This window comes from Mobula birostris, chromosome 10 (genome assembly GCF_030028105.1).
Source record: "Mobula birostris isolate sMobBir1 chromosome 10, sMobBir1.hap1, whole genome shotgun sequence".
NCBI classification, from domain to species: domain Eukaryota; kingdom Metazoa; phylum Chordata; class Chondrichthyes; order Myliobatiformes; family Myliobatidae; genus Mobula; species Mobula birostris.
In genome coordinates, this window is record NC_092379.1 from 110229567 (window position 1) to 110301655 (window position 72089).

Here is a 72089-nt window from a genome sequence, read left to right on the forward strand (position 1 = left end):
AATTAGGAGCATGACAGAATACTTAAATATGGCTAGGTAAGTGCAACTCCCAGCTCAACAAGCTTCATGACAAAGTAGTTAACTGCATTGGTTCTCTATCCACCACCTTCATTCTTTCTATCCCCATTGCACAGTGGCTGAAATGTATACCATTTCCAAGGACGTGCCAATAGATGCTGCTAATTCTGCCACCTCTGCTACCAAGAAGGACAAGCACTTGAAGTGCATGGAACGATCACCACCTGCAGGTTCTCACTATGAGCCATGCCATCCCAACACAGAAAATTTGGAATGCTTTCCATCTGAGCCCGTAGATCTGTTTTAGCAGAGTTCCTTAATGCCATACTCAATTAAATGCTGTCTCACCTCATCTCTAGAATTCCACTCTTTAGTGCATGTTAGGACCAAGGCTATGATGTGATCCGGTACTGTGTGGTCCTACTGAGTCCCAAACCGTGCCTCAGTTAACTGGTGACTGATGAATAGCATTACAAGTTAGTGTTGCCTGTGTCAACAGGGTTTGCTGGATATTAGTGGCCAGTGTGATATTCATTTCCTGGACAATACTTATTTGCAGCCTTGGTAGGTATTACAACATTTTCTTTCTGAGTAAGACCACAACCCCCTTGATCAAGCAACTGGAGTCTGCTCACATAACTGGAACTCTCTACAACCATTGTTGCAGCCCAGGGATAATTTAGTCATATTAAAAATTCTGAAATGCATAAAACAATAATTATTCTTCACCATTAATATTACATATAGTACATCTTTGGGAAGCTCATAGCCACAATCTGCCTGCTGCTTGTTTAGATGCTGAAACTGATATGAAGCTATTATCAAGGTATCACAATGTACACCAATCAGTTTTCATTGCCCCATGAGCATGCCCTCTCCTGTCTCCAAAATTTATTCTGTTGAAAAATTGAAGGAATGAACCTCAGAGTCAGAGAACAATGAGCTGATGCAACTGTAAGGCATGTGTGGCATGATTAACTGGGGATGAATTTCTAAGTATGTCATATGTGGTGTTACCAAATAGATTTGTACCTTTTCATCTGCTGTATTTGAGAAGAATAAGTAATGTCCCATATGTATCACTGCTGTTGTTTCCATTCATTGTTAATAAATTGGTTTGTGGTTTATAGCCTCAAATGTAATCTGACAGAATGGTTGTTCTTCAGCTTTGCAAAGTGTAGATCACAGGAGTACTTGCGATAAATCAATAAGATGAAGATGTTAACAAAGGTGACTTTTTGGCTCCTCAACGTACTGCAGTTGCAGATCTAGTACAGACTCGCTTGCAAGCATAATCCTCCGCACAGAGAAAGAGGAAAATAGTTGAAAAATGCAGGTGAGAAATAAAGATCTTCAGGTCTTGAAAGCCAGTGAAGATGGTAAAATTGGACGTATTATGATGAAGGATGGAAGACAAAACTTTGTAACTTGATAATCTTTGGTTTTAGGATTATTTTGGGCAAAAATCCCTCTTTAGTCCTGACGAAGGGTCTCGGCCCGAAACGTCGACTGTATCTCTTCATAGAGATGCTGCCTGGCCTGCTGCATTCACCAGCAACTTTGATGTGTGTTGCTCCCTCTTTAAACAATAGCTTCATTTGTTGTTCTATTTACCTTTTAGGTGTGTGTTTATCTTCTGACTTTGTTTTAGAGCTATTAAATATTCACCAGCAAAAACACTCGGTGTACATGAATGCAGGTCTTATTTATATAATCAGATACTCATGACTTGAATCCCTGCATGAGAGTTAAGTGCGTACTTAAGTGCTCGTTTATGGAATGTGCTATATTGCTGGTGAAATATTAAACATCTGTTGATTCTTGAAATTTTTTAAAGAGCACATGCAATATTACCCTGGTCACTGTTTCTGCATCAAACAGCAATGCCAAAAATAAAATTAATTGGGTAATTATTTTATTACTATATGTAGGTTCTTGCCGCCACACATTAATAAACAATAAGTTCTGTACTTAAATTCTCCAGGCAGTACTTTGAGATATTTCCGGAGCTAGTAAATATTCTTTGTCACCTCCTCTTATTATTTAACCAGTACAACATTCTTCATCGTTGTCAAGAATCAATTAATTCTTTCATATTTAACTGACAAATCTTCAAAATGTTGCAGAGATGAAGAAAGATTCCACCCACCATCTGCCTACAAATAACTACCACCTTGCGAAATCTGTATTTTTATTTTATTTATCTTTGACTACGTTTTCCTGCCTTGTTTCTTTGGCATCGGGCAAATATAACATTAGTGTGGAATTAGTGTGTTGGCGCGTGGCCAAGTGGTTAAGGCGTTCGTCTAGTGATTTGAAGGTCGCTAGTTCGAGCCTTGGCTGAGGCAACGTGTTGTGTCCTTGTGCAAGGCACTTAACCACACATTGCTCTGCGACGACACCAGTACCAAGCTGTATGGGTCCTAATGCCCTTCCCTTGGACAACATCGGTGGCGTGGAGAGGGGAGACTTGCAACATGGGCAACTGCTGGTCTTCCATACAACCTTGCCCAGGCCTGCGCCCTGGAAACCTTCCAAGGCACATATCCATGGTCTCACAAGACTAACGGATGCCTATAAGTGTGGAATACCTAAACATGTGATGTTTTGATCTGATACCTTTGTACCAGAAACCTACTTGGCAAGCTGAAGAAGAGGATGGGGGAAGAAGAGAATGAATGAAACAATGAAGTGGAAAGAGTGTGTTCCTTTTGATAAGGTTAGTTGGAAAAAAATTACAGCAGTGTAAATTTCCTGTATGCAAGAACATAAGACTCTTGGAGCAGCAGTAATGCACCATCCTCCGCAAGCTTTCAATATGATCATGGCTCAAATAACCCAGGCTTTTTCAATTGTGCCAGATTCCCAGAGACCTCAATTCACAATCTTTCAAAAATGTATTCCTTTCATTTTTTTTTTCTAATGACAGCCTCCACAACTGTCTGACTAGAAATTGTTGGACATTCTACACACTGTGAGAGGAAATTTCTAGATATCTTGGTTTTAAATAGCTGCCCTATTATCTTGAAACTACATCCCCTCATTTTGGCAATAGTGAAACATCTACCCTGTCATGTCTGTTCAGGATCCTGTATGCTTCAGTAAGATACCACTCATTCCTCTAAACTCCAAAGAATACAGATGCAGCCTGTTTAGCTTCTCTTGAAAGAGCAATCCACTCACCTAACAATTTAACCTTGTGAGTCTGTTTTGGACCACTTCCAGTGCTTCTAAATTTGATGGCTCTGGGCTTGTACTCACTGGAGTTTAGGAGAACGAAGAAGGATTTTCTTGAAACCTAACAATTATTGAAAGGCCTTGATCGAGTAGACACGGAGAGAATGTTTCTAATAATGGGGGAGTCTAGGACCAGGGGCATAGCCTCAGAAATGAAGGCTGAACCATTAAAACAGAAATGAGGAGGAATTTCTTTAGTCAGAGTGTGGTGAAACTGTGGAATTCATTGCTACAGACAGCTATGGAAGTCAGGTCAATGGACATATTCAAAGCAGAGAGTGACAAGTTGATTAGTAATGGTGTCAAAGATTATGGGGATAGGGCAGGAGAACTGGGTTGAGAAGGAAAATAAATCAGCTGTGATTGAATGGCAGAGCAGACTTGATGGGCTGAATGGCCTAATTCTGCTCCTATGTCTTATGGTCTTATGCTTCATTAAGATATCATTCATTCATGTGAATTCTGAAGAATATAGAACCAGTCTTGAGAGGGAAATTTTCTCATTCACAGTTTAGCCTGGTAAATTTCTTTTGGACTACCTGCAATGCTTATAGGTTTTTGCTGAAGTAAGGAGACTAAAACTATGAACAGTACCCAGCTGTGGCCTCACCAGCAGCCTGTACAAGTACGTTGAGTAAACAATCCTTCCTTCTTGTCTTCAACTTCCTCCTCTGCTTCCTTGCAGAGTTTTGGACTTGCTTAACTTGCTTCCTTAATGTGTTTATTTTTTAATTTGCAGTTCCCTGTTCATGTTCCAGTTGAATTAGGCTACATTTCGGTTTATGAATATTTCATGAATATTAAACCAGAGATTCTTCTTTGAGCATTTCCAATGTTTGTTGTGATGCCCTAAGGTGACATTTTCTACCACGCATGATGTTCTTTCCACGCCTTTAACTGCAAACAATCTTCCGCCACGGGATAAGAAGGCGGTTTTATAGAATGCTTGGCAACAGGTTTGGAAGGGGATAGAGACAAGCAGTAGGATGAAAAGGACATGGCCATGGAGAAGACCTCTTGTGAGGCAGGAAATTCAGGTGGGCTGGATACAGAATGGAGGAGAAAAACGGGGGGACCTGTTGGGAAGCCAATTGGAAGGCAGAAGAGGATATTATAATGGAACAGGTAGTGCTGGCAAGAAGATTAATGGGGGGGATAAACGATTGGGAAGGGAAAAGACTGAGAAAATGAGGAAGTTTGGGGTAGGAGCTGAGGGCAGTTGGGAGTCTGCTTATCATGAGACTAGTGTGAACTCTATGGAGCGGTGGGGAAAAATTTGGAGTCTAGGAATGCTTACACCAGATTACTCCAATAAAAGAATAAAGCACAGACTTACCATCAGAAAAAATGCTGCCTCCTACATTCTACCAGCAGTTCATACTGGGACAAAAGCTTATATCCAATGTTGAAAGAGGTCTCAAACCTTCAATGTCTCGTATAGTTTGTAAAAAGAAAAGTCAGGGAGCTGAAATCAAACAGCCACACATACAGAATACTGGGACTCCATTTGAAGAAATGCACTCTGTACACACAAAACAGCTACCCCTTTCAGCAATCAGGTTCTAGGTAAATTCACTCGTGTGATGCATGACATTGGTTGCGTGCTCTAAGAAAGAAATATTAAAACTGGGTCTTGTTTTGCACATCCTTGAGCCAAGTGCTAGTTAGGAATAGTATTCTGATGAGTATCGACATTAGACACCATTGATTGTGGGACTCAGATGAAATGTTAGATTTTCTAGAAAGAAGGAGGTTCCCAGTGCATAGAGTTCTGTCAAAGGAGTTCTTCACTTGTGGGCTTAACCAGTCAATTATTGACAACCAATTCTCTGAAACAAACCCTGCAGCACATACTGCCTGCCAGCCACTATTAATCTATCAATTGAAAGAACCACCTGTCGATGATTGAGTGCATCCACGTTGCCAGCAACTGACGGATAATTACATGCCTCTGAGACACATGCAACACTGCTGAGAATATTAATTATTGTTCAGGTCCAGTGCATTTGAAATGCAAGTCCTTGATCTGACCTTTTAAAATGTAAGGAGGCAGCCGGTCATTTCATTTATCCTTGGAGATACTTTTTGTCGCAGACTTCATTTTCATCTCCAATTATCTAATGAATTAGCCCATGAGCTGACTACGCAAGAACGAACAGAATGGCAGTGCCATTTCAAGGTTGATCTTCAGTAAAGTCATTGCACTCCAATCCGTTTAAAGTCTTTCACTGCAAAGCAAAAGCTGAGTTCCTGTCAGATATAAATGACTGTAACATGGCCAAAATAACCTCTGGATACTGTGACCGATAATAGTTGACCAGAACTAGGGGCTGCACCAGTATAAGTAAAAGGACGGGCATCACGATAAGGATTCCAAGAGATTCACAAATACAGGAAAATGTTATGTTCAAATGACTCTGCAGAATATTAAAAGAATCATTGGCTTTAAGGAAAGCATCAGAAATTGGTGTTGATCCTGATGTTTAACATGATCCTGGTGAATGGCAGAGTAGGCTTGAAGAGTTAATTCTGCTCTTATTTTGAATGTTCCAAAATCAGTATTGGAAAGTTAACAGAAGAATTGATTTTATAAGTTATGTCTTGGTAGTTAAATTATTGAGCTGGTAGTCCAGAGACTGCACAAACATCCAGAAGCCTGAGTTCAAATCCCACCATGGTAGCTTGTATTAATAATTTGTGCATTTTACTAATTTTAAAAGATCAATCTTGACCACAAGCGCTACTAGATTGTTGGAAAAAATCTATCCAGTTCACATATATGCGATATAGGGTATTGCGGAGCAAAGTGATGATGGCGCTAAACGGTAACTCCTTCGCTTGCATCTTTGGAAACAGCTCTATTTCTATCTATTACAGCTCTTGTTTTTCCTTTTCAAGTTTCTTTTGAAGACCCTGACCTGGAGTAACAGGTTCTCTGCGGAAATAGGATCCGCTCTCAGGGCCACAGGACCGGCCTCTTTTGGATGTTACAAGGACACGGCCTGGAAGACTAGTGCACCTTCATGGCTCCAGAGACATCCTGTTTCTAGGCTGGTGCCCCTGACTGAAGCGTCGCGGGAGAACATGGAACATCGGGAGCAACAGGTTTGCTGCTGTGGGCCGTGTGTCCAGAGACCTGAGCCTTTTTGGGGCTGACCGTCTGGGTGCAGAGCTCAGGAAAAGTGACGCAACAGAGTTTTAACATCATAAATCAGCGAGTTGTCTGTTATGCCTCCCCTCTCACTGTGAAATGGGGACGCCTCTTTTTCCCTTATTTGGGAGAGACGGAGCCTGTGATATGTCAAATTACCAGGTGAACAAGTAGTCCTTGGGGTACTGCAAGTCTGTGTCTTTATTGATGCTTTTCTGCACGCTTGAGTGCTTGGTGGAGGGCGCCAATGCTTTTTCGCAGGTGAGGGAGGGGTCATCACTTTGCTGCTGTTTGTGTGGGAGAGGGAGCTGGGAGGCTTTGGGGTTCTAACATTTAACGGTCATTCATTCTTTGGGGCACTCCTCTGTTTTCATGGATGTCTGTGAAGAAAAAGAATTTCAGGATGTATATTATATATGTACATTTCTCTGACATTAAATGTACCTATTAAAACCTATTGAAAATATACCATTCTTACCTGATCCAGCTCCTAGTGATCCCTGTCATGGCATGCAGTTGAATCTGAAATAATTTGGAAAGCCATAACTTTTAAGGGAAATGAAGGACAGGCAAGCCAGAAGTTTTGTGAGGCTTGGTTTCTTCACACTTCAGCCACAGAGCAAAGAATGATTGAGAATAACTGATCACAGGGCAGGAAGGAGGAGTGATTGGGAAAAGTAATGAAGGTGTGAATAGTATGAACCGAAGAGTCCAATAAGCCTATTAAACTGAAGATACAAACCACAAAATACCTTTATTGTTATGTTTCTACCATCAACATTCACCTTAATTGGACTAGCCACACAAATACTGTGCACCAAGTGCAGGAAAGAGACTGGATATCCTGCAACAAATGATTCAACTCCTGACTCTTCAAGGACCGGCCACTATCTAAGGGGCAAAGGTCAGGATGTTCTCCACTTGCCTGGACAATAGCTGCTCCAACACTCTCAAGAATCTCTTTCATCAGTCTGGGAGAAATCAGCCCGTTTGACAGGCATGACAGTGTGAACAACCTTCGAAATGGACTGCAGAAATTCATCAACACTTCTTCAGAAGCATTTCCCAAAACTGGTGACCTCTACAACCAACCAGAGCAAAGGTGGAAGGCCAGGAAATGCCAAGACCAAAACCTTCCCCTCCAAATAACATAGTTTTGTCTCAAAACTTTATTTCCGTTCTTTACTCGTCACTGGGACTAAACACAGAAATTCCCTACTCAACTCTAACAGCCACGAATTCAGCTTCCAGCACCTCCAGAGCAATTAATGACGGACAATTAAATCTGAAATCAGTAAATCTTTAACGCAGCAAGTTTTTAACTGAGTTGTTCAAAATCATTAGGGAGAATGATGCAGGGGCAGGGCCCCAAGATGATGGTAGTATTAAGAGTTGTGCTTGTTAGATTATCAGAAAACACTCCTGATCTTTCCAAGCCACAAGCTACGCTGTAAATGCAATTACCCTCAGGAGCTGCCATTCTCTTCTCCGTTTGAGTGCAAAGTTCCCTGAGGCATGTGAAACTAGTTAAAAAGAGAAATCCCATTAAAATGACATGTGGTTTGAATGTCTCTGTCACTGACTGCTTTCAGCTGGTGATGTTTGTCAGATCAAAGAGTATATATACATCAGGTGAATGATACCCAAGGACCAAAACTTGGTGACTTTTCCTACAGGCAGTGTTTTTTAAAGAGCACCACAGCACAGGGACAGGCCCTTCAGCCCATCTAGTCCATTCAGACGTTCATCAAAGAGTTTTTCACTTTTGCCAGGTTTCCGCACTTCGGTGACACCTCACTGATCAAACTTCAGTAATCACCAGGAAACGATCCACTCCATTGAAGTACAGCTTGGAAGAGAGCATCACAGGACATTGGACAAACAAAGACCAGCACCTTGTACACTTATTTAATGCACTTATTCTGTCCCATCATTTCTACTGTGGATAAATGTATCTTTGGTTACTTAGGTATCCAGGAATGACTGATCACATGCAATGCAGAATCTAAGAACTGCAGTGAGATAGAAGGTCAGCAACACAAAGGCCTTTCTAATGATGTAAGTGAAGCACATATTGATTGTTTTGAGGAAGAGCAGCCACATAAACCATACGAAATGAAGAATATGCTCTGGAGACACAACACAGTCAGGCTGCAGGAGTCTGCTCAGAGGTCCAGAGAAGTACAGCCAATTACTCTCTCTGCAAAAATCCTTCCCATCCACTAGCAGGTCAGTGAACCAATGTCAGCATCTTGTCCTAGGCTAAGGTCCCCAGGAGTGAGACTCCAAAAGCATTTAACGAGCTCACGTGAGGAATCTGCATTATCCACACAGTCCATATCAGACACCTGTGCTTATTCCAACCTCCTTCACAGTGAGAGATTTTTCTGGAGGTCAGAGAAAATGTTTCAAGGATATTCTTAAATCCTCCTTGATGGAGCGTAACATCTGGGAAGTCAGGCCCACGAATGACAAAGATGCAGGAAGGAGCATCTGCGGAAGACAATGAGCAAAGGGAAAGTGCAAAAGACCCACAACATGCCAAATGTTGCATCTATCTTGTCCACCCTACAGTGATGGCACAAACTCTGAGCCACTACTGAACCGGCAGAACTAGAGTGGAGACAGGTCTTCCTCGATCCCAAGAGTTGCCAATGAAGAGAATGCAAAATCAGAGGCAAGAGACATCATTTGTACTGCTTAGCCTGAAAAGGATCCTATTTTTCTTTTACCAGGACTCACCTGCCGTGGTATATATAAAAAAAAGAACAAGATGAAACAATAGTTCTCAGATAAGCACAGGAGCGCTTATGAGGAACAGCACTTGTGCTTCTATAGACTTGCTCTGGATTTTTCTTCGATTTCTTTACCCATTACACTTCAAATCTTTAATGGGAACATTCACCTTTATATACATGACAGAAATTTAAAAAACCAGAGAAGGACTCTTCAGTTTCTGTCATGTGGAGACTTAAATTATTTCCATCCTATTTTCTGCTTCAGAATTCTGGCAGCCATTACATGGATAGAATATTAAAATCCTTGTTTTTCTCCCCGAATCCACTCTAACGCAATATTTTTCTAAAAGCATAGCACATCCATCTCTGCACAGAACTTTAAATATAGCCTTAGCATTGAACCATTAGTTAACTATGCAGTTTCTGTATAAATTATAGGAATGCTGCTGACAGCAAACATCCAGTTCTCCCACTGACCATCCTCCATCTCCACTCCCACCTCCCCAACTTCATTATCCCTCACTCACATCAGCTACAGTGTATCCTTCAATGCAATTAAACAGGAGAGACTAGCAGAATTAAAAAAAAAAATCCAGCACTGAAGAAAAATGGGAGGTTTAACATATGGAAGCCTACACCAAGCTATTTTAATCGGTATTGCTTCACAATCCGGTACTCTGGAGATGTAGAGTAGCAATTTCATTAGCATTGTTGGCACCAGTCTCAGAGTGAGTGGTTATGAATTATGTTACACAAACCAAAATTGTTAAATTTATCTTCGACAAAAACTACGAAGCTTAACAGAAAATCTCTTCCAGTTGGGTACCCTTGAAATGCGCTCTGCATTGTAGGGATTCCAGGAATCCCTCCATGTTGATACTTACTTTCATCAATCAATTAAAGTCGGGAAAGGAAACAGAAAAATAATAATAGCATGCTAGCAGCTTCTTTAACAATTACATGCTTGAATGAACTGGTGCTGCAAATCGGCATCTGACCTGGAACCCTTTCCCTGAAACCCAACAATTCTGCAACAGAAAGTCTTTTCTTCTGGCTGGTTTTCCTGTTTGATGGGTCATTCAATACAATGTTTAAAATTATACTTTTATCGCTTTTGCTGTCTATCTCATTATATACTAAAAGGAAGCAAATTAAATTCTGAACTTGGTCTCAGTTATCACTATGAAAAGAAATCAATTAAGGTTTATAATCTGCTAGAAAATGGTTGCAAAAACACTGCAGAAGGGCAGAATCTGTCCATACTCACTTCCTATTTCCACATGGATGATGAGCCAAAAGACATGATGAACTAAATCCTAATAAGAATTAGCAGCTTCAGGGCAGAAGGAGGAAAATTGCAATAAAATCATTTAAAAATTTTCATATTTTTTCCTGATAAATCTTAAATGATAATCTGTTACATGGGATGGGATGGGATGGGAAATCAGCTGGACCGAATAAATCACTTTAAATTCAATGTTCCTGCACCTCATCTCTAACATTTTCAAATGACCCAACGTGTTTCAAAATCAGGAGAAGCCTGATGCAGTCAATAAGTAGAAAATACTTCCTCTGGTCACTCCAAACTTCAGCTCCTTTAGTCCTTTGTGATGAAATTAAACAGACTGTTTTCTGAGCATGTGTAATGATGCAGGTGAGTCTGAGACCAACTGCAGACAGAGTTGGTCAGATAACTTCAAACCTTATTTCAACAGTCAGAAGCGCTCAGTACAACTGTCTTGCCACATTCATTTGTTCACATTCCAACTAAGTTACACAGGCAATGCAAGAGTTCACAGAGAATATAACAAAAAGGCTTCAAATAAGCTATCTCACAAGATCCAAGGCTTCAGGAGAAAATTGGTCAGTCAGTCCACCGATCGAAGGGGCTGATTCCACAGGCTAGATCCCAGTTAAGTCTTCTCTCAGTACAGTCACAGGTAGGAAATTCCACAGAGAATGACAAACTCTAGAGGTTGATTCTAATAAGCAGGGCGAGTATCAAGACTGAGCAACTGGTCTCGTAATCCAATTGAGAATCCTCCCAGTGATTTGGGGTGAGGATCTCCACCCAGACAGGTGACATCATTGCTCTTGGAGGTGTCAGCACCGCCTGCTGGGCGTTTCAGGTGTTACAACATGATGGAAATAATGGCTGCTTTCTTCAAGGCATTCCAGTGTATAGAGGCAAAACACATCACCTTTCAAATGCAAACAACAGGAATTCTGCAGATGCTGTAAATTCAAGCAACACACATCAAGGTTGCTGGTGAACGCAGCAGGCCAGGCAGCATCTGTAGGAAGAGGTGCAGTCGACTTTTCAGGCCAAGACCCTTCGTCAGGACTAACTGAAGGAAGAGTGAGTAAGGGATTTGGAAGTTGGAGGGGGAGGGGGAGATCCAAAATGATAGGAGAAGACAGGAGGGGGAGGGATAGAGCCAAGAGCTGGACAGGTGATAGGCAAAAGGGGATACGAGAGGATCATGGGACAGGAGGTCCGGGAAGAAAGACGGGGGGGGGCACCCAGAGGATGGGCAAGGGAGTTGTGTAGGGAGCGATTCCTGCGGAATGCAGAGAGAGGGGGGGAGGGAAAGATGTGCTTAGTGGTGGGATCCCGTTGGAGGTGGCGGAAGTTACGGAGAATAATATGTTGGACCCGGAGGCTGGTGGGGTGCTAGGTGAGGACCAGGGGAACCCTATTCCTAGTGGGGTGGCGAGAGGATGGAGTGAGAGCAGATGTACGTGCTCTTAAACGCATCTCCCCCATTTCACGTACATCTGCCCTCACTCCATCCTCTCGCCACCCCACTAGGAATAGGGTTCCCCTGGTCCTCACCTACCACACCACCAGCCTCCGGGTCCAACATATTATTCTCCGTAACTTCCGCCACCTCCAACGGGATCCCACCACTAAGCACATCTTTCCCTCCCCCCCTCTCTCTGCATTCCGCAGGGATCGCTCCCTACACAACTCCCTTGTCCATTCGTCCCCCCCATCCCTCCCCACTGATCTCTCTCCTGGCGCTTATCCGTGTAAGCGGAACAAGTGCTACACATGCCCTTACACTTCCTCCCTTACCACCATTCAGGGCCCCAAACAGTCCTTCCAGGTGAGGCAACACTTCACCTGTGAGTCGACTGGGGTGATATACTGCGTCCGGTGCTCCCGATGTGGCCTTTTATATATTGGCGAGACTCGACACAGACTGGGAGACCGCTTTGCTGAACACCTACGCTCTGTCCGCCAGAGAAAGCAGGATCTCCCAGTGGCCACACATTTTAATTCCACATCCCATTCCCATTCTGACATGTCCATCCACGGCCTCCTCTACTGTAAAGATGAAGCCACACTCAGGTTGGAGGAACAACACCTTATATTCCGTCTGGGTAGCCTCCAACCTGATGGCATGAACATCGACTTCTCTAACTTCCGCTAAGGCCCCACCTCCCCCTCGTACCCCATCTGTTACTCATTTTTATGCACACATTCTTTCTCTCACTCTCCTTTTTCTCCCTCTGTCCCTCTGAATATACCTCTTGCCCATCCTCTGGGTCCCCCCCCCCTTGTCTTTCTTCCCGGACCTCCTGTCCCATGATCCTCTCGTATCCCCTTTTGCCAATCACCTGTCCAGCTCTTGGCTCTATCCCTCCCCCTCCTGTCTTCTCCTATCATTTTGGATCTCCCCCTCCCCCTCCAACTTTCAAATCCCTTACTCACTCTTCCTTCAGTTAGTCCTGACAAAGGGTCTCGGCCTGAAACGTCGACTGCACCTCTTCCTACAGATGCTGCCTGGCCTGCTGCGTTCACCAGCAACTTTGATGTGTGTTACCTTTCAAATGCAAAGAGGAAAGTGGTTTGCTTTGCTATCATTGCTTGTTATATGATGGCTGCATGTTGTTCTGTTAAACATGGTGGGCAAGCAATTTGGCAGTGGAATATGTGGTGATGCTTGCAGACTGCCCCAGCACATCCTCAGATTGTGTTGGTTGTTAACGCTAATGATGCACTGCACATGTGATTATACATGGACACATGATTAATAAATAAATCAAAATCCTACAAAAGGTCGTGGACTTGGCCCAGTCCATCACAGGTAAAGCCCTCTCAACCATTGAACACATCTGCATGAAACACTGCTGTAGGAAAGGAGCATCCTTCATCAGAGATCCACACTATCCAGGTCATACTCTCTTCTCGCTGCTGCCATCAGGGAGAAGGTACAGGAGCCTCAGCACTCACATCACCAGGTTCAAGAACGATTACTACCCCTCAACCATTAGGCTTTTAAATAAAAGGGGATAACTACACTCACTTGTCCATCATTGAAATGTTCCTACAACCAATGATCTCACTTTAAGGATTCTGCATTTCATTATCTCATGTTGTCATTATTTATTGCTATTTGTTTATATTTGCATTTGAATGGTTTGTTGTTTTCTGCACTCTGGCTGATCTTTCATTGATTCTGTTAGTTACTATTCTGTCGGTTTGCTGAGTATACCCACAAGAAAATGAATCTCAGGGCTGTATATGATGTCATATATGTACTTTCATATTAAAATTAACTTTGAACTTTACATTTATCTAATCTAATTACTAGACTACTTAGATGAATCTTTAACCACGGATATAGGGTAATTGGTAAAAATCCCAGGGAGAGTGGATTGTTACTGAATGAATTGTTCTGAACTGAATGCACTATCGGAAAGTCAGGATCAGAAACGGAATCAGGTTTATAATCTCTGACATATTTCATGAAATGTCGTTCAGTTGCAGCAGGTACAGTGCCAGGCATAAAAATTCCTATGTTCCAAAAATAAAACAAAATAATGCAGAAGCGTAATAAAAGGTAACGGCTGTTTTCGTGAGTTCATGGGCCGTACAAAATCTGATGGCAGACAGGAAGAAGCTGTGCTTAAAGTGTCAGATGTGGCTCTTCAGGCTCCTGTGTCTACTTCCTGGTGGTATGAACAAGAAGAGGGACACAAACAAAATGTATGGAGGGAAAGATAACATTAAGATTGACAGAGTGCAGAGGAAATTTACAAGGATGTTGCTTGTTGAGCACCTGAGTTACAGGAAATGATTGAATAGGTTAAGACTTTGTTCCCTGGAGTGTAGGAGAATGAGGGATTTGATAGAGGTATACAAAGTTATGTGAAATATAGAAAGGGTAAATGCAAGCAGGTTTGTTATCCACTAAGGGTGGGTGAGACTAGAACTAGAAGCTGTAGGCTAAGGGTGAAAGGTGAAATATTTAAGAGGAACCTGAGGGGGATCTCCTTCACTCAGAGGGTGGTGCAATTGTGGGGCAAGCAGCCAGTAAAAGTGGTGGATGTGGGTTTGACTACAACATTTAAGGGAAGTTTGGGTAAGTACACGAATGGGAGGGGTTTGGAGAGCTATGGTCCAGATGTGGGTTGATGGAACTAGGAAGAATAACAGTTTGACATGAACTAGATGGGCCAAAAGTCCTGTTTCTATACAGTAGTGTTCTGTGATGTTATGACTTTCTGACATACTTCATGAGAATGGCATATGGATCCTTGTTTCTGCCTCTCTAACAATCTCTAATAATCTTTTAAATATGTATATGTTGCAGTTTGATCATTGGGCATGTTTAAACACGAGATAACAAACAGAGAAAACTGTACTCCTTTGCTTCAATTACCCTTTGATGGGTGATGCTTAACTACTTGAAGGTTCTTTTTGTGCAGAATATAAAATCACAGAACATTAGAAGCAATACTTTCACAATGAAGGTAATTTTACCAGTGCATAGACTGCATTGAAAGTTCACACATTTAAAGTCATCAGATTGATTCCTGAGGAAATGTTCTATAAAGAGAAATTAAGATGATTAGGACTACGCTTTCTGGAATTTAGAAGAATGAAAGGAGATCTCATTGAAGCAGACAAAATTCTCTCCTGGTTTAACAGGATCGTTGCACGGATGGCGATTTCCTCGGGCTGCAAGGTCTAAAATTAGATGTCACTGTTTCATAACATGGAGCTGAACATTCAGGACATTGCTTCATGCAGAGAATAGCAAACCTTTAGCACTCTGTGCTGTGGAGGCTGAGTCACTGATATGTTCAGGACGGAATCATTAATTACGTATTTAGATATTAAGGGATTAGTGGAGAAAGGGGCACAAAGCTGTGATCTTATCGAATGACGGAACAGGCAGGAGGACCGACTCTGACTTCAATCTCACTGTATTCTTGAATGTTTTAATGGTTAGTCCCTCATTGGCAATAAAGTCACTTTGGGATCTCCTGAAGCTGCAAGAGTTGCTACATCAATCCAGGCCTTACGTTCTCAAATGAAAACACACAAACCAGGGGATATCAACAGGAGACACTGAGTTTCATGTTTGCATATGTGGAAGCAGTTGCACCAACTGCAATTGACCTCAGGACCACTGGATTATAAATAAAGGAAATTTGGTCTTTAGTGAATACTGCTGGAGGATAGGAGACGAGTACATGGACAGGCCAGACACGAGTGGCTTGCCTTTCATGATCAAATAACCTTCTGATGCATCACGCTGAGCACTGGTGCTCCCCAGCACTGCATTCTCAGCCTGTTGCTGTTTATGAATCACCAAGCTCATCACCAACGATGACAAGATGGCATACGGAGAGGAGGGAGAGTGACTGGTAGAATAGTGCAAGCACAACAACTTGCGTCTCAGCAGGGACAAGACTAAAGAGGTGATTGTGGTCTTCAGCAGGCTGTAGGCTGACAAGTCTTCACTGCACGTAAACGGCTCCTCCGTGGAAATAGTTAGCAGCACCTAGTTTCTGGGATTGGACATAACAGACAATCTCACCTGATCCATCAACACCACCTCTTTGGTCAAGAAAGCAGAGGAGCACCTCTACTTCCTGAGGAGACTGAGGCAGGTGAGACTCACCCCCTCCCAACTTTAATTGATTTTTACAGGAGCACCATTGAGATGTCCTGACCAGTGGCAGCACTGTCAGGTACAGGAATTGCAAGGCATCTGACGACAAGTCCCTACAAAGGATTGTGAGGACTGCTGAGAGGATCTTCGGTGTCTCTCTTCCACCGATATTAGAGATATTTATCAGGAGCGCTCTGTACTCAGGGCCCTTAGCATTGTCAACAATCCCCCCCATTCGTCCAACAATCTCTTTGACCCCTACCATCAGGCAGGAGGTGCCATAGCATTAGGACAAGAACTTTTAGGATGGGAAACAGCTTCTTTCACCAGACTACAAGACGACTGAACTCACTGCCACCACATATGAATCTCATCATACGGTCTCATCACGTGAATAGCCAGTAGCATTATACTGTTTTGGTGTTGATTTGTATTGTATATGCACCTTATTAGTTGTTAATTTAGTTGTGGTAGTATTACTTTATGCATTATGTGTGAAAGATATATGTACTGTGTTGTGCACTTTGGTCTGAAGAAACATCGTTTCATTTGGTGATGTACCTGTGTACAGTTGAATGACAATAAACTGTACTTGAACTTCACCCTTGGCAAAACAGTTTCAATTAATTTTTAGGATATTGTCACCACTGGATGTAAATTACCAATTACTACACATTTCTCAGCACATTAAGTCAAATGGCAATTTTCTTCCAGTGCATGTATAACTCCTACAGGTTTTACAAGATAAGGCTGCTGCTGCTTCCTCACTCATGCCATTATGATTCCTTTGTCATCTTAACTCATTTCATCAGTATCATCATATATGATGAGCAAAATATTTAATTAAACTTGGCCACATTTTCTGACTTTATTTGACTGACCCCTACCTTGCAGAGGCCAGGCAGCAACTCTCAGACACCTCCTCATATACCTACCCCTTGAAGAGGACCCCACTCTGGACCATCAAAACACTGATGGACCATCAAAACACTGATTTCAACACCATCACTGACGTCATCAACTCTGGAGAACTCCCATCCACTGCCACCATACCCCACTCCATTGATGACTACATTGGTGCCACTCGCTCACTATCAGCACCAAAAAGACCAAAGTTATGTACCAGCCTGCCCCAGGGAAGCCATACCAGGAGCCGCGCATCACGGTGAAGGGCCAGAGCCTCCAGGCAGTCGACAACTTCACCTACCTGGGCAGCATACTCTCTCGCGCAGTGGACATAGACGCTGAGGTCAACAACAGGATTGCCAAAGCCAGCGTCACCTTTGGGAGACTCCGTGAGAACATCTGGAGAGGACTCAGCCTTACCACCAAGCTGAAGGTCTACTGTGCAGTGGTCCTTACCACCCTCCTTTACGCCAGCGAGACCTGGACTGTCTACAGCAGACACGCCAAACAGCTCAACCACTTTCACTTGAGCTGTCTCCGCAGACTCCTCCACATCAGGTGGCAGGACAAAGTCCCCGACACGGAAATCCTGGAACGAACTGGGCTCTGCACCCTCCTGCTGAAAGCCCAAGTCAGGTGGGCTGGACATGTGGTCAGAATGCCAGACAGCCAATTGCCTAAGCAGCTGCTGTACAGAGAACTGTGTCAGGGCAAGCGCTCAGTCGGGGGGCAGAAGAAACGTTACAAAGACTGCCTCAAAGCGTCTCTCAAAGGCCTGGGTGTCGACATCAACACGTGGGAGACGCTTGCCCTCGACCGTCCAGCTTGGCGCAGCAAGATCACCACAGGAGCCCGTGCAGCTGAAGTCAGGCGCATCATCGAGGTGCAACGAAAGCGTGCTGTGCGCAAGGCCCGAGCGGCATCCACTGCCACGACAGCACCCACCCACTTGTGTCCCACATGTGGGCGAGCCTTCAGGGCCCGGATTGGCCTCATCAGTCACCTCCGGACCCACAGCCACCAATCTCCCATGACTTTGAAGCCATGGTCATCTTCGACTATGAAGGACGAACAACAACAACAACAACACATTGGTACTGCTTCATGCACCCATACTGAACTAGTCAATTTAATCAAATTTGTCTCTAACTTCCACCCTGCCCTTAAATTGGCTTGGTCCATTTCTGACACCTCCCTCCCTTTTCTTCATCTCTCTGTCTCCATCTCTGGAGACAAACTGTTCATAAACCTACTGATTCCCATGGTTACCTTGCCTCTACTTCTTCTCATACTGCGTCCCACAAAAATGCCATTCCTTTTTTCAGTTCCCCTGTCTCCATTCTCAGGACATCAGAGATGTCCTCCTTCTTCAAAGAACAGAGTTTTCTTTCCTCCACCATTGATGCTGCCTTCACCTGCATCTCCTCCATTTCCCAAACATCCACGCTCTCCCCACCTTCCCGCCACCTTAACGGCGATAGAGTTCATTCACCCATCATCCCAAGAGCCTCTGTATACAACACATCAACCTCCACTTCCGCCATCCTCAAAGGGTTCCTACCACCAAACATTTAAATTCCTGGGTATCACTATCTCAGGGGACCTGTCCTGGACCCATCATATAAATGTAATTGCAAAGAAAGCACAGCAGCGCCTCTAGTTCCTTGGGAGTCTGTGACGATTCAGCATTACATGACAAACTCCGTAGATGTGTGCTGGTAAGTGTATTAACTGGCTGCATTATGGCCTGGTATGGGTACACCGATGTCTTTGAGTGGAAAATCCTATGAAGTCAGTGAATTTGGCCCCATACATCATGGGTAAAACCCTCCCTACCATTGAGCACGTATACATGAAACGTTGCCATAGAAAATCAGCATCAATCATCTAAGATCATCACCATTCAGCGTATGGTCTTTCTTCGCAGCGGCCATCAGGTAGAAGGTACAAGTGTCTCTGGACTTGCACCACCAGGTTCAAAAAAAGTTACTACCCCCCAGCTGTCCGGCTTTTAAACAAAAGAGGATAACTACACTCATTCTACTTCTAGTGTTCCCCCAACCAATGATCTCACACTTTAAGGATACTTTATCATGTTATTTCATGCTTTTGTTATTTATTGCTATTATCTATATTTGCATTTGCACAGCTTGTTGCTCATTGATCCTGTTTACAGTTACTTTTCTATAGATTAGCCGACTATACCCGCAGGAAAAAGAATCTCAGGGTTATATGTGGTGACATGTATATACTCTGATGATAAATTTTACTTTGAACTTTGAGTGTATCTTTACCTAACCCCCCCCACCCTACCCCCGCACTCTGCAGTGATCTCTGTGGTTCCCTTGTCCTTTCCTCCCTTCCCACTAATCTCCCTCCCAGCACTTACCATTGCAAGCCAACAAAGTGCCCATTCACCTCCTCCCTCAGCTCCACACAGGGCCCCAAACAGTCCTTCCAGGTGAGGCAACACCTCACCCGCTGGGGTCGTCATTTGGGTCCAGTGCTCCCAATGTGGCCTCCCCTACACTGGTTAGACTCATCATACATTGGGGAACCGCTTCTTCGAGCACCTACACTCCATCCACCAAAAGCAAAACTTCACAGTGAACAAGCATTTTAATCCCTATTCTCATTCCTGTTCCAACATGTTGGTCCACGGCCTCTTATTGTGCCATGACGAGGCCACCCTCAGAGTGGAGGACTCACACCTTATATTCTGTCTGGGTAACTACCAACCTGATGGCATGAGTATCAATTTCTCCTTTACAGTAAAAAGAAATTTCCCTCCCCATTTCTCTTCTTCTACTTCATACTCTGGCCTCTTGCCTGCCTATCACTCCACACACCCCACCCCCCCCATCTCCCCTCCTCCTTCCCTTTCTCATATAGGCCACTCTCTTCTCCTATCAGATTCCTTCCTCTCTGGTCCTTTACCCTTTCTACTCACCTGACCTCACCTATCACCTTCTAACTATCCCCTTTCCCCTCCCCCATCTTTTTATTCTGGCATCGTCCCCCTTCCTTTCTCATCCTGAAGAAGGGTCTCAGCCCAGAACATTAACTATATATTCACCTCCATTGATGTTGGCTGACCTGCTGAGTTCCTCCAGCATTTGTGTGTGTTGCTTTGATTTTCAGCATCAGAAGACTCCCTCATGTTCATAGTTTCTTTTTTACTGCTTACATAATTCAAAGAGAGAAAATAACCAACAAAAAAGAGTCCCTGACGGATTTCTCAAAAAGAGTTGCCCTCTTACCGTTGGTTCTATGCCTTGGATCAGGGTCATGCACCTGATCGAATGATCCAATGACTCTTCTCTTCTATCGATTGTCATAGAGCGAGCCCACAGAGATGATATAAGAATTTGGGATTTTGGGATGTTGTGAAAACTGTGAACTCTTCAACAGTGTTTCAAGATGTAGGTCAGTGACCTGGGCACAAATCAGTAGTACTACCTTTCACAACATGGACCCTCCACGCGCCCTCGCAGGTGGGCTGGAGAATGGGTTCAGCAATCGTGCTCATGAGTTTGCACGTTCCAGCCAATCAGTGTTTCATTATCATGGTATTTACCCCCTTCCTCTTATTTCAGTCTTGTGAAGACGTGACTAAAAGCAGAACAACATTAACACTCCCTGCTTACCATTGTGCTGGTTTGAGGAAGGAAGACTACCATGTTGTTAAAGAGCGGTATTTATTTAATATTAAGCGTCTACTGCCAAGCCACTGTATCAACAATAGTTTGAACGTTCTTCTTAACAGTCTTGATGGCCTAAAGTTTATTGTTTTTCTTTTATTTCCACACAGTTCCTTTTAAAAGTCAGTGTACTGTTGACTGGCTTCAGTGCCTCTCTTGGGCCATCCCTGTCAGTAAGTCTCAACCAAAGAAAATGGACCCAGCTGAAAGTGAACAGTTGACCTTGCCAGATGCGAGAGAAGTTACAGTCAGTTGAAGCTGCGTTGGGAGAAGTGACTCAAGCAGTGTGACAGAATGACAAGCCCAATTCAGACCAAAGTTTGACTTATCTCACGCAGTGAAACAGCTACTTTCAGAGCAGTGAGCCCGGTTCCAGCTGGAAGAGCAGGTGTCAGCCCTTGCAGCAACTCTCCACAGATAGCCACAAATGGATCTCAGCAATTACTGCTCTCACGGCCACGGTTCAGCAGTTACTCCCGATAGCCAGAATCAGGTGAAGCCACTACCATTCTTGCTACCACAGTTCAGCAGCCTTTAGCCATGTCAGTCTCACTGCCAGCATCTCCCAGGCCCTCCTCTTCTACAACCTCATCAACCTCAGCCGCTAGTGCCCCAACTCCTGTAACCACATCTGGGCCAAAACCAAGTATTCCTCTACCAGGCAGATATTCTGGTGACCTTGATGGCTGCAGGAATTTTATTACCCAGTGTAAGCTGAATTTCCAAGCCCTGCCTGATGGGTTCGGTGATGGTGCATGCAAACTGGCTTACATGGTGAATCTCTCAGATGGATCCCCAATCAACCTGCCAATGTTCTGCAGGAACAGGGTCGCTCTGCAGCCCAGTCATTTTGGCAATTTGTAGTTGAGTTCAAGAGAGTTTTTGATCTTCCAGTACGGGGTCAAGAAGCTGCCCACTGACTCCTGGACCTGCTCCGAGTGAGGGACTATGCAGTAAAGTCCCATGCACTTGCAGTGAAGACATGGTATGGACAGATTACAAGAACTTTTTCGACATTCAGAATGCCAAGAGACCTGGGCCCATCATATAAATATAACTGCAAAGAAAGCACAACAGTGCTCAGGAGTCTGCTGAAATTTGGGATGTCATCAAGAGCCTTGGCAAACCTCTATAGACGTATGGTGCAAAGTGTGCTGATTGGCTGCATTATGGCCTGGTATGGAAACACCAATACCTTGGAACAGAAAATCCTATAAAAGGTAGTGGATTTGGCCCAGTACATCACAGGTAAAGTCCTCCCAACCTCTGAGCACAAAAGTCCTCACCACCCAGGCCATGCTCTTTTCTCTCTGCTGCTATCAGGTAGAAAGTACTCAGGACTCGCATCACCTGATTCAAGAACAATTACCACCCCTCAACCATTGGGCTCTTGAACAAAAGGGGATATCTACGCTCATTCTGTTCCTTGTGTTCCCACAACCGATGGTCTCACTTCATGCTCTTTCATACTTGTTATTTATTGCTATTTATTTATATTTGCATTTGCACAGTTTGTTGTTCATTGATCCTGTATACAGTTACTGTTCTATAGATTTGCTAAGTATGCCCACAGGAAAAAGAATCTCAGGCTTGTATGTGGTGACATGTACGTGCCCTGATAATAACTTGTACTTTGAACTTTGAAGCTCAACTCCCGTCAAGCCCATTGGGCTCTCTTCTTCACCAAGTGTAATTGCACCTCATCTACTGCCCAGCAACAAGAATACCAAGGCCAATGTCCTCTGCCAGTATTTCAAAGTGTCTGACAACACCACCAGTCCAGGGCCCATCCTTCCTGATTCGCATATTGCTGCGCTGGTGATTTGGGGAATGGAGGTATAGGTGAGAGCTGCCCAACAGTCGGATTCAACCCTAGGTGGGAACCTCCCAGTTGGCTGTTTGTCCCTGCTACAGTGTGTCTCAGAGTGTTGGAATGGGGTCAAATCCACCCATCTTGTTGGACAGCAAAGAATTCAGCAGAATTCAACAATTCAACTGAAATTTGTCAAGAAACAATTTTGGTGACCCAGGATATCCATGACTTCATTTCTGCCTGTCCTACCTGTGCCCAGAACAAGATGTCACATCAGCACTGTGCATGACTGCTCTGTCTGCTGCCTGTGCCCCACTGTCCCTGGTCCCATCTCTTGGTGGATTTCATCACTGGCCTGTCCCTGTCTGATGGAAACACTACCATTTTTGTGGTTGTGGACTGATTCTCCAAGGCTGCCCACTTCACTGCTCTCTCTAAGCTCCCGTCAGCTCGTGAGACTGTCACCCCATGGTTCAACATGTGTTCAGGCTGCATGACTTCCCTTAGGACATAGTATCTGAACAAAGACTGCAGTTCACATCCCATTTTTGGAAGGCCCTTTGTTCTCTTGCGGGAGTCACCATTCAGCTTCTCATCTGCTTTCCACCCCCAATCTAACGGCCATATTGAGAGAATGAATCAGGAGCTGGAGACAACACTGCACTGACCTGTCTCTTCCAATCCCATGTCCTGGAGCTCCCAATTGTTTTCAGCAGATCTTTGCTCACAATAACCTCAAGGCATCCTCCATTAGCACGTCTGCCTTTGAATGCCAAAAGGGATTCCAGCCACCTTTCTTCCATGACCAAGAAGAGTTTCACGTGGGAGTTTCTGCTGCTAAAAAGTTGATCCAACGCTACAAGTGCATGTGGAGATGGGCTTCTCCGCTGTGAACTTAGAAGCAACATGCCCGGCAGGCTGATTGACTCAGCTGACTACATGGAATCATTTGCCCATGTAGAGTGGAACACGCTATCAACAAGGTTTCAACTAGATTGCACCTACCATCATCAATAAGGATTTACCCAGTGTTCCATGTTTCCCTGCTCAAGTCAATGGTTACCTTCCCCCTTGCTCCAGTCACCCCCCCTCCCCCTCTTCCCCACCTGCCAGATGGAACCTGGTGGAACCTCCCAGCATCTCGCTGGGAGCAGTGCAGGGTCCGGTATCTCACAGATTGGGAACGGGATAGCCCTGAGGAACATTCTTGGGGTTTCAGCTCATGACATCTCGGACAAGTCTCTCATCCAGGAATTCTGGCAGGGAGTGGTCTCTGGGAGCCGCGCCTAGGGTGGGGGGAACCTGTGACAACCACAAACACTGCTGTGGGGTCTGCGTGCTCTCGCAGGCGGGCTGCAGAACAGGTTTGGCAATCATGGTCCTAAATGTGCACATTCCAGCCAATAGTATTTCATTGTGGAAGTATTTAACTCCCTTTCTCTCATTCCCATTTTTTTGAGACTTGATCAAAAGCAGAGAGCAACGTTAACACTGCCTGCTTTCTGTTGTTCTGGTTTCGGGAAAGAAGGCTACTGTTTGATCTGACGCTGTTAAGGAATGATATTTATTTAGTACTTAGCTACCACTGCCGAGCCAGTTAGCTTTAGTTTGAAAGTTGTAGTTAACAGCCTTATTGGCCTTGCATTTATTGTTTTTCCTTTATTTCTCCACAGTTCCTATCAAAAATGAATGAACTGTTGACCGGCTTGAGTGTCTTTCTCTCAGCACTTGTCACAGGGCACATCCCTGGCACTACCACCTAGAGAAGGAAAATCAGTTCCTGCACTAACAAAATCAGGAATACAATCAGAACTCATTTATGTATATCATTTTTACCAACAGAGAGACCTAATAGAGTATATCAATAATTTTGCACTAAGTAATGGAAATTGTACAGTCTATGTTCTTAAAATATAGCTCCTTTAAAAAAGTTTAGTAGAAATGCACAAGGCTTGATAATGATTTTTACCGCTTAATATCCACACTCCCATTCCTACCTGGCAAAAAGATTGGCCCAGTGTTTAACAAATTACTCTCTTCTCCTTTTCCAGTCCACGTGAGAAAAGTCAGAACCAACTTTTAAGATATGCAGACCAAGATCTGGTGACAACAGTCAGATCTGCAATTCACCTCTGACATGAGACCTGAGCAGAGACCAACGTTGATCTCCCTGTCAGACTAAACCAGCCAGATGATGACAATCTTTTCTCCAGATGCTCAATCGTACCTCAGCAGTGCCCACTCCAAATTCCTACTTTCTCCTACAGGAAAAATCCACGCTAAAGTGATTACTCCATATGAAATGACGTTTCTGAAGGGAAGAACTTCTCTGGGTGGTCTGAACATGTCAATAAAAACACACAACTTACATATTCTTTCTGATTCTGCAGCTAATGCAAAGTTTCAATGCATAATCTTCACAAAAAGGATATGTGATTCCAATGCATTAATCTATATCTCTCTTGCAAAAAAAGTAATGTATATTTTTATGTGAAAAAGAATAATATAGCTTTTCTTTAGATAACCTCTTCAACTAACTGCTCAGTTCTTATGATAGAGTTCTAACAATGTTGACTGAGTTCAATTGACTCACAATATATTGGGATACAAACATTATATTTTACTGTCAGGCTTAACTTTATCCAATCAATGCTTTTACTCAAAAAACCATAGGGAAAGGAGCAGGAAAAGAATCCATTTAGTTAAATATTATGCAAAATCTCTTTTATTGCTGATTATTATTCATGGTCACATTATATTCAGTGTCACAATCGACCCTAGTAATGTTGAATAATTGCAATCCCAAATCTAAATTTTCCATAATTTTCCACAGTGAATAATAATTACTGCCCATTGCTGTAAATAAGCACTTTGAAAGGTAGCTGTACATGTGGGAGATTTGTGGCTAAACATTAATCATAATGGAATGTATGTATTAAATTATATTCCTATATATCATTTATATAGCATTAATAATTCATAAAAATTAATAATTCATATTAATAACGCATAAAATTGTAAAAGTGGTATCAAAGAATCAATGACAGTCTCTTTAAGAATACTTTTCAGGAGAAAGACAAACAAATTAAGATAGGAGTTTTACTGAAGGGTAAAAATGCTGAAAACTTTTCAGCAAATAGTACTGTGGAAGGAGAATACGACAAAGAGAAGGTCAGATTGAAACAATCAGAATGCAGAGGGATAGGTCAGTGATTGAGTTACAGAGCCATATAGCACAGAAATACGCCCTTAGGCTCAGTCAGTCTGTGCTGACCATCAAATAACCATTTATGCTCATCCTATGGTGCTCTCCTTTTATTCTCCCCACATTCCCATCACCTTCTTTTAGATTCTACTACTTATAAGCACATTAAGGATATTTACAATGGTCAGTTAAACTACCAGTCTGGGATTTAGGAGGAAACCGTAGTCCCCGGAGAAAACCCACATGACTGTCGGGAAAAACAAGGCAGCACGAGAAGTTGGAGGGAACCCAGCTTTGTGGAGCTGTGAAGGAGCTCCTCTCTCATCTGCATCATTCAAAATGGAAAGGTTTTAACTTGTTCCTTCTGTTAACAGGGAATAGTGTGGGTCAGTATGAACAGGGGTGATGAAAGGAACACACACACACATGGGAAATCAAAGTAATACACAGAAAATGCTGGAGGAACTCAGCAGGCCAGGCAGCATCTATAGAAAAGAGTAAACAGTCGATGTCCTGATGAAGGGTCTCGGCCCAAAACGTCAACTGTTCACTCTTTTCCATAGATGCTGCCTGGTGTGCAGAGTTCCTCCAGCGTTTTGTGTGTATTACTATACACACACAATGCTGGAGGAACTCAGCAGGTCAGGCAGCATCTATGGAAATGAATAAACAGTCGATATTTCTGGCCAGGATACCTTCTCAAAACATCAGCTGTTGATTCCTCTCCATAGAAACACCTCTCACTCAGTCAGCAAAACCAAAGAACTGATTATTGACTTCAGGAGGAGGAAACTGGAGGTCCATAAGACAGTTCTCATCATTTCTGAGGATCTGTCCTCGGTCCAGCACATAAGTGCCATTCCAAAGAATGCACAGTTGCACCTCTACTTTCTTAGAAGGTTGTGAAGATTCAGTATATCATCCAAAACTTTGTCAAACTTCTAGAGATGTTCTAATGCCCTTGAATGGAAAAACCTACAAAAAGTATTGGATACAACCCAGTCCATCACAGGTAAAGTCCTCTCCGCTATTGAGACCACTTGCAAGGAGTGCTGTTGCAGGAAAACAGCATCTATCATCAAGGACCCCCACCATCCAGAGCATACTCTCTTCTCACTGCTGCCATCAGGAAGAAGGTACAGGAGCCTCAAGTCCGACACCACCAGGTTAAGGAACAGTTATTACCCCTCAGCCTTCAGGCTCCTGAATTAGAGTGGATAACTTTACTCACCCCAACACTGAACTGATTCCACAACCTACAGATTCACTTTCAAGGACTCTACAACTCATGTTCAATGTGTATTATTTATTTATTTTTAAAATTTTTCAGTATTTGCACGGTCTGTTGTCGTTTGCTCATTGGTTGTTTGTCTGTCTTTGTGTGGAGTTTTTCATTGACTCCGTGGTGTTTTGTTGTATTACTGTGTATGCCTGCAAGAAAAACAATCTCAGGTTAGTAAATGGTGACATATATGTACTTTGATAATAAATTTACTTTGAACTTTGAAGTTGGAGATGCTGAATTCCTCCAGCATTCTGGGTGTGTTACTCTGCATTTCCAGTATCTTGTGTTCATGTAGATGATGAAAGTACAAAACATAGTGTGAAATATGATATGAACAACACAGTTTTGGATGAAGTGCAACTTATGTATGGATAGTGGAGAACGGTGGCTGGAAGAAGACATCAGATAAACTTTGTCCTCGGTTCATCATGATAAGAGTTCTGGTAAAGAAGATGATGAGTTGGCATTGAAATGAATGATGCAATGAAGGTGTAAGGAAGAAATGTTTTTGATCAAAGAGGGTCCAGAGGAAGTTCAGAATCAGAATCAGGTTTATTATCACCGGCAGGTGACTTGAAATCACAAGACTGATTCTGGGAATGAAAGAATTAACATAAGGGGAGTGTTTGATGGCTCTGGGCCTGTAAATGCTAGAGTTTAGAAGAATGATGGGGGATCTCATTGAAACCTATTGACTATTGAAGGGCCTAGATAAGGTGGATGTGCAGAGGGTGAGGGTGACTCTAGGCCAACAGGGCACAGCCTCAGAATAAAAGGATGACCCTTTAGAACAGAGATGAGGAGAAAATTCTTACCATGAAGGTGGTGAATCTGTGGAATTCAGTGCCACAGATGGCTGTGGAGTCCAGGCTGTTATGTATATTTAAAGCAGAGGTTGATTGAGGTTACAGAGAGAAGGCAGGAGAATGGCAATGAGAGGGATAATAAATCAGACTTGATTGAATGGGGGAGCAGACCTGATGGGTCAAATGGCCCAAAATTCTGCTTCTACTTCTTATGGTCTTATTATAGCCTTATTATGGAGCATTCCCGGTGTAGATTCATTAACATTGGAGAAAATGCCGGCTTATTCATAATTTAATTTCAAATAAGCAGTCTCAAATGGGGGCGGGGCGGGGCGGGGTAGTCCTTTGAAGGCCCAGGAAAGTATTGATACAATGGTGAAATGTGCTTTGATTTTAGCCAGAAAATTTCTCTCAAGCAAAAATGCTTGTAATGGAAATGGTTGTGTTATTAGGTATTGCAAAATAGAAGTCTCACCTCCTGCCTGCTCTACTCTTCACAGTTCATTCCTGACCCACTTCTCTGACAACAGCAGTTTCTGACTCAGCATGTGCAAGAAATACATAATGCCTTTGAATCTGATGCATCATTCTCACTATTGGGGGTTTTATCCGTTACTAATCAGCGACATCATTTCAGATGCTTGTTACAGGTCAGCTAGGGTCACATGTGCCTCTTTTAAGCTTCTCCTTTCATTTGTTCTCCAATTTTCAGTAAATTCCAAATAGGGATACAGTACCATATAGCCTACAATATTATAAGGGGCTACTTTATGTTCTGGTAACACGTCGTTGCATATTGATCTGTATGTGTGTGTGTCAACTTCGGACTCTACCAGTAAAGAACCATGAAACTTAGTTCCCGTCTCCAGCAATTTTATTAATAACATAGTTGTGTAAACAGGTCACATACACAACAAATTGGCGACGAGAATTATGAACCTACATCTTATCGGAAAACCGTGTTTCAGTTGATAACAACACTCGGAGGAAAAGAGCGAGAAGGGAGATGAAAAGGAGCGACACATGAATCTAGACAGAGTGCGCTCATTGCGCTAGCAAAAAGGACACGCGAGTCAAGTGGAACATGCAGTGAGTGCAAAGAGCTAGCTAAAAAGAAAACAAGGACTAAGTTAACATAACAAAGATGGCGATGATTGGAACCATTACAGCTTTTGATAGTGGCTTTGAAAACTGGGTAACTTACATTGAAAGAGTGAAGTTATATTGTAACGCTAACGGTGTTAATGATGAAAAGAAAGCTAGCGTCTTACTCAGTGTTATGGGAGCAAAAACATATGGGCTGCTACGGAGCTTGTTAACCCCTGAAAAGCCAGCTGACAAAACGTTCAAGCAAATAGTAGACACTCTCCAACAGCATTTAAACCCTAATCCACTGGTCATTGCTGAAAGATTTAAATTTCTCAAGTGGAATCAAGCAAAAATGAAAGCATTTCTAAATATTGCGCTGAATTGCACAAATGATTAGAACATTGTCAATTTGAAGCTGGTCTATTGGATGCATTGAGGGACAGGTTAGTGTGTGGCATGCACTGTGAAACCACACTGAATAAGCTCCTGTGTGAAAAAAACCTTACATTAGAGAAGGCGCTGAACATCGCAATATCATTAGAAACAGCAGCACGGGGTGCTTCAGCGATGCAGCAAAAATCCCTGGAATATGTTACAAATAAAATGTCACTGAACAGAAATGAAGGAAAGAAATGTTACTGTTGTGGGAGCAGGTCACATGACCCCTGAGGACTGTTGGTTTAAAGACAAAGAATGCAGAAACTGTGGCAAACAGGGCCACACTGGCAGAGTATGCAAAGCTAGAAAACAGCAGAAAAAGGACAAAATACAGAGAAACAAGAAACCTCAGAAAGGAAAATACAACAATGTACACAAAATGAAAGAAAGCAGTTCTGATGAAAACGACTCACACAAAAGTGAATTGTCTTGTCTGCAACTTCACAGCGTGAAAGAGACAGACGATCAAAAAGTAATATGGATCACTGCACAAGTGGCAGGCGACAGACTGGAAATGGAGTTAGACACAGGCTCAGTTTTAACAGTGATCTCTGTACACAACTACAAACGACTGTTTTCTCACATACCTCTGAAACGAACTGAACTACTGCTAAAGACTTACACAGCACAGAGAGTGCGTCCCAGAGGTAAAATTAAAGTGACAGTGACCTACAGAGACAAAACACAGCAGCTGAACCTCTATGTACTGAAAAATGGAGGACCACCATTGCTGGGACGTGAATGGCTCAGGAAAATCCAGCTGGATTGGCACACCATCAAGGCATTAGTTGTGTCAGCAAAGGAGAGCAGCAAGGCTACATCTGATAGACTATCACAAATACTGACTCTGAGGAAGTGGTCATGAAAGGAATCGGAACACTTCAGGGCATGGAAGCAAAGATTGAGATTAAGGAAAATGCATGTCCAAATTTTCACAAAGCCAGGCCAGTGCCATATGCAATCCGTCCTACAGTAGAGGCAGAGCTGAAAAACCTGGAGCAGACAGGGGTCCTGTCAAAGGTGGATTGGAGTGAATGGGCCACGCCTATTGTTCCAGTGATGAAGAAAATCTCCAGCACAAAACCAGGAAAACCAAGCAAGGTGCGCATATGTGGTGACTAAAGTGACTGTTAACCCAGTGCTCCACACAGTACAATATCCTCTACCTCGTATTGAGGACATCTTTGCTTCCCTGTCAGGAGGGAAACATTTCACAAAAATCGATTTGGCCCAGGCTTATCTCCAAATGGAAATCGATGAAGCATCCAAGAAATACCTGACAATAAATACACACAACAGACTTTACCAGTACAACAGGTTGGTGTTTGGGATAGTATCAGCTCCTGCAACCTGGCAAAGGGCAAGGGACCAGGTCCTGCAGGGGATTCCAGGGACTCAGGGTTACCTGGATGACATCATTGTCACGGCAAAGATGACAGCAAACATCTTCCTAAGCTTGAACAAGTGCTCACCAGGTTACGAGAATATGGGCTCAGAGCTAATGAACAGAAATGTGAGTTTTTCAAAAAGGAAATCTCATACTGTGGGCATGTGATCAACAAGGATGGCTTACACATGTCTCAAGACAAGATAGAAGCGGTGCTTAAGGGACCACCACCCAAAAACGTGTCTCAGCTGAGAGCATATCTTGAACTAGTGAACTATTACCTCAAGGTCTTGCCTACCCTATCCACAGTTCTACACCCACTAAATGCACTATTATAGACAGGGACACAATGGAAGTGGACTGAGAGCTGTGAGAAGGCGTTTCAAGAAACTAAAAGACTCATAACTTCAGAAGGGGTACTCACGCACTTTGACTCCTCCTTGCCAATCCGACTGGCTTGTGATGCCTCGCCCCATGGGATAGGAGCTGTGTTATCGCACAAGTTTCCAGATGGCTCAGAAAAACCAATAGCCTCTGCCTCAAGAATGCTAACTTCAGCTGAACGCAGCTACGCACAGATTGACAGAGAGGCCCTAAGCCTCGTGTGGGGAGTCAAGAAATTCAGTCACTACCTGTATGGCCAAAAGTTTACCCTGTTGACTGATCATCAGCCTCTCGTGTCAATCTTCAGTCCAAGAAAAGGCGTTCCAGTGATGACAACACAAAGGCTGCAGCGATGGTCTCTTTTCTTAGGAGGTCACATGTATGACATTGAACACAAGGGGACCAAGCAACATGGCAATGCAGATGGTTTGTCACATTTACCACTGCCGACTTCAGAGGTAACTACACAAATGGATTCAGCAGAGGTCTTTCACACAATAGTAGAATGATTACCAGTGACAAACAGCCTTATTGAAAGGGAAACATGCAATGACCCTACGTTCTCAAAAGTGTATGACATCACGGTAAAGGGATGGCCAGCGCGGGGTAACACACTGTTTCCAGCCTTCTCAGCGAGGAAGGAGCAGTTGTCAGTATGTCAGGGAACTCTAATGTGTGGCTCACGAGTTGAGATTCCTCCCAAGCTAAAACTTTATGTTTTAGTAACACGTCGTTGAATGCGCTATTAGGCGCGTACTGATCTGTATGTGTGCATCAAGTTCGGACTCTACCAGTAAAGAACCGTGAAATTTAGTTCCCGTCTCCAGCATTTTTATTAATAATATAGTTGTGTAAACAGGCCACATACACAACAGATACCTTCAGGGCTGCTCTTTCATTGCCTTTACTGTAAGAGGATGATTGGAACATTAGACTCCAACAGAGGTAAGATGGCTGCACACACAGTTATAGTAAAAAGTTTATTTGCAGGGTCAGGAAATTACAAAGGATGACTACTTCTGCAGGGAATCTCACAGCTTCAATATCAAATTGCAAACTGGCTTAGCTAAGATAAGAGCACGTTTCCACAGATTTCTCATGTCGTAGTGCTTATCTGGATATTTAACCACTTCTTTTTTCTGACAGAATTTTCATTCTCCCTGGTTCTTTTTTCCAGCAGAAAACTCCCCCAAATGATGACAACACTAGGAACACACACAATTCTTCTACAGCAAGATTCTCACTTGCCTGATAATTTTGACAGACTTGTTTACTCACAGAATCTTATTTTCCCCTAAAGATGTGTCATTTCAAGAACTTACACTCAGACTTCATTCGTTGTCCTTACACAAACTCAAAACCTTTCATTTATTCCATGACTGCTTTGCTCATGGATTAGAGTCAGAATCACTCTTAACATTCTCGTCTCAAGATCATTGTAAATTATTCACATTGATCTCTGTCACTTGTCACAGTTTGCTGTTCACTGTTGTGTTCAGGAGATTACCCAGACTTCATGCTTAAGGAGAGAACACTTCATCCACTTTTCCATCAGCCATAGGAGCAGCCAAAGTGGGCACAGGCATTTTTCAGATTCTCTTAGGCCGACTGTACTTGGGTCCTTGGAAACTTCTGACCAAGAGAGTCTGGTTGTAGCTCAGGATATTCCCGAAGACTCCTTCTGCACAAACAACATGCTGCTTGTGTGGAATATTTGCCCAAACCTCTTCGTTCCCTCCCTCACTGTTGGATCCTAACAATAGGGAACTTCACATTTATGCCGGAACTTCACATTCATGTGTATCCGTTTCCCTGCATACAGAATTATACAGGGAAATCCAACAATGAGCCTTGCATTTGAAGTTCTTCCTTCTTGAGTGACTTTTACAAGCAGCATTTGGTTGAATCACAATGCTGCTTTAACACTGACCAGAAAAGGTGCACAGCAATTATCAAACCTTTGTTTGCACTAGGTTTGTTACTACTTGCTCTCCACACATGGGTTCAAAAATAGGGTTGAGAAGCCTAGTAAATCAGCCATAATGGAATGGCAGAGCAGACTCGATGGGCCAAATAGACTAATTCTGCTCCTATTGTCTTATGGTCTTAAAACAAGTTACTAATTGTTCATCTGGAAGAACAGCTTCATTTCTACTTAGAATAAACTGCATCAGCTGTTTTATTAATTCTACAGGTTTTCTTAGAATATAAGGAGCCTATTTAGGCACCCAGCTCCATTAGAACACTGTGGTGCCCAAAATGTGTGGAACAGAAATGCACCTCATCTGCTTGTAGTTGAATCTACTTCAATACACACTCTCCAGGCAACACTTACATTATGAGAAAATTGTCCTTACTAACATCACTTAAATGTGGAGAATGTTTTTCAGACACCAAAAATTATTTATTCTTAAGTCAACCATTATAGAAAGAGGATGAAAAACAAGCTTTGAGTGTGAAAATAGCCTCAGCAGCGCATAAACGCCGGCCCAGAGAATTCCAGTACAAATCCATAAATAAACGCAGGAATACCGGAGCATGAAACTGAAGCCCTCCTTTGCTCGGGGTTGACCATGGATGTTGCTTGTGTGGAATATTGTCCAAGCCTCCACGTTCCCTCCTGCCCTGTTGGATCCTAACATGCACCTGATGAATCCAAAGGAAGGGCAGAGACCGATAAAGTTTGGCTCCAGTGGCATCGCCGCAGTTGCCATTCAGTGATGAACTCAACGCAGGACTGCCTGCATTTTTCCTTGAGGGTTTACTCCCAAAGCATTTACTATGAGTGCGTATAACTGCAAGGCAGCAGAGGCTTGAGATCACAGTTTCCCTTCTCCTAGATGAGCTGCCAACCACGGCTGATGAGCCTCATCTGCCCAAAGCGACTGGTTTCAAGGCGCCAGTAACCTGCCTTTGCCCCTTCTCCTGTCAGTAGAAACAGTTCCACTGGGCTTAGTAGCTAAGCCACATGTGAAGGCCAGGAGTTGGGCCTGGTTGTCAGAGGCCATTTGAGTGGATGCTATTGGAAACATTTAATAGGTAGTGGGAGCTTATCCCCACTACCACCCCTGGCTATATCAACCTTAAGGAACCATTCACATAAGAATCAGGCAGTCAGTGCTTCAATGATTCAGAAATGCTGAAGTTTCATTGTTCAGGTCAATTTATACAATTCTGAAATGCAGAAATAAATGCAGTGGACAAAAATAAAAGACGTGGACTTCACTGTCAAGACTGTCATTTAATAATTGCCCTTGATAGATTTGCTAGGTCATTTCAAAATGAAGCTGTAAGGCGTTGCTTTCGATCTAGAGTCAGATGTAAGGTCAAACCAGTCCATTTAGTGATTCCAGATACCACACTACAAGGCCAGGAGAGAAGCAGATTTTTAAAGTCATTGGGCATAAAAGTGAATTTACTCAGAAAATATCCTGCTGACTATCACATCTGCTGAATTTATACTCCTGAGGAAATTGACCATAACACTTCCGTATAAGATACAATTTAATCTGGCAAACACCTGTCCAACATCCTCACATCAATCACAGGCAGCTCGTTTCCTCCGCTGCTGGTAAAATCTGGACCTACAGTATGTAACCACTGTTGTTCACTCTGAGAGAAATAAGCGGGCATCACTCTGGCTTCAGAAATGAAAAGTAGATGAAAGGTCTGCACTGATGTAATGCCATTCCACACGCAGTTTTCTTGCCTTCCTAACCAACGGTCAGCACAATGTAACAATGCTCTCTGGAGTTGCCTACACAGATTGCAGCCTCTTTGTTTAGATCACTTCATAGTGGATTAAGCCATTTGTGGCCTAGGAATTGACTGACCGAATGATTGTGAGAGGCCAGAAGAGAAGGTGAATGCTGTGTCTAACTTTGCCTAATGCTTACTCACTTCTGAGGTAGTCAATTCTGTCACTGCATTGTAGCCATCTTAGGAAGAGTTCCAATAACTTTACCGATGTGGCAACTCCAGATGGTAACTACCCTGTGCCCTTTATATGTAGGAAGCTGAATGCAGAGTGCCACAATCTTTTAAGAGATTTTTGACCATTTTCCATATTTCTGGTGGTATCTGAGTATATGCACAACACATTTCGTATACTAGATAAGAATGAGACCGAATTTATGTTGGAATTATGTCCATTTCACCACTTCAGCTATTTGCTGCTGCCTTCCTGTACTGGCCTTTACTGTGGGGAATGTCTTTCAACACTGAAGAGCACAGATCTTCTTTCCCTTTCTTCGACTAGCTTAAATTCTAGTACAACACCCATGAATTTTAAATAAACCTTCACTGTGAAGGAATGTGACAACTCAAGACCCTAACCATGTCTTTCAGGCAACAATGCAGACGTTTAAAGGTCTGTTGGACTGCTTCAAATTACTGGTGACTGCATTTTCATGCAAACCCTCCCTCAGGCTGCCTGCTGTGCTGAAGCGTGTACAGAATATGATTGTATACTAATCTCTAAAATCATTTGAGAGCACTGACAAATGCATCATGTTATGGGAAGGGGGATCATGAAAAAGCAAACTTCAGGCAATAATACCAGAAGCAGAAAGACAACTAAGATTGTCAGGTTTCAAAAGTACGGAATAATTGTACAGTATTCCCTTTCAAAAATCTATAAAATGTAATGATGATTAAATCATTTCCAGATTTTCTATTTAAGTTTTAGGTTCATTTTCGATATGAAGGTGACATTGTCTGAGTGGAGAATAATTCTGATCTTGATTTAACGCAACTTAAGCCGTTTGTAATAGCAACTGTTCCTGTCCAACATGGTACCAAACTGTGAGCCCTCTGTCAATTTTTTTTTCAGTTCTGTTATTTCTGGAAGCAATTAAACTTTGAGAAACCTTCAGAGTCACCCGTCCCACTGCCCCACCACTTCAGACCAACAGGAAATATCTGGCCGAGCCATAAAGCCAAATGTTCAGTGGCTTCACCAGTTAATTGTAGTTATGGTTGAATACCAACAGGAAGTTGGTTTTTCAGTTTGAATCTGCAGCTGGGAGACTCCATCAGGCCACCAGATATGAATAATTCATCTTTGTTCAGATTACTCTTTAACAAAAATAAAGTAATTCTATACAGCAAAACAGCTGAGTCAACATGCGTAATGATCTTCACTATTCTTAGTTTAAAGAATTGTATTTTTTAACAAGCTTGTTGGAAAATGTCTCTGCGCTGCGAGGTATAATGGAATTGTTGACATCATAAAGGAAATGATGATCCTTCCATCTCTTTCACTCTGCTATTTGCTTAATTGTCTTTGTCACAGTGAGAGAACAGAGAAGAAAGCTTCTGATGCTCAGACTTGGCCAGCCAGCTCTGCAGCTCATTACAGCTGTCAAGTCTTATCACTGAAAGCCTGAGAAATGCACATCGCAAAACCTTCTGACTGCTGCGATATCGCCCTAATCACACAGTGTGACATCATGTCTTATTATAATCTGTATCAATTTGATCATTCATAATTCCTCAGAAATGACAAATGGTTAAATGTTATTTTTCAGACCTTTAATTGTTCATGTAACCATTTGAAATTCTCTCTCACACAGCTGAAAGCAATGAACAAGGCAGGTTGGTGGGTGGGGGCAGGGGTAGGGAGTGGAGAAGGTAATGGTTGGCATGTGCTGTTATTTCTGACTTCAAAAAGTCTTTTTCATTCAGCAGGACAAGGCTAAGTGTCATACCATTGAAAGGATAACTCTTATCAAACCATTCACACGGCTGACTTGTTCTGGACTCCGTCTTCTATTTTGCGGGGGAGAGGATGTTAAAGGCACCAGTTTTTTTTTGCTGAGCCACAACTACAATGGAAATATATTAAAATAATTTTGAGTCACTTTGTTTATTTTTTTACTTTTGAGAGTCAATCAGGTTGTCAGGAAACAGAGCAACATGCTGTGGGTGCTCTGTTCAAATGATTTTTTATTAATTTCTGGGATTGTACTGACAGCAATGTTTTCCATTACGATACATTATGGAAACTGATTAGAATTCATAGCATGCAGTTTGAGATAATTGCACAATTTTGTTTAAATTTTTTGCCAGCTGAATATTTGATGATTTGAGCGAGTCTTTTTTTTTAAATATAGGCATCCGTTAGTCTCATGAGACCATGGATTTGCGTCTTGGAAGGTTGCCAGGGCGCAGGCCTGGGCAAGTTTGTATGGAAAACCAGCAGCTGCCCATGCTGCAAGTCTCCCTTCTCTATGCACACTGACGTTGACCAAGGGAAGGACATTAGGACCCATACAGCTTGGCACTGGTGTTGTTGCAGAGCAATGTGTGGTTAAGTGCCTTGCTCAAGGACACACACGCTGCCTCAGCCAAGGCTCGAACTAACGACCTTCAAATCACTAGACGAATGCCTTAACCACTTGGCTATGCGCCAACACTGAGGGAGTCCATTACTATAATTAATAGTTTCCAAATCAAGACACTGAAAAATCCACACAGATGGAAGCCCATTTTAAATTTATTGGGTGGAAGGGTGGGATCGGGTGGATGGAGTGAGAAAAGCGGTCAGTGAGAGCTGGGCAGGCAGCAAACTAACAAAGTGAAATTTTAATTCTGCACATCATGATCAATTTCCAACTTGGAACTAGTACCAATGGTAGAGAGATGCATAGTGGCAGGAAGCAGTCTCCACAGACATGAGATGGTTTATAGTCCCTAAGCTCCTGAGGAAAATAATCTTTAGCTATACACATCCATGCTTTACTTATCATAACATTCTTGTTATAACATACATAACACACTACTTTACTGGATAGGAACCAGTCCTCATTACTTCAATGCTGGTTATTCAGACTTAACAATATTCTTACTGCACAATGCATCTCAAAATTCCCTAACCTGTTTCCATGTTTTTGTCAGCCTCCAACTCACCACTTCAAATAAAATTGTCATCTCACATTTCAGAATCTGCCTCTACTCCACTTAACTTTATTTTACCAAGGGAATTTCATTAACTTATTTTTATTAATGGTGACTCCCCACCTCCGTTCTAACAACTTCCTACAAGAGCACTATCGAGAGGGTCCTGTCTGGATGCTTCATTGTGTGGTACCGCAGTTGCAAGGTATCCAATTGAAAGACAGTGGCAGGAGCAGGCCACGGTGACGAGGTTTCTCACAGGTTGGTGACACTTGTTTGAAAGTACAGAAGGGACAAGCGGGGCGGCCATTGATGGGAGAAGGCCAGTGGTGAGAGCAGGAGTCTCAGGCTTTGGCTCAAAAGAGGTGTTGGCTATGGGTAAGCTTCTGCTAATGTTCTATTTTATTCTCTCTCTTGCTGTATCCAGTGTAGTAAATGGCTGTTGTGTGTTCTTCATGCCAGATATTGGAGTCTTGGGAGACCCAGAGTGTCCTAGGGAACAGCATCTACATCTGCATGAAGTACATCCAGCTGCAGCTCCTTGAAGACTGTGTTAGGGATCTGGAGCAGCAGCTGGATGAGCTTCACCTTGAACGGGAGAGTGAGGAGATGATCGATCGGAGTTACAGGGAAGTTGTCACCCCGAAGCTGCAGGAGACGGGCAGCTGGGTGACTGTCAGGAGAAATGGAAATATGAACAGGCAGTTAGCTCAAATCACCCTGTGACCATTCCTCTCAATAATAAGTATACCCCTTTGGATACCGTTGTGAAGGATGACCTCTCAGGGAATGCCACGGGGTCCGTGATACTGGCACTAAGCATAGATCCAAGGTGCAGAAGGGAAAGAGGAAATAGAGGGGAGCAATATTGATAGTGATCAGATGGTGATGAGAGGGAGCACAGGAGCGAGATATGCCAGCTAATTGAGTGGTGTCACAGCAAGAACCTAGCACTCAACCTCAGTAAGACCCAAGAACTGATTGTGGACTTCAGAAAGAGTGAGACAAAGAAACACACACCAGTCCTCATAGAGGGATCAGAAGTGGAGAGAGAGAGCAATTTCAAGTTCCTGGGTATCATTATCTCTGAAAACCTAATCTGGAACCAACACATTGATGCAGCTATAAAGAAGGCAAGACAGCAACTATATTTCATTAAGAGTTTGAAGAGATTTGGTATGTCATCAAAATCTCTCACAAATTTCTTCAGATGTACTGTGGAGAGCATTCTAACTGGTATCACCATCTGGTGTAGGGGACCTACTGCACAGGACTGAAGTAAGCTGCAGAGTTGTAGAATTCGTTAGTTCCATCATGGGCACTAGCCTCCTTAGTATCCAGGACATCTTCAAGGAGCAGTGCCTCAGAAAGGTGGCATCCATCACCCAGGACATGCCCTCTTCTCATTTCTACCATCAGGTAGGAAGTACAGAAGCCTGAAGGCACACACTCAATGATTCAGGAACGGCTTCTTCTCCTCTGCCATACGATTTCTGAATAAACATTGACCACTTAACACTATCTCACTACTTTTTAGCTTCCTGTTTTTTGCACCACTTATTTAATTTAACATATATATGTATACCTACTGTAATTCACAGATTTATTTTTTCTTTTTCCCTCTATTATCATGTAATGCATTGTACTGCTGCCACAATGTTGACAAATTTCATGACATTTGCCAGTGATATTAAACCTGATTCTGATTCCTTTCATGCTTGTTATAATACAAGCATTGTGTACAACAAGGGCGAAGTTAGGTTACCAATATATAGGATGCTGGTGAGATTGTGCCTGGAATATTATATGCTCTTCTGCTTTCTCTACTATAGGGAAGATGGGATTATACTAGACAGAGTTCAGAAACAATTCACAAGAGCTGGAGGGCTTGAGTTATGAGGAAAGACAGTACAGGTTGGGACTGTTTTCCCTAGTGAAATGGGGGCTGAGGAGTGACCACTGAAGTATACAATATCAACATAGGCATTAGATTACAGCCTTTTTCCCAGGAAAACCGGGAATCTAAAATGAGATGGTGTAGGGTTAAGGTGAGATGGGAAAAACTTAAAGGGTAAATTTTTCACACATATGGCAGTAGGTATGTGAAACAAGCTTTCAGAGGAAGTGGGATAATTACAATGTTTAAATGGCATTTAGACAAAAAAGATTTACTGGTTATGAGCCAAATGCAGGCAAATGTCTCCATCTCCAGAAAATACCTTGGTCTTTATGAATGTGTTGGGCCAAAGGCCAGTTTCCATACTGCATAACTCTATGACTCTCGGAAATGGATGCTGTAATTGAATGGAAAGCTATAATTTATCTTTGTCAATGGAGGTAAAAAATCCCACAGGGCTGTTGGAAGAAGGGGAAGTTAATTCTTGCTGTGGTCCGACCAGCAACTGTTAACTAGTAACACCTTTAACATTTGTCATAACTTTTTAACCTGTTGCCATCTGAATTTAAGTCCACGGACTTTCAAATGAAAAGAGTTATCAGTTTTGACTAAGCGGCAACATGCACAGCTCAATCAGAAATTGGTAGTGAACTGCACTCAGAGTGGTGCACATAATACATGCTATCAGTCAGAGAGGAAATGCGACTAGTTGGAGCACCATGTTCCAGAAGAAACTGTAAGGGTCTTTGCCCCACTGACCCCCTGTTGCCTAGGGTGAATAGCCGTCAACCCACCAATAGTGCAATTGCTTTGGTGCAGATAAGGTGTGAGTCACCTAATGATCAGCCACGACACAAATATGAAACAATATACCAAGTGCGAGTACATAATTATACTTTACAGCAAATTTTTGGTGTTAGGTTAGTGGAAACAACTACAAGAAAAGGTGCCACATAAGTAACTTATCAGTCTTGTGCACATAACATTTTAATACTTTGGAGCTCACGCCTCCAATTCCATCCACAACGTCCTTCCGAGACTCTGGCCACCCTCCAAACCCCCGAGGTTCGGTGTCCGCCGCCCAGGAACCCCGTCCGTTCCTCACACGTCCGTCCTCTCTGCTCGCCTCCCGAAAAAGCCTGCGCTCCTCAACTCAGCACACATATACAAGATAACAGAACATGACTTCCACTGGCTAACAAATGAATACAATTTCCGTTATCTCCCTGTATAACCCAAACATTGCTGTTACAGTGAACCCCTTGCTCAGCAGTTAACATTACGAGAAGCCATTTTAATATAACACTTCAGAGAAGCCATTTTGGTAATAAGCGATCAACAGTTAATAGTCCATCTAGTATATTGAGAGCCCTGCAAAACAATAACCTCGGCCACAATAATTAGAGAACAATATGTGGTCAGTTGTCAATGGTATAATGTTTTGTGTAAATATCTGCTAAGTTTTGATACGATCATTAATTCTTCAGAAGTATTGATTGGTTGTGGTTTTTTTTTATAGGTCTCATGTACACATCACACTTCGGATATTGGTTTGCAACTGACTTCAGCATCAGCCTAAGTATTTAAGTTGTGTTCAGATTTTCATGGGAGAGAGGAAGAAACATACAGATCGAAACAGACAGAGAAAGAGAGACAGAGACAGATAGACAGGCAGTCAGACAGAGTGATGGAGAGATGGGAGCAAGGGAAAGATGGGGGAGACAGAGAGAAAAAGAATTTGTGGCTGGCATGTCAATGCAGATGGTGAGAAGGCTAGGATGGCAGAATTAAGAAGGAATGGAAGGGAAATGGGGTGACGAAGATGAACAAGGAGATACAGTTAAAGAAAGGGAAATGAGATAGGGAGACTGAGGAAGAGGGTGTTGAAAGAGTGGGGAATTATGGTGGGGTACAAAGGAGGAAGGTGTGTATAAAATCAGATATTTATTTTCAGCAAGGATCAACCATTCATCATACATTAGAAATTTGCTGCGGTGTATTGATGCAACATGCAACAAAAACATTCAACAATTATAAGGAATAAAGAATTCTATAAAAAATAAAAGTTTGAGGTGAAAGTACGGATATGGAATAAAATGTGCACAAATACATAAATAGCAGCCTGTTTAGGATACAGCAGCAGAGACCTTGAACACACGCTGAAGAGGTACCTAATAAAGTGGTCACTCTGCTTCCTAAATTATGAAAAAAAGTTCAGAATCATAAACTTGCAAACTTGCCTTACATTTGTCTAATTATTTTGCAAACGCAGCATACAACAATTGCCTGTGACATTTGCCTGGTCTGAAAGAAAGCTGCCCAGTTTATTTCCCATTTATTTTAATCCGGGCATTAATTTGCTTTTACTGTCTGAAATAAAATAGTGCAGAGAGAAATTAGGTACTCACATAAACAGGAGAACTAAAGATAATGAGCAGAAGACATCAAACCGAAGAATGAGACAGAGTAGCATGATACCGTACATGGGCTAGGAACCCTCTCTTTCATTGGCAATGCAGAGAAAATTAAACCCCCAGAGATAATGAGACATAGAAGTAGAAAAAGAAAGATATAGAGAGGTAGATTAAAAAAACTGAAACACAATTCCAAGAATCAGAGAACTGAGGATAAAAATGAAATAAGCAATCACTCAGTTGACAAATTCACAATTTTAATTAACTGCTGATCGATATCTTAGATAACTCACTTCAAAGTGACACTTGCTGGAATGTCCAAATGAATAATTAAATTTATGATGGAAGTAAGCAACATTTATATGCAGAGACAACACATGTAATGATACTCAGTGAAACAAACAGTGCAGATTTTAAAAGGTCTAAATTCTTACAATTCATTAATTTGGCAGAGCTTTGCTTCGCTGAAGTGCCTTTCATATTCAGAGCTAAGGATTGCAACAATGTGCACAATCAGTAATTAAGTTCATTCAGTTCCCCTAATGGCCCATTTTAAGCCAACAGCTGTGGAATCAGAGTCAGAAGACCCCAAGTTTAGTTTCCTCTCTTTGCTGATTTAGTTGATTGATATCAAACTGAAGGAAAGGCATTTAAATTTGATCTTGACATGCCTAAGGTAGGCAAGTCTGTATGGATTCTTGCTCCTGTTCGGCGTCATCATTATGTGCTGTGTTGTATGACTTAGGCAATCATGGTTTTTGACCATAATTGTTCTTGACAAATTTTTTCTTCAGAAGTTGTTTGCCATTGCCTCCTTCTGGGCTGTGTCTTTACAAGAAGGGTGACCCCAATCATTATCCATACTCTTCAAAGATTGTCTGCCTGGTGTCAGTGGTCGCACAACCAGGACATGTGATTTGCACTAGCTGCTCTACGACCATCCACCACCTGCTCCCATGCTTCACATGACCTGATCGGGGGACTAAGCAGCTGCTACACCTTGCCCAACGATAATCTGCAGGCTAGCGGAGGGAAGGAGTGCCTTATACCTCCTTTGGTAGAGACCTATCTCCACCCAGCCACCTGACACTTGCTCCTGATCCTTATTACAAACACAAGAGATTCTGCAGATGCTGGAAATCTAGAGTAACACACACAAAATGCTAGAGGAATTCAGCAGGTCGGGCAGTATCTGTGGAAAGGATACATTTTGTTTGTGTTACTCCTGATACCTATTTATCACCTCTGCTTAAACATACATTGTTTGACTATTTACTGAAGCTAGAGCCAACTCCGGCCAGGATATGTCACAAGCTGAAATGCTTTTTGGGATACAGATCAAAACATAGAGAAGGACGTCAGGGATGAAATGTCGGAAAATGACCAGCACAGAAGAAAAGTCATTATACTTGTCTTCAGGAGTACAAGGAGAAACAAACAGCCAAAAAATATTTAAAGCTCCAGTTTCTTTTTAATATTGTCACAGGGCTGGTTTCACTAAAATTTAAATTTGAATGGAAAACAGAATTTAAAGTGTTTATACAAAGGTTTTGACAGAGTGACAAGTCTTTTTTTTTATTTTCAAACATCCAGATTTTAATCTTTGTGTTTAATCTCAGCTGTCAAATTGCAAAACATTTAGAGAACGGAAAAAAATGCCACATTGTTCATCCAGAGGATAGAACTGAAGACAATGAATGTATTTAAAACCTAACGGCCTCAGAATAATTTAACCTTCCTCTTCCTAAAATGATTCTGTGTCTAAAATCAATATGATAGTGGAGATCAAAGGCCAATCTTTCATCAGCAAGAATAGACCAAATGAAACACATTTTAAGTCCCAGCAACACTGAAAAAATCCATCAGAACCAAAGGGAGAAAAGGAAAGAGATTTAAGCAAATGATCTCTGTATTGCCTGGATTTCCATAATATCTTGGCAGCATAAGCAATCCAGAGGTCTAACAGTATAATTTAAAATTTAAATTAAATCCTGCCTGCACAATTGCACCAATAACCTCATGAATAAAAGGTTTATTCCTTTCCAGGTCTCTCGAGTTTTGCTTTGATTTGAACTTTTCAAATAAACTGCATCTGGCAACACTAGTAATATCATAGAAAGGATTAAAAAGGAATATTGGAAAATAATGCTGAAAACAGAATTTAAGTTAATTTAAGAGTAGACTCTCATTCAATCCTGTTACATACTGCACACTAGACGAGAGAGTTGTTTTTAACGTAAATAATATTCTCTCCTTTTTGCTTGTAGGTGGAGCTGATGATGCACTTTATCATGATCCTTATGATATAGACATGAGTTAATAACCTTTTTGTAGCAAAACATATTAAGGACGTAACTTCTATCCCAGGTTGTACGATATGAAGACCCCAGGCAACAGTCTCCCAGAATTTTCAGTCCTCTAGCTCGGACTTCAGATGACAGTGATGAGAAGAATCTGGACCACCCATTAACTGTACATGAACTGACAATATCAGTACATGCCTTCAAGGCAAGTAAAATTCCTGCAAGTAACAGTCTGCCAGCTTGTTCTTGGCTCTGCGGTTTTGGATTGGCTCAGACCTATTGGAAATGTATGACAGATCAATATAACATCTAACTGCTTAGTGTGGATTACAAGATTCTATCTGAGGCCATCACCAGTCAAATCAATTCAGCTCTGGAGCTGATGATTGACCCAAATCAAACCTGCACTGCACACAGCAGTAGGATTTCTGACAGCTTTTCACTCTTCAGGGATTTACCCACATGCATGCGTGACAGAGGATTGACATGTGTTTAATCAATATGAATCAAGGAAAGGATTTTATCAGAGTATTGCACAGGTACATGATCAAAGTGATCCCTAGGGTGGGGATTGGGGAGGAATTTGCTGCTGGTCAATTTAGTGATGCTCGCATAGATATCAGTCCTAATCAGGAGGATTTCTGATCAACCTGGAATTATGTAAGACTGTCCTCTCCCTCTCTCATAATTTTGCATTAAATCCATTCCTGCATCCATTGGAAAAGATACAAGCATAAGAGGTATGATAATCCCAGGGATTAGTCTCCTCAAATTTTCCCACAGAAACAGGATAGTGACTGTTTCTGGTATGTTATGCATCGCTTCAAAAATTCAAACTGAAAATTAATATTTACAGTCACCATTGTGATACAGTATCTGTATTGTGGTACATGAGATCATTTCATTCACTTTTATAATACTGCAGGTGCAATACAATAATAATTCACTTGGTCCATTTCTGACACCTCCCTCCCCTTTCTCAATCTCTCTGGAGACAAACTGTAGACTGACCTCTTTTATAAACCTACCGATTCATTATCTTGACTATACCTCTTCCCACCGTTTCTTGTAAAAATGCTATTCACTTTTCTCAATTCCTTTGTCTCCATCACATCTAGTCTCAGAATGAAGTTTTCCTTCCCAGAGGACGGGGTTTCCCTTCCTCCACCGTTAACGCTGCACTCACCCGTATCTCCTCCATTTCCAGAACATCTGAGCCCACTCTATCTTCCCGCCTCCTTAATAGTGATAGAGTTCCTCTTGTCCTTACCCACCATCCCATAAGCTTCTGCATCCAGAATGCCATTCTCCGCAACTTCTGCCATCTCCATACCACTAAACTGATCTTCACCTCCTCCCAACTCCCTTTTCCGCAGGGTTTGCTCCCTTTATATTCCCTAGTCCATTTGTCCCTCCCCACTAATCTCCCTCCCGGCACTTATCCTTGCAAGCAGCCAAAGTGCTACACCTGTCCATTCACTTCTGCCCTCACCTCTGTTCAGGGCCCCACATAGTCCTTTCAGATGAGGCAACACTTCACCTGCAAATCCGCTGGTGTTGTCTATTGTATCTGGTGCTCCCGATATGGTCTCCTCTCCACAGGTGAGACCCATTGTAAATTGAGAGACCACATCATCCAGCACCTCTGCTCCATCTGCCAAAAGTGGAACATCTCAGTGGCCCAATATTTTAATTCCAATTTCCATTCCTATTCCCTCACATCAGTCTAGGGCCTCCTCTTGTGCCACAATGAGGTCACCTTCAGAGTGGAGGAGCAACACCTATATTCCTTCTGGGTAGCCTCCAACCTGAAGGCATGAATATTGATCTCTCCTTCTGGTAAAAAAAAAATTCCTCCTCCTCACCACTTCCTCTATTCCTCACTCTAGCCTCTTACCTCTTCTCACCTGCCTATCGCCTCCCCCTGGTGCCCTTTATCCTATGGTTCACTCTCCTCTCCTATCAGATTCCTTCATTTCCAGCCCTTTACCTTTCCCACCTGCCTGGTTTCACTTATAACCTTCTAGTTATCCTTCTTCTCCTCCTCCCACCATTTTAATCTGGTGTCTTCTTCCTTTCTTTCCAGTCCTGAAGAAGGTTCTCAGCCTGAAATGTTGACTCTTCATTTCTTCAGATGCTGCCTAACCTGCTGAGTTTCTCCAGCACTTTGTGTGTCTTCCTTTGGATTTCCAGCATCTGCAGAATGTCTAATGTTTATTATTGCAGGTGAACTTGGACCATGGGAAGTATCACTGAGTTGTGCTGGGATGAAATCCTTACACCACTGTGTTGTAAACTGGGAGGTCAGCAAGGTAACCAAACTATACACCGTGCATCCTTCTTGTGGTTGCTTTGTTCTGCTGAACACTGTGGCCATACTATGTTGGTGTCAGAATGTGTGATGACACTTGCTGACTGCCCTCAGCACATCTTTAGGCTGTGTTGGTTGTTAACACCAACAACACAGTTCACTGCATATTTTGATGTATATGAGATAAATAAATCTGAATCAGATCTGAATTTGTATTCCTCCCCCACCCAGCACCAAAACAATACTGTTCCCTAACAACTCCTGATCTACAACATCCATAAGCACCTGATATGAGGCTTTGGAGCCTTTGATCCCCGCAGCAACCCTTTGCCTCTTTTTTGCCTTGTGCGTTGCTGTTTCTGATTTCTGCTGCCTACTGTGTCCAACAATGCATTGGTGTTGGAATTGGTTTATTATTGACACGTACCAAGATACAGCGAAAAGCTTGTCTTGCATACTGTTTATATAGATCGAGTCATTACACTGAGCATTGAGCTAGAATGAGGTAGAGCAATAACAATGCAGAATAAAGTGTGAAAGGTACTGAAAATGTGCAGTGCAAATAAATGATAAAGTGCAAGATCATAACGAGGCAGGCTGTGAGGCCAAGAGCCCCTCTTATCATATAAAAGGCCCATTCAAGAGTCTGACATTGGGATAGAAGCTGTCCTTGAGCCTGGTGATGCATGCTTTCAGGCATTTGTATCTTCGGCCTGATGGAGAGGAGGGAATACTCGGGGTCTTTAATTATGCTGGCTGCTTTGCTGAAGCAGCGACAAGTATGGACAGCGTCCATAGAGAACTCTATGCTGATCTTCTCCATCAATGTACTGATGGTCCTTAGTAATTTTTCCATTCTCCAACCCTCCCAAATCAGACCAGAGGCTTTGGAACCTGGTGACAACAGAAACCTTTATGCACTGGCCAATATAGATATTGGCTCCTGTTCTGCCTTTGGACGTAACTAGAAACATGATCATGAAAATATCGTTCGTCATTGGTTTTATTACTGTTCTGCTTTTGTGCAAATGTCTGCCCACTCACTGTGAAAATGGAGACATCTCTTTCTCCCTTATTAGGGAGAGAGAGAGCCTGTGGTATGTTGAATACTGGGTGAAACGTGGTCTTTGGGGTACTGCAAATCTGTGTCTTTGCTTTGCTTATGTTTGAGTGCTCGGTGGTGGGTGCCAATGCTTTTTTTTTTGCCAGTGAGGAGGAGTTGGGATTGTTGCTTGCTGCCACTTATGCATGGGAGGGGGAGCTGGGGGGACTTTGGGGTTCTAATATTTGACCGTTGTTCATTCTTTGGGGCACTCCTCTGTTTTCATGGATGGTTGTGAAGAAAAAGCATTCCAGGATGTATATTGTATACATTTTTCTGGCATTAAATGTACCTTTGAAACATTTTGTAGTAAGAATGGTTTCTTCATTGTCAGTGAAGAATTTACCTATTAATGCAAGTACAAGTAAGATAACTTACAGTCATTGCAGCAAAATATTGCAGATGCTGGAAATCTGAAAAAAAAACAGAGGGTGCTGGAAGTAGTCTACAGTTCATGTTTCAGAAGTGGAAATGTGAAAGGCAAGATTGCTTTCAGTTGCAGAGAGGGGGTGTACAGAGAACAGATGAAATGTTGCTGATAAGGTTCAGACCACATTGTCAATATAGCAATTATTTTAAAGGCTAGCAATTGGAACAAAATGAAACAAATTATTTTTAAACATAACAAGTTGAAAGAGAATGCTCAGTCACATCTGTGTTGAAAATGGGGAACTTACCTGAAAGTATTAAATGGACCTGGGAGTTGTAGCTTACTTCATCAAAATATGAGGCACTGTTTCTGCAGCTTATAACGGGCATGGATGGAGCAATGTGAGAGGTCAGGGGAAGACAGGGAGCAGGGAAATCAGAGTGAGAGTAATGTGGAGAAGTACATTGATGAGAGATTGGAAAGATTAGCATTGCCCTTGTAAACTGGGTGGATATCTGTAACACGATTCTTCTGAAATTAGCTTGTCATTGATTACATTATGAGTCACTTAACCTGCAGCCTTTTATTCAGGTTCAACAATAGTATCAACAATCTCATTCGTAAGGCCAGTGATGTTGTGGGGATGGAACTGGACTCTCTGATGGTGGTGTCCGAAAAGAGGATGCTGTCCAAGTTGCATGCCATCTTGGACAATGTCTCCCATCCACTACATAATGTACTGGTTGGGCACAGGAGTACATTCAGCCAGAGACTCATTCCACCGAGATGCAACACAGAGCGTCATAGGAAGTCTTTCCTGCCTGTGGCCATCAAACTTTACAACTCCTCCCTTGGAGGGTCAGATACCCTGAGCCAATAGGCTGGTCCTGGACATTTCCTGGCATAATTTACATATTACTATTTAATTATTTATGGTTTTATTAATATTTAATTATTTATGGTGCAACTGTAACAAAAACCAATTTCCCCCGGGATCAATAAAGTATGACTATGACTATGACTATGATTAGGTTCTCAGCACCAAATACATAGATGAACTAAACTCTTCAAAACCATGTCCTTTATGTCTCTGAGCAGAGCATTAGCTACCAGGTAAGTAGTGAAGAAGGCCAACTGCTTTCCCCTGGGTAATAGAGCCATTAAAACAACCCACTTGCTCACACCTACTCTTATTACCCCCGACAACTTTTACATTGTTCTCCAAGTTAGCCACTGTTTTCCAATATTCATGAACATGAGCAGATCCAAAATTCCATTTCCTAACATACCAAGTCCCATTCACCTGACAATTATATGCACATTTCCAACAGTGATTTCCACAAATATTCAAACTTAAAAAGTTTCACCCTTGGCAGTTGCTATTTTCATAACCTCCCTCAGCCCCTTAACCCTCCAAGGTCTCCACCTCTGGCCCTTTGTCTGTTTTGCCCTTTCTTTTTACCAACTTTGTCTTCTGGCAGTCTGGGCCTTATTGATCTGTGCATAGTTCAGGCAATTATTTATAATTCCATGCATTTGTCATGAAGCAACAAAATAAATTTCTGATTGCAGCCTGTAAATTTGATTGGAACTAGTAATTGAAGGCAAATTTCACCATTTTCACATCAAAGTCAATTTGCACAGCTGGGACTTTCTCAATTTAAACCAAAACTGAACTGACTGGATAAACATTTCTCTCTGATGACTTACTAAGATTCTGCACAAAGAACTAGAATCTAAACTTTATTGGGATTAGCATCTAATACCAGGTGAAATAACAATTTCCACACAACTATAGGCACCCCTGAGGTGCACCAGTACTGACTGTCAGCGAGGAGGAGATATTATCACCAATTTGCACAGACTGTGGTCTTCCAGTTAGGAAGTCGATGATCCAATTGCAGAGGGAGGTACAAAAGCCCAGGTTCTGTAACTTATCAATTGGATTGTGGGTATGATGATGTTAAACGCTGAGCTATAGTCAATGAACAGCATCTTGACATAAGTGTTCGTATTGTCCAGCTGGTCTAAAGCCATGTGAAGAGCCATTGAGATTGTGTCTGCCATTTCCCTATTGTGGTGATAGGCAAATTGCAATGGGTCCAGGTCCTTGCCAAGGGAGAAGTTCAGTCTAGTCATGACCAACCTCTCAAAGCATTTCATCACTGTAGATCTGAGTGCTACTGGGCATTATTCTTAGGCACTGGTATAATTGTTGCCTTTCTGAAGCAAGTGGGAACTTCTACCCATAGCAGTGAGAGATTGAAAATGTCCTTGAATACTCCCGCCAATTGGCTGGCACAGGTTTTCAGAGCCTTACCAGGTACTCCATCGGGACCTTCCACCTTGCGAGGGTTCACTCTCTTTAAAGACAGCCTTCCTTAAGTGAGGGTGTGGAATAGCACGGTAGGCATTCTTGATGGTGATGTAACAACGGTCCAGTGTGTTGTATCTGCTGGCATTGTGAGTGATCTGTTAATGGTAATTGTTCAGTGATTTTTTTCAGACTGGCCTGGTTAAAATCTCCCAAAACGATGGTGAAGGCATAATGGTGCGCTGTTTCGTGCATTTGATCCCATTGCTCAGATCATCTAAAGCCTGACTGACATTGGCCTGAGGTGAAATGTATACCATTACCAAAATGATCACAGAAATCTCCTGTGCTAGGTAAATTGTGAGATATTCCAGGTCTGGTGAGCAAAATTGGAGCAGCACTGATATATTTGTGCACCAAGAGGAGTTGATCATGAGGCATATTCCTCCACCTCTGCTTTTGACAGACTCTATAAATCTATCCTGACACTGTATAGTAAACCCATTGATCTGAATTGCTGCATCCGGTATGAAAGGAGTTAACCAGGATTCCGTGAAACAAAGGGCATACACACAGAGTTACATACTGTACTAAGTTAAAGGACAGGACCTTCAGGGTTGTGATCTCAGGATCGCTACCCATGCCATGTACTAGTGAGACCAGAAACAGGAAGATAATACAGTTTAACATGTGGCTGAGGAGATGGTGCAGGTGGGAGGGCTTGAGATTTTGGATTATTGGGATCTTTTCCAGGGAAGGTGCAACCTAAACAAATGGGAAGACTTGCAGCTGAACTGGAGGGGGACTAATATCCTCATGTGAAGATTTAATCTTGGCGATTTAAGCTAGGGTTGCAAGCAGATGTGATCCAGAGTGCCAGGGCAGAGTGTGGAGCGGCTGTGGGGAAAGATGTTGTTAAGCCCAAATACAAAGTCAGCAATCAAAAGGTTGAACATGGTGGGAATAATGTTACGAGTTACGCCTATCTCAATGCACTTGATTGTTGTAGGTAATCAATATGATGAACTTATCTACAGTGATGAAATGCTTTGAGATGTTGGTCATGACTAGACTGAGCTTCTGCCTCAACAAAGACCTGAACCCATTGCAATTTGCCTATCGCCACAATAGGTCAACAGCAGATGCAATCTCAATGGCTCTTCACATGGCTTTTGACCACCTGGACAATACAAACACCTATGTCAGGATGCTATTCATCAACTATGGCTCAGCATTTAATACCATCATTCTCACAATCCTGATTGAGAAGTCACAGAACCTGGGCCTCCATATCTCCCTCTGCAATTGGATCCTTGACTTCCTAACCAGAAGACAACAATCTGGGAGATTGGTGATAATATCTCCTTCTCGCTAATGATCAACACTGGTGCACCTCAGGGGTGTGCGGTTAGCCCACTGATTTACTCTCTCTATACCCATGACTGTGTGGCTAGGCATAGCTCAAATACCATCTATAAATTTGCTGATGATACAACCATTGTTGGTAGAATCTCAGATGGTGATGAGAGGGCATACAGGAGTGAGATATACCAACTACTGGAGTGGTGTCGCAGCAACAACTTGGCACTCAACATCAGTAAGATGGAAGAGCTGATTGTGGACTTCAGAAGAGTAAAGCAAAGGGATTAGAAGTGGAGAGAGTGAGCAGCTTCAAGTTCCTGGGTGTCAAAATCTCTGAACACCTAACCTGGTCCCAACATATCGATGCAGTTATAAAGAAGGCAAGACAGTGACTATACTTCATTAGGAGTTTGAAGAGATTTGGTACATCAACAAATACACTCAAAAACTTCTATAGATGTACCGTGGAGAGCATTCTGACAGGCTGCATCACCGTTTTGTTTGGGGAGCTACTGCACAGGACCAGAAGAAGCTGCAGTGAGTTGTAAATTTACTCGGCTCCATCTTGGGTACTAGCCTGCGAAGTACCCAGGACATCTTCTAGGAGTGAGTCTCAGAAAGGCAACGTCCATTATTAAGGACCTCCAGAACTCAGGGGCAGGCCCTTTTTGCACTGTTACCATCAGGTAGGAGATACAGAAGCCTGAAGGCACACACACTCAGTGATTCAGGAACAGCTTCTGCCCCTCTGCTATCCAATTCCTTAGTGGACATTGAACCCGTGAACACTACCTCAATTTTTTAATACATATTATTTCTGTTCTTGCACGATTTTTAATCTATTCAATATATGTATACTATATTGAATAGATTAAGATATATTAATATTATATACTATATATTATGTATTGCATTGAACTGCTGCTGCTAAGTTAACAAATTTCATGACACGTGCCGGTGATAATAAACCTGATTCTAATTCTTCTGATTCTAGAACATGGATCAGCTTGTGGAATTATGACAATGTAGTCATTAGTGAGACTTGGTTGCTGGAGGGGCAGAACTGGCATTTCTTTCAGACATCATGGAGCACAGGGGATTAAAGAGGAGGGTTAGCATTACTAGTGAGAGAAAATGTCATGGCGGTGCTCAGACAGATTGGTGGGCTTATCCACTGAGGTTATATGAGTGGAACTGAAAGTAAGAAAGGAATTACCACGCTAATGGGACTATATTAGATCAATTAATAGTAGGTGGGATTTAGAGGAGCTGATTTGTAGAGAGATAACAAGCAGTTGCAAGAAACATAAGTTTGTGATAGTAGGTGATTTTAACTTTCCATGTATTGACCGGAACTCCCACACTGTAAAAGAGCTGGATGGGTCAGAGTTTGTCAAATGTATTTAGAAAAGTTTCCTCAATCAATATTTAGAGGTCCTAACTACAGACAGTATGATACTGGGTGTCCTCCTTGGGAACAAGGCAGGACAGGTGACAGAAGTGAGTTTAGGGGAACACTTTGGGTCTCGTGATCATAATTCCATTGCGTTTGAGATAATTATGGAGAAGGATAGGTCTGGTCCTCAGGTTGAGATTCTAAATTGGAGAAAGGCCAATTTTAATGGCATCAGAAAAGGTCTAGCAGGTGTGGATTGGGATAGGTTCTTTTCTGGCAAAAGTGTGCTTGGTAATTGGGAGGCTATCAAAAGTGAAGTATAGGGAGTACAGAGTTTGTATGTTCCTACCAGAATAAAAAGCAAGACTAACAGGTTTAGGAATCAACTGGATTTGACGTTGGCTTTGCAGAAGATGCCAGAGAAAGGTAGTTGATAGTTGCCTCTCTCACTGGAGGTCTGACTAGTGATGTGTAGCAGGGATCGGTGCTGGGTCCATTATTGTTTGTCATCTATTTCACTGATCTGGATTATCATGTGGTAAACCGGATCAGCAACTTGTGGGTGACACCAAGATTTGGGGTGTAGTGGCCAGCAAGGAAGACTATCAAAGCTTGCAGGTGGAAAGAGGAACCTGAGGGAGAACTTCACTCAGAGGGAGGTGCAAAAGTGGAATGAGCTGCCAGCAGAGTGGTAGATGCAGCTCAATTTTAACATTTATGAGAAGTTTGGATAACTACATAGATGGAAGGGGTAGGGAAGGCTCAGGTCCAGGTCCAGGTCAAAGGGTCAAAAGCAGAATAATGCAGTAGTTTGGCACGGAAGAGATGGGCTGTAGTGCTCTGTGACTCTAAAACTCTCGTAGTCCGACCAGATTTGATTTGGTAAATTAAACAACACAATTACAGGTTATGAATCAAATATCGGTGGGATGAAGGAAAATAACTCACTACTGCATTGGCTTGAAAATCATGTCAAGTAAGATCCAAAATAACTACAAGTCAATTGAAGAAATACATTGATAGTGGATATAAATAGTGGGGAAAAATAATTAGAAATCCGACAAAAAGGCACCAATGCTGGAAATACACAGCAGGCTATCATCACCTGCGGAGAGAGGTACATCTCCAGCAAGCAAGTTAAAACAGGTTGCAAAATTTACTACTTTACCAGATCTAAAAATTACACTGGACAGTAAATTTTTTTCAAAGTGTTGATTTCTCTGATATATTCTGTGGTTATGATAGACTGCTTGAAGCTGAACACAAATATAATTTTGGACTACTTGTATCACGTGGGAGTTTGGAGACACAAATAAACTTTTACAGCACATGATGCAATTAATTACATAATAGTGCTGACGCTTTGCAATAGATCAACTAAAGTAAAAATGTTTTGTTAATAATTTTCATTTGTACTCATTGTCTGAGGCTTCTCACTCAAGTGCCCAAAAATAATCAGCCAGCATTGATGGATTCCAGTTACTCTGATACTATTCCTGTCAGAAGGGGGGCGCTGGTGAGCGGACCCAAATGCAAGACACAGACACTGAACAGGACAGGACTAGAGACTAGAGTTAGGGATGTGACTGGATGCAGACTAGGAGCTGGGACAAGAATACAGACTTGGGCTAGGACTTTGGCTAGGAAAGTGTGGCCAGGACAAGGAACTGGGAACAAGGAGCCTGGGCTTGGACTCTGAGCCAGAGACTGGACAAGGACCCAGACCCTGGGTCTTGATTCGGGTTCGACTCCGGAACTAGGCGGGGACCAGACATGGCTACAGGACTGGACATGGCTAGGGTTCCTCGAGGCTTGAGCTCTTCAGGGTGAGGACATGACAAGGCTTGGGCTCTTCGAGGCGAGGACATGACGAGGATTGGATTCTTCAAGGCGAGGACATGACAAGGCTTGGGTTCGGACTCCGAACCAGAGACTGGACAAGGACCCAGAACCTGGGTCTTGACTCGGGGTCGGACTCCGGAACTAGGCGAAGATATGACGTGGTCTTGGGATACAGGACTAGGCAAGGCTACAGGACAGAACGAGAGACTCCTGGGAAAGATGAGGGAACTCCAGTACAGGATGAGGGAACTCCAGCACATGGACAGGATGAAGCACATGGACAGGACAAGGCACATGGACAGGACGAGAACACAAAGCCTTGACTTGGTACTCAGGAACAGCCGAGCCTTGGACTTGGGACAAAAGGAACCTCAGAACCTTGGATTTGGGAAGACAGGAATGCAGAACATAGAACCTTGGTCTTGGAGAGGACAGGAACACAGAAGACAGAGCCTTGGTCTTGGGAGACAGGAACGCAGAACAGAGTTGGGACACCTCCTTGGGAACAGGACGTAGGGCCAGAACTCATACACAGAACACAGAAAGGCAGTTCTCAACACAAGGTAGCGGCAAATGGCTGGACCTACCTAGCGAAGGCGTGGACACAGAGACAGTTCCAAACAACGATAGACAGTTCCTTATCTAGACACAGCAAGGCTCTGGTCTTGCTCTGGCGGTAGAACTTGACAGGAATACAGGTGAGGACGCAGGCGAGGTTGCAGGCAAGGCTTCCGGCAAGGCTTCCAGAGGAAGGTGAAGGAAAGGGAAGAGTCTAGCCTCAGAGTAATGGCAAAGACGGTCTGACTTACCCCATGGAGGCGAGGACGGGATACTAACGAGACGAACCAGCACTGACACTCGAACTCAGGGCCACTTATATTCCCAGCCCCAAGATGAGCATCAAGTGCCTATGATTAAGCCCAACTGAAACAAGGGACTGCCGGAAGACCTGGAGTCCAGAGTCCACGGACTGGACCATGACAATTCCTCTAAGACTGCAATGTCCTGGTGAAACCTTTCACCATGCTCATCACTGATAGTGCCAAGATTTGCAGGGAAGAAGTCTAAATGGGAATGCAGAAACTGAATCTTTAGTGACATGTTGCATTTCATCGTTTTGTGTGGTTGAAGCATGTTGTCAACCAGCTGTACGTTATTTGGTGCTCTGTAGTTGCCAAGAAAATTTTCAACAACATCTTTGAATGCCTTCTGTGTGATTTTCTCTGGTCTCACTAGTTCTTCAAATTGCCTGCCATTGATGACCTGTTTGATTAACAGACCAACAAGAATGCCTTGCTTAATCTTGGCATCATTTATTCTGGGAAACATCTGTCTCAAACATCAAAATGCTTCACCTTCCTTGTTCATTACTTTTACAAAGTTTTTCATAAGCCTGGTTGCAGCAGCTTCCATCCTTGCAGTCTTGAACCCAGAAATTCTGCTTTTGCCTTTGACAAATCCAAGTCTTTGACCAGGTCATTTAACTCCAACTGTCATCAGTTGAAGCACACTCAACATAAAGGATTCAAAATCTGTATCAGTATCGATGTCGATTTCCATTCCTGGCTCGTGCATCATGGCATTTTCATCTGCCTCCTCTAGACTCCATGTCTCTGGTGGCTTTGGTACTGGAAGACTACTGTCATATGACACAGGTCTCATCGCTGAGATAGAGATACTCAATTGATTCCTTGTTTTCACCAGAGAAACCAGACACCCCAGTTAGAAAGAAGTAACAATCTGTCACATGATCCTTCTGCTTCTGCCATATCATCAGGACAGTGAACAGCTTTGACTTCCAGGTTCCTTTGAGCCAAGCTCTAAGATCGACAGCGCATATTGCACAACAAATGTGAGGAGCCCAGGCTTTGTCTTGACCGCCAATTTTACACCCAAAGTAGAGCTCACAGGCTTTGTTAATAAGAGGAATCATGCTCCGTCTTGGAGATTTAAGCATATACTCATCCAAATATTACAGCTGTTGCCACATTGGTGGGATATTTTGCTATCGCAAATTCTCCTGAAAATACAATTACTTTATTATAATGAGCACACACAATATACTATGCACACAGAGCATGTGCACCAAAAAATGGCTTGTGATAGGGAAATTTCATAGTGATTTTCATGATCAGCAGACCAAACTCCATTAGATACACCCAAAGGTATTCAGGAAGCAAAATTGTCTACTGTTATCACGCACTTGTGAACTCCATAATGTCTATGAAAATATACTGCTGATTATGAAAGTAAACAAGATAAAAACAATGCTCACTAAGTTTAACATTTCAACTACAGAAATAAGGATTTTGTGAGAAGTTATATGAAGGTAGAACAAAAATGTTGATTTTCACATTGTAGAATATGAGACTTAGGTATAGTATTAGGTTATTAATTTAATTTTAATCTATTTTTGAAGTCACTACTATAATTTTGATTTTAACTCTCTGGGCAGCTATCTGATAGAACAGCTCAACCACACAAAGTAGAACACACCGGAATTTAATTATTTGACGATAAAGAAATGGCTTTCCCTTTTTGTTTAAAAGATTATTTTTATTTTTAATTGTATGAGATGGAAAGCTTTGGGGGAAATAGGAGCTTAGCTGGAGGAGGGAGATTGATTTTTAATCCAGGGTAACGGACTCAAGTGAAAATAGCGCACAATTATCCTTTTGAAATGATTACAATCAGGCATATATTTATATCATTTACTTTTCATGTTGGCTGTAAAAATCTAGAGTTTTTCTTACACAGAAGGAAAATCCTGTGGATATGAGAGATATACAAGGTATTAATAATAAGAAGCAGTTGGAAACCATCAGCAGGTCTGTGGCATCAAAACCAGAATAATTGTCTTGGGGTTAATGGCTTTTCATTAGAGCGGAGACCTTTCAGAAATTTGGAAATATATTATGAGGTACTCTATTGCATACTCTTTCATCTTTTATAAGTGAGTGCCAACAATTTTAAAAGTTAATATTGACTACTGGCTGTAAACAGATCTGTTTCAGCCTGTTATACATATAAAATGCTGCAAGAACTCAGCAGGTCAGGCAGCATCTGTGGAACGAAGTAAAGATTTAACAATTCAGGTCAAGACCCTTCATCAGAACTCCTGATCTGCTGAGTTCCGCCAGCATTTTGTGTGTGTTACTCTTGCGTTTAGGCAAAAAAGCTGTAAATGATCTTTTTAAATGATTGTTCCTTTCAGACCTAGAACCAGGAACAGTGAGATAACAGTTAACAGGTTAGCTTGCATCAGAGGCTGGGGGAATAAAGACAAAAGTTTATCCTCTCTCTCTTCGGTTGTCCATCGAAATCCAATGATGACGTCCACTCCTTTAACGGTGAGATCTTTGATGTCTGTACAGTCTTATACTGGACCCACAAGCTCTATTGCAGGTGGGATATGTATATGTGGTAGTGGTGGCAATGGTGGCAACCATGACTGCATTTCTCCTGGCTCTCTTCTTACTGTCCTGTGGTTGCTCTTTCCATCTCCAGAGTATGAACCCCGTCCCTACACAGCTGCTGCCACGTGGTACGGTCAGCAGCAACCTCCTCCAGGGTCCTCAGGTCTGATCTTGCACTTCCTTAAAGCATTCTTCATCTGATCCTTATAGCGCTTCTTCGGCCTTCCAGCTGAGCGTCGACCATGATATAGCTGGTCGAATAACACTCTGCGAGGTAGCTGACACGGGGGCATCCTTATCACGTGCCCCAGCCACTGCAGCTGATGCTGGGTGATCATGGCCTCAATAATTCTGCAGTTGGTCTTTACAAGTATTTCAGTGAGAGGCACCCGCTCACGCCAGGTAATTCCCAGGATGCGCTGGAGGCAGCTTATGTGGAAGTGCTCCAAGGACTTGATGTGACAGCTGTAGGTTACCCAAGCTTCACAGCTATAAAGGAAGGTGGTGACACAGACTGCTTGGTATATGGCAACCTTTGTGGAGGGACGAAAGTTCGTGTTCTGAAAGACTCTACACTGAAGTCTCCCAAAGGCAGCTGATGATCCTTACAATTTGGAAATCCACATATTTCCTTTGCAACAGCTGTTGATTCTACAGCACATTTCTCTTATGCCATCAGTGATGTTACCTGGGGTCGTCAGGTGTTTCGGGTCTTTCAACATCATACACCCTCGCCCAGGCGACCCGACCAGGTTTGATCAGCCTGTGCCCTAGCAGCAACTCACGGAACTGCCCTCTTTATCCAGAGCCATCTTGACGCTTTCACTGCTGCACCTGTGGTGGTAGAAATGCCTCTCCTTCTTCTCTCTCCCATGTTTCCAAGTGCAGTGTACACTTTGCAGAGCGACTGGCCTGCAAAGCCACGACCCCCGACCTCCACGGGCCAACACTTTGCTCTCCAGCCTCTTCTTTGGCAGTTGTTCTTCAGATCTTCATTTTTGTCTCTTTTCCGCTCGTAGGCCTCCTCCATGTGTTCTTCCCACGGCACGGTAAGCTCAAGCCTAAGAATGTGCTTCAGTGAGTCAGACCATAACACAATGTCGGGCCGCAGTGTAGTCTCTGTGATGTGGGGAGGAAACTGTAGCTGTTTTCCCAGGTCTGCTTTTAGCTTTCAGTCCTGTGCAGTGAAGAGCAACCGGGTTGCTTTCTGGTGTTAGACCATAAGACTATAAGACAAAGGAGCAGAAGTAGGCCATTTGGCCCATTGAGTCTGCTCTGCCATTTTATCATGAGCTGATCCATTTTATCCTATTTAGTCCCACTGCCCCGCCTTCTCACCATAACCTTTGATGCCCTGGCTACTCAGATACCTATCAATCTCTGCCTTAAATACACCCAATGACTTGGCCTCCACTGCTGCCCGTGGCAACAAATTCCATGGATTCGTCACCCTCTGACTAAAAAAATTTCTTCGCATTTCTGTTCTGAAAGGGCGCCCTTCAATCCTGAAGTCATGCCCTCTCGTATTAGACTCCCCCATCATGGGAAACAACTTTGCCACATCCACTCTGTCCATGCTTTTTAACATTCGAAATGTTTCTATGAGGTCTCCCCTCATTCTTTTAAACTCCAAGGAATACAGTCCAAGAGCGGACAAACATTCCTCATATGTTCTGTTGGTCTTTCCCCCCTTTGACAAAGCAGATGATATTCTTGACCGGACTGGTTTTCCGGCAGATGTTAAGGGTGCTGCAGATTGTCTCAGCAATTGCCTGGAGGACCTGGTCATGCCGCCACCGATAACGGCCATTGGCAAGAGCTCTGGGGCAGCAGCTCAGAATGTGCTCTAGCGTACCGGTCTTCTCACAGAGGGGGGCAAGCTGATCATTCTACAAGGCCCCAGCAGTGCAGGTTGGATGGGCTAGGAAGGATGTCATAAACAGCCTGGATAAGGAACTTGATGCGGTGTGGATCCATCTTCCAGAGATCGTTCCACGTGATCTTTCGCCTGATCACCTGCTCCCATTTGGTCCAGGCTCCTTGCTGTTTCATTGCCACCGCTCTGCTGGTCCTCTCCTCCTCCACAGCTGCCCTTACTTCATTCTGGACCAGTCCTTATCGCTCTTTTCCTTGTACTTTGTCAAAATGGGGGACTTCAAGGCTTCCAAGCCCAACTCTTCCCTTGGCGACTGCGCCACCAGAACTTTGTGGTGCAGTCGCGCCTCAGCTTCTGCTCCCCACTTTTTTTCCAGTTCTTGTTGCCGCTCTTGCTCCGGCAACCTTTGGATCTGAAAATTCCCGGAACTGCAGCACCTCTCTTGCTCGCAAAAACTTGAACTCCTCCTCGATGAATTTCAGGGGGAGCCTCAGTTTGCAGTTATTCCCACACAGAGCAATGCTGCTGATGTTCCTTGGTAAACCCAGCCATCTTTGCAGGAACTGGCTGACTACCCTCTCTAATTCAGCAACAGTGGAAATTGGAAACTCATAGGGAAGCAGTGGCCAGAGGATTCTTGGTAGTCTCTCTTTTCTCTTTGATTGTTCATCGAAATCCGATGATGACGTTCACTCCTTTAACGGTGAGATCTTTGATGACTATATAGTCCTATCCTGGACCCAGTAGTATACCGCGCTGGTAAATCCATGCCTTAAACTGCCCTGGAAGACCAGTCCAGTCAACCTCTTGCAACCATTGTTCAAACTCCATACAGGTGTTTCTTATTGCCGCCTTATCCCTGAGTGTTGCATCAGACATCTTCCCAAGACTTTTAACAGGGTTCTCTGTGATGGTAAGAATTCAGATTCCCCTACCCTGGGAAAAAGACTATGATCATCTACCATATACTTTTATTTACCTCAATGGGTCTCCTCTCAGCCTCCTACATTCCAAGGGAAAAATGTTCCAACCTACCCAATCTCTCCTTATAACATAAACCCTCTATTATTATACATTTGGAGAGGAGCCATTGAATAACAGCGATGATCAGAAAAATTAGTGAATGGCTTCACCTTTGCTAACACACCTTACGGATACCAAATGTAGTGCCCCAATTTCTGATCCTAGTTGTTGTTGTTGTTCGTCCTTCGTAGTCGATGACCATGGCTTCAAAGTCAAATGGGAGATTGGTGGCTGTGGGTCCGGAGGTGACTGATGAGGCCAATCCGGGCCCTGAAGGCTCGCCCACATGTGGGACACAAGTGGGTGGGTGCTGTCGTGGCAGTGGATGCCGCTCGGGCCTTGCGCACAGCACGCTTTCGTTGCGCCTCGATGATGCGCCTGACTTCAGCTGCACGGGCTCCTGTGGTGATCTTGCTGCGCCAAGCTGGACGGTCGAGGGCAAGCGTCTCCCACGTGTTGATGTCGACACCCAGGCCTTTGAGGGACACTTTAAGGCATTCTTTGTAACGTTTCTTCTGCCCCCCGACTGAGCGCTTGCCCTGACACATTTCTCCGTACAGCAGCTGCTTAGGCAATTGGCTGTCTGGCATTCTGACCACATGTCCAGCCCACCTGGCTTGGGCTTTCAGCAGGAGGGTGTAGACGCTGCAGAGCCCAGCTCGTTCCAGGATTTCCGTGTCGGGGACTTTGTCCTGCCACCTGATGTGGAGGAGTCTGCGGAGACAGCTCAGGTGAAAATGGTTGAGCTGTTTGGCGTGTCTGCTGTAGACAGTCCAGGTCTCGCTGGCGTAAAGGAGGGTGGTAAGGACCACTGCACAGTAGACCTTCAACTTGGTGGTAAGGCTGAGTCCTCTCCGCTGGCTTTGGCAATCCTGTTGTTGACCTCAGCGTCTATGTTCACTGCGCGAGAGAGTATGCTGCCTAGGTAAGTGAAGTTGTCGACTGCTTGGAGGTTCTGGCCCTTCACCGTGATGTGCTGATCCTAGTGAAGTCTGTTAGTCTGGCAGATGTTCAAGAAGAACAAACGCTGCATGCACTGTTCTGTAAAACCTACCAAGCCACCGAGAAAACTTTTAGAAAATCCCAAACTACAGGTGAGAGAGAAAGTGGGCGCATGAATTGAAGGCAAGTTTTACTTCACTGTAATACGTGTTGATACTAATATCAATCGCTTCATTTATGTATATTAAAATTTCCATTTTATTCATGTTATATCTGAATGGAAGACAATTCAGTTTGAAGTCATTCAATATAAAGTGGATTTGCTATAATGTTTGGCTTTGCCACATGGATGGCATCAATATTTGAAGCAGATAGTTGAACTGCTTGCATAACTGCAATTAGATTAATATTGAGGAAATTTTCAATAAACTGTAAGATTATATGCTTCCATTTTAAGATTACTGAAAAATACAGAGAGCCCTTGAAAGCACTGCTAATTTATATGGTAATTGGCTTCATTCTACAGAAGTCTTCTCTATTAAATATAAAATCCCATCTGGCTCTTTTGATTTTTGCCAGTGCAGTGTTCACATCATTAATTGCAGAATGTGAACCTGATGTCAGGCTTACAATATCGGCCATGGCACAGGAAATGAGTAGGCTTAAACTGGATTCCATTTATAATATGCATATGAAAATAACATGATTCTTCATAAATTTTAGTGTTTCTGTATGTGTTAAAGGGGCATATGAACTTTGTCTCAAATGCCCTTTTAAATTGGCATGCACTGCCAAAAGCCTACGTGCTAAATTAATTACTATTGTGCTTGGATTTTGTATTTGACCTAAAATATCTGCATTGTTTTTGAAATTCACTCTACATCTGTCAGCTTTCAAATACAGTATTTTTATCTGTCTCTCTCTCTCCTGATTTAAGTTGTGGGCTTCATAAGGTATATTCTGGATAATTAAACCCCAAGCTAAAACTTAGAACTAAACGTGACTGAAAATTCAAGCTGACACAAAATAGTTTTTGTGCACTCAAAATCAGTGAAATTGACAGTACGAGTGTGAAATCAGGTCCCTCTCTGACTCACCAGCCCAGTGCAGCCAACAAGTGTGAGAGCTTTAGTCCTGCCTGCCATTCAGAGAGGGAGTCAGACATCAGGTAAATTTCATCTCCAGACTGATGTAAAAGTCCATTTTAAAAGTGTCCAGTTGGATTAGCAAGAAAGTTTTAAACTTTGTATGTCATTTTTTAAACCTTAAGAAATGATATGTACTTCTACAACACTCAAATAATATTAAAACTATAAATGTTGGCAAAACAGCTCTCTTATGTGTCAAAACAAACATATATGCAGTTCTTCAACGCAACAATGCACTATGGGCATTATTCTCAACTCAGCCGAGTGACTGCTCTTCACACTAACTGGATACCAATTTAAAACCAATAGTTTAATCGGAGTCCAAAAAGTTACACAGCTATTATTTGGTTATGTTTACTCTCTTTGCCAAATAAAACTGAGTAGAAAGCCATTATTCAATGGAGTGTACTCCATATAAGAAAGTGATTCTATGCTGTTTGGAAGTGGGATGGCATATTGGTGGCTCCCATATGATGTTCAAGTTGTCCCTTGAAAGGCCATTGGTTGACAATCAGCATCTTTTTTCCAGCGTACTGGTTTGAAGTAGATGAGATGGAAGTATGCTCCCTTTCAAAATAAATTTGACTAATTTTGACTCAACTTCCTTCACAGTTTTTCAAACACAGATTCAAAATGTTGTATTAATTCTGTAGCTTTACTCTATTAGAACAGAAAGAATATAAATGTAGAAAAATAAGAAATTACATTGAAGCATTGAAATTTTGTCTTCAGAAAGTTAAATTGAGATTAGGATACTCAGAGGGAATATTAATTTAACTTATGTTTTTTCCAGTAGCAGAAGACCGTAAGAGTTAAGATATCTTACAAATTTAAGAACACAATTTGATTTTCTGTCCAAAATGTTTTTCTGTTGGCATATGTAACCAAATTGCCACCTGCAAGCTCAGTTAGATCCTATTGAAAAGTATGTAAGAGCCTCAAAAGTACAGCATAGAATAATATTAATCAATATTTCTCCCTCAGACAAGTCAGATTTGATCATGCTGGTCATTCATTCATTCATTACATTTGTGGAGTCTTGTTACATGTAAATCTGCTGCTTTTTTTCTTTCACAGCAATAAAACTCTGGATATTAACATGAGATTATATGGTGAAATGTTGGAATCAAGCCTTGGAAGAAACAAAATAGAAGCTCCATTAACACCTTCCACACAGAAGCAGAAAGGAAGAACAGATAGACCTGATCTGTAATCTAGGCTCATGCTGGAGGAGTGGGAATTGTGAATTGATTCCAGAGGAACAGACCACTTTGCAAATTCTAAACTCAGGAAAGTACTTCAGGCTTGAGAATCTTGGGGCTATTAGAATCAGAATCAGGTTTATTATCACCGGCATGTGTCATGAAATTTGTTAACTTAGCAGCAGCAGCTCAATGCAATACATAATATCGATGAAGAAGGGAAAGTAATAATAATAAATAATTAATTAAATTACAATGTATATTGAATAGATTAAAGATCATGTAAAAACAGAAATATCATATATTAAAAACTGAGGTAGTGTTCACGGGTTCGATGTCCATTTAGGAATCAGATGGCAGAGGGGAAGAAGCTGTTCCTAAATCGCTGAGTGTGTGCCTTTAGGCTTCTATACCTCCTACCTGATGGTAACAGTGAGAAAAGGGCATGCCCTGGTTGCTGGGGGTCCTTAATAATGTATGCTACCTTTCTGAGACACCGCTCTGAAGATGTCCTGGGTACTTTGCAGGCTAGTACCCAAGATGGAGCCAACTAAATTTACGAACCTCTGCAGCTTCTTTCTGTCCTGTGCAGTAGTCCCTCCCCCCCAACCCATATCAGACAATGATGCAGCCTGTCAGAATGGTCTCCACAGTACATCGATAGAAGGTTTTGAGTGTATTTGTTGACAAACCAAATCTCTTTAAGTTCCTATTAAAGTATAGCTGCTGTTTTGCCTTCTTTGTAACTGCATCGATATGTTGTGACCAGGTTAGGTCCTCAGAGATCTTGACACCTAGGAACTTGAAACTGCTCACTCTCTCCACTTCTGATTCCTTTTCTTTACCCGTCCTGAAGTACACAATCAGCTCTTTTGTCTTACTGATGTTGAATGCCAAGTTGTTGCTGTGACACCACTCCACTAGTTGGCATATCTCACTCCTGTATGCCCTCTCATCACCATCTGAGATTCTACCAACAATGGTTGTATCATCAGCAAATTTATAGATGGTATTTGAGCTATGCCTAGCCACACAGTCATGGGTATAGAGAAAGTAGAGCAGTGGGCTAACCACACACCCCTGAGGTGCACCAGTGTTAAACGTCAGTGAGGAGGAGATGTTATCACCTATCTGCACAAACGGTGGTCTTCCGGTTAGGAAGTCAAGGATCCAATTGCAGAGGGAGGTACAGAGGCCCAGGTTCTGTAACTTATCAATCATGTTTCTGGGAATGATGGTGTTAAATCCTGAGCTATAGTCGATGAACAGCATCCTGACATTGTATTGTCTAGGTGATCTAAGGCCGTGTGAAGAGCCATTGAGATTGCGTCTGCCATTTCTCTATTGTGGTGATAGGCAAATTGCAATGGGTCCAGGTCCTTGCTGAGGCAGGAGTTCAGTCCAGTCATGACCAACCTCTCAAAGCATTTCATCACTGTAGACGTGAGTGCTACCGGGTGATGGGCATTGAGGCAGCTCACATTAATCTTCTTAGGTACTGGTATAATTGTTGCCTTTTTCAAGCATGTAGGAACTTCCACCTGTTGCAGTGAGAGGTTGAAAATGTTCTTGAATACTCCCGCCAGTGGTTGGCACAAGGTTTCGGAGCCTTACCAGGTACTCAATTGGGACCTTCTGCTTTGCAGGGTTTCACCCTCTTTAAAGACAACCTAACATTGGCCTCTGAGACAGAGATCACAGTGTCACCAGGTGCAGTAGGGATCTTCATGGCTGCAGTAATATTGTCCCATTCAAAGCTGTTGAGTTCATCTGGTAGTGAAGCATAACTGCCATTCATGCTATTGGGCTTTGCTTTGTAGGAAGAAATGTCTTGCAAACCTTGCCAGAGTTGTCATACATCCAATGTCACCTCCAACCTCATTCGAAACTGACTCTTCCCCCTTGAAATAGCCTTCCGCAAATCATCCCTAGTTTTCTGGTACAGACCTGGGTCGCCAGACTTGAATGCCACAGATCTAGCCTTCAGCAGACAACGTACCTCCTGGTTCATCCAAGGGAATGACCATCTCTTAATGGCAAGGCAATATTTCAGGTCACACTTCCAAAGTCAATCAGTACTATACTGCATGGAGAGCTAAGAAATGCCACTAATGTGGAAGTGGAGACTTGCAGAGTTGGAGTAACACTGTTCTGCTACTTCTGATCCATGCATAATAGTAAACCGGATTTCCTCCTAAATCTCCTTTGGGTTGTGGGTTTGCTAGGCCTGGAGAGTCCTCCTTCCAATTAGAAAGACTGTGATGCAGATTAAATGAGAAATTGCTGTCTTATTTATTTATGTATTTGGTTTTAAATTTATTTATTTGAAACTACAATCAACTTAATTTAATGTTATTATTTAATAAATAATTAAATTTAAATACATTTACATCTGAAACCACCTCCTGGACCAGATTTCCCATCAGACTTTCAACATTGATGCTGAAGATAGGTTGTTTTGGGACTGAGTGTTTGACTTTTTAAAAAAAGTGAATCACAGAGCTAAAAAAATTTGGACCCATAATTCTGGCTTCAAAGTTATCTGCTGGTTGTATAAAGAAACTTGGTCACTTCTCAGAACATTAGATAGTTTGTTGTTACTGGGTCATTCTTTACTTACCTCACCTCGGAATCAGATTTACTATCACTGGCATATGTTACGAAATTTGTTTGTTTTGTGGCAGCAGTACATTGCAATACATAATAATAAAACATGGACCAAAGAACTAAATACCAGAGGTGATGGGAGAGTGATAGCTCTCGACATCAAGGCAGCGTTTGTCTGAATATGGCATCAAGGTGCCCTAGCTAAAAAGGAGTCAATGGTTATTAGAGGGAAAACCCTCCGCTGGTTGGAATCATATCTGACATAAAGGAAGATGGTTGTGTTGGTTGGAGGTCAATCATCTCATCCTCCGGACATCACTGCATGAGTTCCTCAGCAAAGCTTCCAAGGACCAATCATCTTCAGCTGCATCATCAATGACCTTCCTTCCATCATAAGGTCAGAAGTGGGGATGTTTGCAGTTGTCTGCACCATCCAGTACAAGACAGCCAACTTGATTGGTAGCCCTTCCACAAGCAACCAATCCCTCCACCATCGACAAACAGTTGCAGCAGTGTGTACTATCTACAAAATGCACTGTAACGACACAGTGAAGTTCCTAAGGCAGCGCTTTCCATACCCACGACCACTACCATCTAGAAGGACGAGAATAGCAGATATCTGGGAACACCACCACTTGGAAATCCCCCTCCAAGTCACTCACCATCCTGACTTGGAAACATATCGCTGTTCTTCATTGTCACTGGGTCAAAATCAGGAACTCCCTTCCTAACAGCACTGTGGGTGTGCCTACACCTCAGGGACTGCAGCGGTTGAAGAAGGCAGCTCATCACCACCTTCTCAAGGGCAACTAGGGATGGACAATAAATGCTGGCTTAGCTGGCGATGCCTACATCCCATAAATGAATAAATAAAAAACTGATTAAATAGAAACTATAAATTACAATGAGTATACACCGGCTGGTGGCATAGTGGCATCAGCGCCGGACTTTGGAGTGAAGGCTCCTGAGTTTGAATCCAGCCGGCTCCCTTGCACGCTTTCCATCCATGCTGGGTTGAGTGTCGAGCTAGCAACTCGGCCTCATAAAAATAAGAAAGCCTGCTAAAAAAACGCTGTCATGGCTGCATCCTGATGACTCCACTCGGAGTTAAGGGCTCTCTTCTTTCTTCTATATATATCTATTAAAAAATTAAATAAGTAGTCCAAAAAAGAGGGAAAAAGTACTGAGGAAGTGTTCATGGGTCCATTAAACCTTTAGAAATGTCACAACAGAGGGGAAGAAGCTGTTTCTGAAACATTGAGTGTGTGTCTTCCAGCTCCTGTACCTCCTCCTTGATGCTAGCAATAAGAAGAGGGTATGTTCTGGGTGATGGGGGTCCTTAATGATGGATGCTGTCTTTTTGAGGCATCGCCTTTTGAAAGTGTCCTGGATGCTGGGGAGGTTAGGGTCCATGATGGAGCTGACTGAGTTTACAACTTTCTGCAGCTTATTCCAATCCTGTGCAGTGGCACCTATGGGCCAATTACATTTTTTTTTATCTGTCTTAGCTTGATAATCTACTTAGAACTGGCACTGGAAAGTTCCTGAGGTGGAGGTGAAACATTTGAAAGCAACTTTACTGCAGGCTATCTGGGAGCATCAAGAATCCAGAGGTACAATGGTTGCTTGTGATGAATCGTTGGCCCTGACTGGAGGAGATCCTGAACAGTACAACAAAATTTTAGGCAGAAATCCCACCACAACACATCCTTGCCCTTTGAAACAATGTACAGAATAGTAGCAAGATGGTCCTATTTGAGTTCAGTAATGCAAATAACATCACACATTCTTTTTATTACATTTTGCAGTTTGCAAATATAAGCACAATTGCAATGATTGAAGCTTTACGATGCAAGTATTGTCCTGATAGGTAGAATGAACATAATCTGAGCTCTTTTTAAATATAAGAATAATGAGCTGACTGGACCATATTCTTTGGGTGCCTTGGCAATGTATCTAGTCACACCTCCAAGGTCAATCTGAGCACATTAAGTGAGAAGCTGAAAGATATCCCTTTCTGAGGGACAACTTAATTTAAATGTAGATAAATGTGAAGAGCACTTTGAAAACATAACAGGCTTGCCAATCAAATGAACAGAATTCCTGACAGAAAATAACAAAGAACAAATAAAGGTGTGAAATTCTAAGATGGTGGTGCTCTTGGTCGTAGCAGCCCCTCCGGGTCCAACAAAAGGTGCGAGTGTTTGTCTTAAGTGTTTTTCTTGTGATTGCAAGGCCCTGGTGGACATTGGTAATACGAAGTACTGCAAGTCTGGTTCATTGGTGAGACTGACGACGAGGGAGCTGTGTGGGTTCGGTCGTTGCACAGAGTGGGCTCTCATGCTGCAGAGTTACTTGTTACAACCTCCCAGTGGAGGAGGCGCTGGAGGCGGTATGGGAGAGAACGGGGGATGCAGCAGGTGCGCTGGAACTTGAGCCCCGGGGACCAGGCCCCTCGTGCTGTGGCGCCACCTGTTACAGCCACCCAGGGGAGGAGGCACCGGCGGTGGTGTGGGTGCGAACAGAGGCACAGCGGCCATGTTGGGATCCACGCTGGACTGAAGGCTGGTCTCCGTCATCAGTGTTGGTCTCTGTTGTTTGCTCCTTGGAAGACAAGCTGGTTTACCTTCAGCTGCGCGGGAGTTAAGGAACTGCTTCATGCTTGTCCTTGCAGGAAAGTGGCTCCAGGCCAAAATCCCGTGCTCCATCAATCTTTTGGCCATCCCACTCAAGGACTTGTGCTAATCTTGCTTAGTGACTGTGTGCTCTGTGTGACTGAGTATACTGTGCTTTGCACCTTGGCCCTGGAGGCATGCTGTTTTATTTTGCTGTATGCATGTGTATAGCGAATGACAATGAAATGTGAACTTGAACTTCTTGTATATAGAACAGGGAAAACAAAGACAAGGAGACAAAAGTGAATCTGTATGAAAGGCTCGTTAGACTGCATCCTGGAGCAGGTAGATAACACAGAGTCAACAGCAATGCTCCCTCTGAGGTGTGAGCACGCACAAATCTTCTGCTACTAGTGCACAAAGGAATTTAAACTGTGCACAAAAGGTTGTCACCCTCTACCTTGATGGCATGTTAAAAGATATCTCATGATGGAACACAATCACATTTTCTTTTCCGGTATCTGATGCAGACAGTGCTGACAATGTGGAATTTGCGATGATTTGTCAGCAGGTTTTAGAACTGGTTTATTCATGCTGCTTTTATTAAAGAAATTATTGATTCACTACGTCGAATTCCTAACAAGCAAAGGGTGCAAAGTGCAAAAGAACTGCTCGTTTATTTAAAGCGGCGTGAACAGTTGAAACTGCTACACCAAAATCTCATGAGGTCAGGCATGTTCAGCTACAAGAAATATTTATGTACAATACAGAAAGTGGTGTTACCTGCGTGTATTGTTGAAAGAAAAAGTTGCTGGAGAATTTGTAAGTGGGATTAAGTGGAGAGATTTTTGGAAACTTGACTTTTTAAAGCATCATTTAGCAAGCAAGTTGCATATGGATGGTGTGCAAAAGCTCCGGTGAGAAAATTCCTCATTACCCGCTACAGGCTTGCTACATATGCTTTGTGAGAGTGCAGATGAACAACAGCGAAAACGATCAAACCCAGAGGAGATCAAAGTTCTTTTTGAAAGTGTTTTGTTAGCTGTTAAAATTAATACCCCTGTGTATAAAATTCAGTGTGCACATGTTGTTGTCATTGAGCAAAAAACAGCACAGTGCAATATTTTTGCACACACTGGTCATTACAAATTAGAGGAAGTATTGGAAAACAGCAGGATCAGGATGATAGAACTCTGATGAGAATGTTGAAAATTGAGGGTGAATTATCTGATGCAGAGAAAGCACTACAAACATTAATTTAATATGAATGTTATGAAAATAACAGAAGTGTTTGTAAATGTGGAGAGTGAACTTTAATGTGTTGTTGAACTGGTGACAAGGAAACAAAATGGTCTTATTGATACTGAAGACACCGAGAGGCAAACAAGTGTTTTGTTTTTCATTTAGAAGGAAAAGATTTGAGGAGAATGAGGACAAAGATGAGGAGGAGGAGGAGGATGAAGAGGAAGAGGACAAGAAGGAGGAGGAAGAGGAAGAGGAGGAGGAGGAGGAGGACGAGGACAAGGAGGATGAGGAGGAGGAGGACGAGGATGAGGATGAGAAGGAGGAGGGGGAGGAGGAGAGAGAAGCAGTACATTCAGACTTCTTTTCAAATCTTTTTATTATTATTATTATCCAAAATTAACATGAGTATATCAAAGTAAGCAACACTTACAATGTCTCAAGAAAAAAAACATTATTTTAAAGATTGAAGAAATTTTGGTGATAAAAAAAACCCTCTACTAAGCAAGAAAAAATGGGGGGGAAAACCCGATTAGGTGTTCAACCCTGGAGCCATGCATCATACAAAAAGCTTCTAAAGATAGACATCAAACCGCCAGCAAGAAAAAAAGTACCAAAAATTTACAATTATATCATGGAGGAAATCTATCAATTAACTCAAATGATAATAACGAGCAAATGAACCCCATCTTTTCTCAAAATCAAACATAGGTTCAAAGGTTCGACTTCTAATTTTCTCCA